Source organism: Hippoglossus stenolepis, chromosome 11 (assembly GCF_022539355.2).
Source record: "Hippoglossus stenolepis isolate QCI-W04-F060 chromosome 11, HSTE1.2, whole genome shotgun sequence".
Lineage (NCBI taxonomy): Eukaryota > Metazoa > Chordata > Actinopteri > Pleuronectiformes > Pleuronectidae > Hippoglossus > Hippoglossus stenolepis.
Genome location: NC_061493.1, coordinates 17,943,799 through 18,015,887, shown reverse-complemented (window position 1 = coordinate 18,015,887; position 72,089 = coordinate 17,943,799). Strand labels below are relative to the sequence as shown.

Below are 72,089 nucleotides of genomic sequence, written 5' to 3'. Positions count from 1 at the left end.
AGAATTGCAAAAATTGCTTATCCTTCGTTGCAAACTGTAAAAGTCAAAAATAACCATCACAATGTCTTAAAGACCAGGATGTTGTCTACAAATGTTTGGTCCAACCAGGAGTCCAAAACGGTGTGAAGTGATAAAGAAATCACATGATAAAGAAAAACAGCAAATCTTCACATTTACAAAGGAAAAATAAGAATTGACAATCAAATTTTGTTCAAGAAACAGTACACAGATGATCCCTGACTTGCTTCCCACTGCCAGAGGGAGTATGTCCTCAAGAACAACTTTAGTATTTATTTATTAAAATAGGCACAAAAAAAATGTATAATAGCAGTTTTCTTTTTAAATTGCAGTGATTCCAAGAGAAGTAAATAAACCCTTTTTTACAGAAAATCTTTTCTGCAGTTTAAATAAATGCTATTACCAATGTGTCTCAGGCTAAAAGGCTTTCTAGGCTAAAAATGCTGTTTTTATTGTCCAACTGATGAATCGGTCACGCTTTACAAAGTATTCAGGGAATAAAGCCTAATACACTGTAGAAGAGCTCGGTTTGATTTTGATGGATTTCTTCGGAGTCACCGCGCTGCATTGTGTGTCCATCCTCGGGGTTGGAAACTTGTAACCCTGACCTAACCACACCTTAAGGGCCATATAAATCATCTTTGGAAGGCACTGACAAACTACCGTCTTTGTTCTTTAAGTACATGAACCTGTCGGCCATTTGTGTTCACTGGAGCCAGCACCAGGAGAAGCACCACTGTGAGTTGTCTATGTGGTAATGGGTGAAGTGATTAATTATCAGTGTGTTGTCTAAACTGACTTTACGTATACTTATTGCTCAGGTTGTATTAATAACCTCTAATGAATTATTGCCACCAAGCGGCTGATAAAATCTGTTATTTCAAGTTTGAGGTGAGTGAAGAGATGTTCCTGTTTCTATAAAAGACTTTCCCTGGGCCTCTATTTTTGACTTCACATACTTAGCTACTCACTCAAAGGTGTGGATTACAATCTCCATGCATCATCCTCTTCATTATAAGACAGAGTTTGTACTATGACACTTTTGACTTTGAGAAAAAAAAAAGTATTTAAAAAAAGAACCTGGTTTGTTTGATTTCCTCTGCAGAGATGTGTGTACATTGTTTTTACACATGGACACACGCATGCACAGCAGCACACTGTGATTCGAGATGAGACAATCACACATTGCACTGATGTGATTGAGAGCACACCCACATCTACAGGCACGGGCACAGATGCTCACACAAGCCATGTGAGACCTTCCGTCGATAAATCATTTCACAATTAAAATTCTATTTGGTGAGTCAATATCTGTGAACTTGCTCTCATAATGAATTCATAATGGACATACATGTGCAAACATATTAGCGTAAGCACCCCCTGTTATTTCCCTTGCTAACAACTTGGTTTCGATCCCCACTGGAGAGATAAAGAAGAATCATTATAATGACCACACGATCAAGGTCAGTGGAATTTGATGGGGGGTCACGACTTAAAAAATGCATTGGCAGGATGAAAGTTTAAAGAGCTGCAAGCTGTTGCATACCCGGCAGACTCAGCTGCCGTGACACAATGCCTCGACCTTGTTCTGTGCAAATTGGCTGCAATCACATCCGGATGTACATCAGATTTCATTCAACCCATTATCCTTTAATCTTTCTTCATAATGATACATACAAATCCGCGGAGGAAGTGTTGGCAGGCTGGACAGGTTCTCAATGACCTGACAAAGTGAAGCAGAAACTTTTTAAGTGCAGATCCTCTTAATGCCACTGTTCGCTGTAGAGGAACATCTCTGCCGTGTTCTTTGACTCTAACCACTGACTCAATTAACAGGAGAAGGAAGCCACCTTTTTCTAATGTCAGCCTAAAAACCTTTCTCAAGAAACCAATTACTGGCAAGTGAGTTCGCCTAATTCGTCGTGACATGTCTGGCTGCGCAAGAACACAAGAAGACCGAGACAGAGTTGAGATGAGGGATCGGAGGTTCAGGCCACAGTGAGATGAATTTCTTCTTCTATTTTTTTTCTTCCTCTCGCCATTCCCATTTCTGTCACTATGTGGTGACCTTAAGGTATAAGCCAACAGGGGCCGGCGCCTGGTGCCGGCAGCTTTAGTATTCTGCAGACGAGCCACTCATCCATCTCATTTTTTAAGGTCAGCTTCTATTTCCATTCACTCTATCAAAAGATACCCAGGCACATTATACAAACACAAATGCACATATGCACACGCATGACCTGAACATATATGGTCATGGTGTGGACACACACATCGGCACAAATACTTGAGCCCAAAAGCCACAAACTCAATCATATAGCATTTACTCATTTACACAAAAAATAGCACATACATGGATCCATCCATGCATCTACCTACCCACTTATCTACCTACCTACCTTTTAATTTGGGTAAACCTGGTTAAATATGTTGCCAGTAAACAGGAGCATTGAGGCCAGTGACAATGTTACAACAGTTACTGTTTAAAGTCGGTTACTTCAGTCTTTTCAAAGTCAATGCTGACTGAATGATGTTCTATTACCACTTGATCTGACACAGATTGTTGCACAGACTGTAAAAGACGATGTATGTTCCATTACAGCATTGTGCCAAAAAGGGGCGGACATCAGCTCGTCTACGGAGGTGTAATGTTTCCATCACTGCCGATCAGAGGTGGAGCCGATAAATACCCATGACTACTGTTGAGTCATTAGACCTAGGAATGAACACCAATAACATCCTTTCACTCTCAGAAGTTGTGGGTTTTTTTGTTCAGTAAGAAAGAGGCTGTAAAGTGGTTGCACATTCACAAATAGGTTCTTTAGATTGCTTTCAAAGGATGGAGAGTAAATAAGATAATATTCCTATCACCTTCTGAATCCACCATCTCCTCCTTGTACCTTTTTATGTGCTACTGAAAACATCCTCTCTGAACAAGAAAAGAATAAAATGTTTCTTCAAGCAGGTAATATTGAAAATAAGCTATTTTGATTAAAAAAAAATGCACGTTTCAGTTACATGGAGTCCGTGTTAAACCATCCACCAAAGTGTTACAGGAAATGTTACTGATAATGTGATCCTCACAATCTCCGTCAAGTGGTTTCACAGCAATTCACACTTTAATTCATGTGACTAATGACACTCAGGACGTCCATGTGACCTCAGTGGTGAACATGTGCACTGGACAACTCTCATGTGGCATCATGGGGTTTCATGTCTGTAACATGTGATCAATCATCTTGGATGAGAGAGAACATCTTTCCAATTCTACAGCAAATACTCCAGTGGATGGTTTGATTTTGACTTCACATTAGCAGATTGAATGAGTTGGACCCAAACATACATGATTGAGTTAAGAGTTTAATTGAGTTGAGTTAAAAATATATACTTATATATACTTATTATATATACTCCTCATATAATGGTATTACAGAGGCTCTCATTTTCTTCTCACAGTGACAATATGACGGGGCCCAAAAGCCAAAGTATCTTGATCGCCCCCTGGTAGCTGTCTGCAGTACAGGTCATAAACTGCGCCTCATCCATGTTAGTAGATGGGAAATAGACCCAAAAAAGTTAAAGCACACCTTGGATAAAGTTTTCTCGAAGATGGTTTCTGTCTTTTTAGGTAGTTCTTTTCACACTGATGTTTATTTAGACAGAGTAAAGCTAGAACTAAAACTATGATTATTATTTATCACATTCTTTGTCATTGTAACTCTTGGTATCTTTAATATACATGATGTCGACCCATGCTCTCTTATCTTGTCATCATTCCAATATTCCAGCAAGATTTCTACTTCAAAATGTACAAAATGTCAACGCAAAATGCATTTCCTCCCACTAGAGTCACAACACGATGCCAGGAATTTGTAAAGCAAAATAAAATCATTTTCTTTTGCTGACTTCATGAACATTTATTCACAGTTGGCAGCTTGTTGGATCTCCCTGTCTTGCTGTTATTGCAGTAATGTCTGAATAAGCTACATTGTCAGTTACTGTACATAAGTGTCTTGGCTTGGCTACAAAGTTTCTCATTATTAAAAGCTAATCAAGGTAGATCTTAATACTGATTACATGACAATATAAACACTAATTAGTGTTGTTTTTTTGACAATGCACTTTTCTGTAAATGCTGCAAACCAGTTCCACGTGTCTGCTTGATATTTACATGGAGGTGACGAGGGAAGTTTCTTTCTTCTTTGTCACAGTCTAACTCTGGAGACACCCACAGGATATGCAAACAAAACAAGATTCCTGGATTTCTTTTTTTTCATTTCAGTCTGATGCTGAAGCCGATCCCTGATGCTGGCATGTGCACATGCAACAAGGCAAAGCATAGCTGCTCACTACATGTCCCAGGGAGTGAAGGAGGCAATGAATAAACGGCTGAGTGTCTGCAGAGAGGGTTTCTCAAATGCATGTAATGGAGAGAGATGTGTTGTTTTCTTCTAAACACTTAGAAAGAAATATATATTTACTGCAATGTGGGAGACATACGAACCAGAGAGAGGAAATCTTATTAATATTCACTGTTGAGATGTTGCCTTGTTTGAGGCAAAGGCTTGTCTCATTAGCAACAAATCAACATGCTTGGAAGAGGATATGTCCAGATTAGTGGGAATATGCAGAAGGAGAGAGTGTGACACAGCGTTAGCATGCTCCATTAGAGAGCATTGTCATCCTGGTTATGTCCGTGTAATGAAGCCGGCTATTGAAAGTGCTAGCCAAATATGTGTGTGTGTGTGTGTGACATAACAGGCGGTGCGCACAACTGCCATCCATCACCCACATACTGTCAGCAGGGGAGCAAAAGAGTACACACACGCACGCACATACACACACGCAGCCACAGGGTCCCAGCGTGTGCTCCAGCTTGGCACATATTAAAGGAGCGTACACAAACACACACACACACACAAACAAACACACTCAAGTTAGGAGGGGAAAAAAAGTTCTCATCATTTCTCAAGAAATTTTCCTCCACAGCCTCAGACCTATTTTTGTGATATATCTCGACCAGCTCCTGACTGTAAAGCCCTGAAGTTTTAATAATCGATGAAGAATGTATACACCGGATTGGATTGAAATAAAGTGGCATTTAGCAGAGTGAGAATCCAGGTCTGACAACATCATATAAGGCAAAAGGCACAGCACTGCAGTCAGCAGTGTTTACTTTCCAATCAGCCAAATGATGATCATCGTTTCCCTACTTTTAATTGGATACACCTCGTCACCTTCTTCTCACAGTGGCTGGTAATTTACTGTGAGGGACATGTCTTTATTTTGGAGTTTGTTATTGTGCTAAAACGTTGTAACCGTGTCCTCAAAAGAGTAAATAGACAGGTAAATGAATAGGCAATAGATAAACAGGTGAATAAAGCAATGTACACATCATGTCATGGCTTCCAAAATGTAGCTCGGCTTCTCATTTAGGAGCCTTTGTTTGCACTTCCTGGCTCTAATTAGACTCATGAGTCGGGTCTTTGTGGTTGTTGTTGTTTTCGAGGGAGGCAGACAGGCATGAAAACATTAAAAAGGTAAAAGTTTGCCTTCACACTTTCACTCAGTGACAGGTTATGCTGTGTTTGGACTCAGCCAATGGTTTGTTGATTGGTAAACGGGTGAAGAACTCCTGCTTAATTATATTGATATCACTGACATGTTATTATTCTTGTCATATAATTAGTTGGATCTAAACTGTGACATATTATTATGAGAATTATCTTACTGATGAAGGAGATGAACTACACTTCTGTGCCATAAAGAACCTCTTCTTCTCAAAATCTTTATTTTATAGCAGGCCTACAAGCAAAACGAATATCACTTAACATGCTGAGGAGCATCAGGCATACAAAAGCTAACAGCCCAACAGAATATTAGAATTCATAATTAAAAATTAAAAAATACCATCAATAATCAAAACAGTATTTTTCTCATGTGTCATTGTTATTAGGCTCCCATTGTCGTTCATCATTTAGTATGTCTGCCATTCTACAAGGTTGAATTTGGAATATCTCTACAAAAAAAGATATTTCGGTTGAAGACATGTTAAATTAGAGAGTGACAAGGTTAAATTAAACCCAAAAACATATTAAAGTAAAAACATCCACTATGACAACAAATTGTCCTTTCAAGGATGAAATATGATTTTGACACATTTTGAGGGGCAGATAAATCTTCCCATTCTTGCATTAAAACCGCAGCCTGCTGTGAATGCACCTTGTTGCACTTGAAGGTGAAAGGAGCGCAGGACAGCGCCCTCGCTGAGGATGCTACCGGCCACTCTGACATCTGTCAGAATTGGCTGTCTGACTTTTGGCCTTGCCGCAGCATCAGTCTCGTTTTAAATGAGCTCATTTGTGGCTACCTACACAGCGGTGCACTGTCACGGGGCCATGGCAGGGCGTCAGAGCGCGGTGGTTTTCCTCAGCCGGCCTCATCCAGACACAAAAACCCAAGCAGCAGCTTCCTGTCTGCCTTGTTCTGAGGTTCAATTTGAAATGCTCTTAACGTTTTCATTTTCCGCTGAAGAGGAAGAGGTATATTTGTGAACACAATAATCCAAAACCTTTTAATTTGAAAGAAAACTAGGCTTGTGAATTTAATTTGTAAAAGATGTAATTATCATCTGACCATTGATCACAGACCCTTCATGCAATAGTAATCAGTAGTCATGACAACAGCCTTTGATAGCCTGGATTCCAGCAGTGCGTCCTGCTGGAGTTATGACTGATGACAGGCTCTCGTGCTTCTCTCTCGATCACTCTTTCTTTGGTGTTTGATGTCTCTGCCCTTCCCTGGGCTCTTCTCGCTTCCAGCAAATCATCTCATCAGTGAAGCCGGCTAAACTCAGGCCGGGGGGAGCCTGAAATAAGAACCATCAGGCACAATCCAAGCCACTGGACTCATTGTTTCCTGGTGTATGAGAATATGGGATTAAACCAGCTGAGGGTAGAGAGGTGTTGTGTTTGAGGAATCAGTGATTAGAGATGAGCTACAGCCACTTGACTGTTTGGAATAGCGAAGGTAAATCTTGAGGAGTATTTAAATGTTTCCCCAAACAGTTTGCTCTTTAATCTTTAATGGAGGATAGAGTGAGTGCTTATCTGCTGCCCTCTTGTTGCACACTGCAATCCTGTGCATGAGCAATATTAGACACTGAGATATAACATTATAGCACCTTATAATACTGTCTATACAGTAAATGCAATAGTTATTTAATTTTTTCACTTCTTTCTGCAGAAAGAGCAACGACCAAGTAGAAATATGAGCAGAAAGTGAAATATTTGTGGATACTTGACGTGAATCTACAGCTCAGTTGTTGTTTTGTTACGCCTGAAACATATTTCCGTGTGCTTTCAGGTTGACCGACGTAAGAGCAGACAGAGGAAGCTCTTTACAGCGCGCCGAATGAATTGTGATTTGTTGAAGGTCAAGCTTTCTTGCCTTGCAGGGAGGCCTTTGTCCGCGATTTCAATAGCAAAGTATTGACTTGACAACATGTCGTCCTCCATTCAGATGGAGACATGGATCATTTCTTTCCGAGGAGCTCTAAGTAGCCCTGGCCCCATGACAGGCAACAGCTTGGCTTATGAATAAATGTCAGTGTGGTACAAGTGAGAATTTTCAATTGCGATATTTCCGAAGCGCAACACATACACACATACTAAGTCACTTCTTCTCTCTAATTCTTTATCCTCACCACACACCTTCTGGATTTACTTCTTGCATTTCATTTGTCCAGCCACATATCGTTATTTACTGACTAACATACTAAAGTGACATTCTTGACACTCAAAATATTATCTTGCCGCTCTTGCCATTTAGTTAATGTAGATGTATACTCTGGGAGGGGGGGGGGGGCTCTCAAATGGCAGTAGACTATAAAATGGCACGAAAGGCGAGTTGTCATCATGGGTGGAAATGCTCTTGTATTGCAATTGAGCCGATTACTGTGATTTGTCATAACGCCAAGACTGACATTTCATCATCCATTAGGGACCATCCAATTTGGAGGGAAGCAGCATCCTGGAATTTAATTAAAAAACAAATATCACAATCCTTTATGTTTGGCTAAGGCTCAGTGTGTTGGGAGAACACACAGGTGCAGCACCACGAAAATAAAACATACTGGTCATATTACACTGTGGAAAATATGTCAGATGGTTTTTAAAATAAAGTATTCAAATGTTGCCCTTATTAATATTATTGTGGATTCTGGCTTGTTGGCCAAACAAAGACACCTCTGCCTTCTGGGAACATGGGAAATAATGAATAATCATGTTTGACACTTTATAGATAAGAGGATTTTAATCTTTAAATCTCTAATTAATTCATCTTTCAATCACGTTTGTGCTGGTCCAACTTCATCACTATAAACGGTCGATTACTGTAAACGAATTGCGTAGCTGCGGATCTCTACTGTTCAAACATTATTAAAACCAAATAAATGAAATAAACCACAGTGCTGGTTCACATTCAACAGAGACGATGATCATAAACTGATCTAACTGCAGTGCCCAGCTGTTTTGAGGAAATATTATGAACGAACTGTAATTTAAGACGTGTAAAATTCACGTTCTCATTCAAAACCTATGGGCTTAAAGTCTTAGTGCGCATGGAGAGGCAGACAGAGATGTTTCATAGGATTTGTTGGCATTAAAAAACTATAAACCTTCTCCCTAGAACAAACATTAATGATTTAAAACCAAGAATAAACACAAAGTTTCAGCACTTGTTTGTGAGGTGATATTTCTGATATCCGTGCATTTGTCGGTGTTGATGTCTTTGTACAATATTTAGACTTTCAGTAGACAGTCTAAACTCTTAAGGTTTCCCATCCACGAAATCTAATAAGAAGACAATGTTCACTCTAACGTGTGTGTCTTGTACACGATGTGTGTTTGACACCTCCACAGCAGATTTCTGCTTTTGGAGGAGCACCCACTTCTTCTTCGTGTTCTTTCACTTTGTGTTTGGTGTGGGAACTTTACTCTTCACAGTGACAGCGTAACCATGATCAGTGTGTGATTAGCTAAATATGCACATTTGACACCTCTGACACAACAAAGAACAATGATCATTGTTCTGATGTGAAGCGCTGCGAGAGCAACTTGTTCTCTCGTTAATCTTTATGTTTGCCAGGTTACAACTCGGCACTGCAAATATGGGTTCTGACCTTTGGCTATATGAGTCCCTGCCGCACTTTAATAACGAAGTGAAGGGAAATTTCACAGGAAAGATTAAGTAAAAATGAAAAATAAAATCCTTTTTTCACCTTCTTATCATTTTTTGTTCGGCTGCAGTGGAGAGAGTGGACTCACCTCTGTGGGCGTGCACTATTAAACTCACAGATATTGGCGTTTTTGAGCCTGGCCATTCAATGAATGTCAACATCTCTCGACGAGTGTTACAAAACAAAGAAGACCAACATGCAGCCTTCATGCCCCCTCATCCCTTTGGCTAACACTGACCCCTACGCAGAACTGAGTGGTCGCCTACTAATCCAGCTGACCATAATGCTTTCAATCGGCCCTCTCTCCCATCCTTTCTGCTAATTGTCCTCCTTTCCTCCCCCTTGTGGCTTTCACCCCTCCCTTTGTGACCCTCTCTCAGTTTCTTAACTTGGGTCCTTCTCTCCTGCCATCCCTCCCACTTAAACCCAGTACACAGGGGGCCTGACCGAACGGATTGATTTCCAGTAAGGCGGTGTCTGGAGCGCATTCTGGAGCTTTCCAGACACGTTCATCCTCCTTTATTGCACTCTAATCTCAAGGGGCGACCGTGTCTGCTCCGTAGGCTTTGCTGTATACACACACACACAAATACATAAAAGCTTACACACAGAAACACACATACTCAGCCACGTGGAGCCAACAGTCCAGTAATTTCAGCATTTGGCTCGTTCCCTCCGAAGGCTCCTGCTTAATAGCTAAGCATTGTTACTGCCTTCTTTGTCTTAATGAATTTTATTGGCCTTTCACAGTTGAGCCAATCTTATTGAAGATCAAATAGGCATTTCATTTATAGCAATAAATGATACCTGTCAGTATTAGTGCTCCAGTACACAAGGCTCATATGGTTGCACAGGTTGGGTACCCAAAGTGTCAGGGAAGACACAAGCTCGTTTGGCCCATGCACTGTAACCATGACCCCTCACCCCTCCATCCCATGGTACTCTGCCCACACTGCCCTCCACCTGCCAAAGGGAGAGGAACTCCATGCAGCGAAAATCCCTCGCCCTCTCCTGGTGCAAGCACCCAACCAGTCATGCCCAATTAATACGGGGGTCAAAGTTTTAATACACTAGCCGACCATAGTTGCTATTCAGCCCGGTATGCTGGGATCAGGACCTGGGATAATGAGATTTCTGTGCACCTGGTGATTACACTGGGCAGCCGACCAGAAACAAAACCGATCAGGACAGCAGGATGTGCCCACTGATTGGGCAGACTGCTTAAATCGACCCTAACCCTCTATTCTTAGCCATGATCTGATTTCCTCCAGGGTTCGGGTTTTGGGGAGTATCACCGAAGTCCTAAGGTTTTTTTTATACACGCTATGAACAACAATTACCAAGAAGACTTCAAAGGGATAATTATCACCCATTAATTATTCTATATTAACTTTGCCACAAAGTAATTTCTTAAAGAATTCAGCTTTGCAACAGAGCCTCATACCGACATTGAATTGTAAACCAATCTGTTAATTTTACCAGGCCGTCCTCCTAATGTTGGCTCGCTGATGGGAAATAATTTGTCTGAGGAGACGGGAAATCTCCTTAAAGCTAATAACGGGGCTGCCATCTCACGCATTGACACGTTTTCACGGCATACGTCAGTTTTCTAACACACTGGTAACGGTGCTGTGCGAAAAGACAAAGCTGACAGCGCCCGGGCAGACAAGACAGAGCAGCAAAGAGCAACAGCAGCACCGTGCAGCAGCAAGTTCTTCAGACCAACACGGGGGAATTATTGTAATTTATTCACATACATGCTGCTCAGAGTAGTCGGCAGCTCTTCTGGCAGCAGCGTCTCTTGCTCTCCTCTCGCACCTTGCATACAGAGGCAGGTATAAGAGTGAGTTTCTATGGTTATCGGGACGCAATGTGTATCTGTCTCACTGGAACTTTCTCATGATTCCCAATAACAACTTTTTAGGTTAGTATGGTTTTGCACAATCCTGAAAAGAAAATTGTAACTCAATACTAAAATGTAGAGAATATTAGAATAGAAGAATTTTGGTCAGCATACAGCCAACACACTCTTATCTCTCAAATCAATCTCTTGAACCTAATGCCATGTAAAAGGAAGCATCAAAGGCTTCAATGGTTTCATGAAGAAATAATGAAATACTATCAGAGACGACATGACATCTTCCCAAAATTGAAGCTAAAATCATCTTGATTGCCCCCTGGTGGCTTGCTGCAGCACACATGAAATATCCTGCCTCCTCTATGTTATTGGATAGGACAAGGATCAACCCAGAGAGACTTGTAAGTCTACAGAGTCTTAAAAACAGGGTGAAACGTAATGATTGATCGATGTATCGACGGTACTCGATACTGCAGCTCCGCACCACGACCACGACTGAACAGACTCTGGCTCTAAATTGCGTCAGAAGATGGCAGCGCCCATATACTGAACATTTTTGCTTCATTTTTGTACAACAGGAGAAAGTGGAGATGCATTGTCCATCTTTATATAGTGAATAGTAGTATGAAAGTAGTATGAATAATATATATGTTAAAGAGGCTTTCTATGTATAAAGGACAAAGTGTCAACGAATCTTCCAGACCCCAAAGCTAACAGTGTGTTGCTTTCGTTGAATATTGGAGCCATGCACACACACACACACCACTTAAAAAAAATCTAAAACCTAACTACCTCAATGCAATGCAGTCGACTGAAGTCCAAGCCGGCGAGACAAATTTCTACATCTCTTGTTAGGATTCTAGCCACATTGTGAAAAGCACCTCATCTTCTTTCCTTGTGTCTGGTCCTGTGCACCATGGTTGAGTGAAAACCCTGCCAATGTGACACGGGCTGATGGGGTGCCGGTCCCCAGCAGCTCAATAATGATGAGATAGATGTATGACAGCCACTCACAGGAGAGTGTCAGGCTATTTGTCTTTCTGTCTGCACTGAAAGATGGATGACCCTTCAACCCCGTGTCGGTGGAAATATTCACAGTGCTGCCATGTCATGAGAAGCCTATCATCATCCCTCACCCTTGTGCCAGTGGCACTTCAAGACTTTATGCCTTGTTTAGACTGAATTAGTGAGCTGGTTTTGACGTTTGCTGTGTTTGTGAGCTGCTGGCATTCAACAGACAGAGATTTATCATGCAAGTGGTGATACATTGAGCAAACCTACATTTAACAAACCTTAAAATATGATTACTTGTGATTATTACCTTTTGATTTACTCAGTCACTGTAATTTAATCCGTCAATTTTTATCTTTTTTTGTCAAGCTTTCAGTCTTGTGACACATTTTTTACTTACAAAGTTTATATGCCAGACATGTCAGCAAATAGTTACACCCTGCACATAGAGAGTAACAGCATTGATTTGCAGTCATGTCTCTGGCTTTTAGCTCTTTTAGCGGACTGCTGTGGCTGATGAGAATGAACCAAAACCATTAAGCTGCGAGCCATGAAAACTAAAAACCCTGAGCTGAAAGAGAGCAAAACACTTCACGTTACACAGTGTCGTCATTTGAGCCATTGTTGTTGTTTTTGCTGTAATTACCTGATCTGCACTAAACCTCTAGGCCACCAAGTTGAGCCAGATTTGAATGTATAGGGATTTGAAATGATGTACTTAATTAACACCAACATTTGAAATTAGCAGCCAGAGTCAGTGTTTAACTGATGCTGTTCGGCATAAACCTTAAAAACAGTGCACTGCATTAACTAGGCTACAGCCTGATCTGACAGACAGGAGGGGAGCCGGTCTAACGCGGTGCAATCCCAGGCCTCCCACACAACTGTGGAGAAAACAAGGTAAGTCAGCTACGGTCTTACCCTACAGTACCTCCATCAAATACTCTCCTAGCTACAACCAGCAGCAAATTCTAACCTCTGCCAAAAGAAACTTTTTACACTTGAGAAATGTAGAATACTTCTAATGACTAACGTGCAAAGAAATCATAAAAATGTTAACAGCAATGAAAAAACTAATTTTGTCTTTCAAAATGACATTTTAGAAATTTAGAAACTCTTAACAAACAAAGCAAAGACGAATCATTGAGTGACAATTTCATTTCTATGACAACAGTAAAAAATGTGTACTCACAATTAACCAACCTTTCAGTTTTGTGTTATAAATCTTCTGTTTATAAGAAAACACACACACACACACACACACACACACACACACACACACACACACACACACACACACACACACACACACACACACACACACACACACACACACACACACACACACACACACACACACACACACACACACACACACACGTCTCGGGGGAGAGGGGTCAGTCACAGATGGCACACAGTAGACCAGGGCAGGGCAGGCCGGAAGATTGGAGGAAATAATTATCTCCATACATTTCAGTCCTCATTTCCCTCGGGGAATGCACCGCTGATGTTCCCAGCCACCAGTTCCCTAGATCACATCAGCTGTATGTACGGCCGCTCCACAGCAGGTAGTCTTGCTCAAATGAAACTCAGTCTCATTTAAAGACAGTCCCGCTCCTCAACTTTCCACATGTGCAGCTTTTGTCACTACAAGCACAGAACGGTGAAACAGGCATGTGATCGACTTCAAGGACTCGCGGCACACTGTTTGGTTCAGACTCATTTGGTGCATTACACTCTTGACGACTCCCACTGTTACCTTGGTAACAGCAGGTGGTGCTATGGGGAGTTCACAGAAGGTGCGAATTGAGTTTGTTGATAATGAGAAAATATGTATGGGTGGATGGGTTTTTCTTGTCAGATCTCCGGAGGCTTGACATGCCATCATGGCATCCGGTACATCATATGCCTTACACTCATTCAGTCATTAGCTCCAATTGATGAACTGGAATTCAGCACTAACAGTATGAAACATTTTCATATTTACTTTTTTTACTACCTTTCCTTGCTCTTAGTGTTAAACCCTTGTGAACTAAAAAGCTTCCATCCAATTTGCATTTTAAAGGAATGAGAGGAGGAACAGTGACAGTTGACCTCGACTTTTAGCACCAAGGCCGCTTAATGCCCCTTCAAATTCACAACCCAATTCATCACGCACACCACAATCCGTTAACACTAACTCTTACAAACTATGCTTTTTTTTTTACTGCATGTTTTCACATGAATTGATAAAAACTGCGCATTAGATATGGATAAAGTCTGTGATGTTTATCCCTGATATATGTTTATGCTTAAACTAGCTACAGTTCAATTCAATGCAATGAAATTACTCATCAGTGTATGATGAAAATTCAGTGTAATTCTGCCCTTTAACTGACTTAAGTGGTTGAAAAGATGTATGTCTGGTTTCCTGCAGAAATTCTGCACTTTTACAGCTTATATAAAAGACATCGGTTCGTTCTGAGACACCAGGTAACAATCGCCTCCCTGCTGTGTTTTGAATGTTGCTATATTTTGTTGTGGTGGTTTAATGTTGTTTTGTGGATCCACTGGAGCTACTCCACCATGCCCACAGTGACAGCTTGATGGATGTTGTGTTACGACTGAATGGGATTTGCTTTACCGTATTTCTGGTGCGTCACTGTTCTGTGGAAGGAGATCTAAAGTTGTGGTTCAAACGCAGTACATTGTGGGCCGAGGTTATCCAAGTGCTGCTTAGAACAACAATTCAGGGTAATTAGCTTATTTTTAACATTTCATTGTTGATTATGCGCTTGTATGACTTTGTGTTTTATAGCCTCTGAGGGACTTTTGGTGACTAAGAGGCAGAGCAATAAGCCATTTACACGGGCAAGTTCCTGAATAATTGACCAACATATTATATACCACTTACAGACAAATGCATAACAAACACAGTTGTAATCACTGTAATCAAGTATGACTTTCAGGCGACAGAGTAGACTTGGCAGTGGGCAGCTGTAATGTAGGTTGGAGTGATTATTCATCATTAGTGTCCGGGATCTTCAAAGGGCAGGTGAAACAGATAAGTTTGAAAAGTTAATTGTAAAACAAACATTTAGGCATTAAAGATATATTAGGGGCCTCTCTCTGTCTGTTAGTTTAGTACTGTGGGCGGTCTAATAAAGATAAATCAATAAAGTCACAAAATGATTCATCAAATAAGGCTCAATAAGCACCAATGATAATTAGCAAAAATCTGTATGAGTAAAGCAGTAGATGAAACACTTAGTAGTTTCTAATTTTTAGCCAGTGCTGAGAAATGCCTTCTCACAAACAGCCCCATTTCACGAAAGTGTCCTGACTGCAGCTCTAGTTACCCGAGAGGAAACCACTCATCATTTCCTAATGTTTTTAGGGATGTAATCTAGTTATTTCCAATTCATAATAATTAACAAGGGGGTGAAATATGTGAATGCCATCACATAATGACTGTGTGCATCAACACTGACCTACAAACTAAATTTCCTGTGCGACAGGAATTCTCATCTAAAGGTGAAACCATGACATCATCAAAAGTTTCTTCTTTGTAACAGCAGCTTCTCAAACATGAATCCGTAACAGCTCGTCATAGGGCCGGGCGATTCATTGAATTTCAATTACGATTATGGCTCACTTTACATTACAACAATAAATCCTAACACGTCCAGTACTCAAAGTTTACTTTGTCTTTGTTTGATTCACTCTAGAGTTTAGGAGACACATATTTAAAGACATTGAAAAGAAGTCCAACATTTTCACCTGCCACACACAACATGAGACGAGAAATGACGTGCACAGCCAGGACATCCGCATTAAAGTGACTGGAGCAATCCGGATACATGATCCGATTAATAATTAAATACATGTGATCATTAGTTTGTGTGTGAAGAGCGACAGAGACAACAGACACACACACACATGCAGACGCAGTGTTTTAACTTCATTGTTGCAGAAGAAGCAAGCCCCCGTTTATCCATGAACACATGAATACAGCAGGATTTTATAAAGATTAGTTCTACATGTGAGTTATTCGAAAGGAGCAGAGGAGCAGAGTCATGCTGCTGAGCCGCTGCTGAACCGCACTGCTCCATCAGGCAGTGTTAGACACTCTAATCTGTTATCATGGCGCCGAAATGATTTATTTTTCTTTAATGTTAAATGAGTGCGCGATGTTTCGAAAGTGATGTTTCCATGTGAATACAATATTTTTGCCATAATCGAGCAGCCCTAGCTTGTGGGTTTCTAATATAGGTGGTTAGATGAAGCCACAAGTCCGACCGCCTGCATTTCCGCTCTTCAAGTGTTGCACAGCAGCTAATTGACTTGTGGGGGAATCTTAGACATTTCTCCGGGGCTGAATGTTGAAATTCACGGTAACAGCAGGTGACAAGACATTTATCAGCCTGCAGCCAACGTCATCTCATTTCTAAAGCATGATGGATTCTTTCCCCTTTCCCACCGGTTTCTCTTTTTCTCTGAAAAGATAAATAGATAAATGTCAGCTAAAGAACACAATCTCCCACCCATGTGTTTGATCAAAGGCTAACTGGGAAAATTCAATAAAAGATTTTGCCCCAGCTGGAGTCCTGCCAGATTTTTGTATTAAAATGCAATCGCTCCGAGTCTGAATCTGAGGCATTGCTGTGACTGTTGGTCCAACACGTAGTTCCTCATTCACAGCTCTACGGCTCACACGGCTAAATCAACCCCAACTGGAAGATATGATGCTATTGCTGGCAGCACCTCTGGCAAACCGAGAAGACATCATTGATCAGTAACACAGCAGAAAACTCATTTTACATTAACATTTAGCAGCCTTATTGAATGGATCTTCACTTGTCAGAGGGAAGGCAAACAAAAATAATTGGTTAGGTTGGTTTAATAAAGTTTCTAAAAGTACAGCTTGAATCTGCTCTCCCACTCTGGGGAAATATTCTCTCATTACCCCGGGTGTGGGGGAGGAGGGCAGAGGCAATAAAGTAGATTTCATCCGAGGCTCCGGAGAAAATGAAACCTTCCGATGACAGTGGAGCATGTAATGTTTTCATCTGGCTCCACCCATGGAGGAAAATTAAGCGAAAATTACTATTGCATGGAATCGTTTTTTCTTCTCTGACTTGGCATTGCAAGTGATTGTTTCCTTCACAACAGATAAAATGAACAGTGATAGTCTTGATCTAAAACAACTACCTGATGTACAATAAACTATCCAAACCGTTGCCTTTGAGCAGGACATGTGAGATCAGTCTTACAGTTTGTTCCTATCATCGCTGCAGTGGGTTTAGCATAAGCTTTTGACAACAACCCTCACCGAGTTTCAAATACAGATATCGGAGGATTACCCTGACCTTTAGAAAAGGTTAAAGGTCAGTTGCTTTACGTGGTCTGTGTTTCTCCTTTTCTGCATTTCTCTGCAGAGCATGTGTTAGTGAACCCTTCTCGTCATAGCAAAATGAACAGGTGTCTGAGGGGGGGGATCATGCACCAGTTAATCAAGGTTCTCTTAGACAGATATACTTTGGTGGCCCTTAAAGCGACAGTACGTAACTTTTACTGAGCAACAGCGCCCTCTGCAGCCCCTCGTGGTAATTTATTCTGGACATTCCTCATGATGTCCAGCTTCCTCAACCAGAAGAGCTGCCGCTGGAACAAATACACCAAAGAATTATTTATATTTCAAAAGTTTCCTCAGTGAATATCAGAGATAAACGTTGTTTTTTAATGACCTCTAAGTATTTTGATCTTATCTACAGTTCGGCATTAGTCTTGAACTTGCACGTCAGTTGCCCGCTTAAGGCAGGAAATCGTACTGCCACCAAACTCACCAAAGCTATATAGAGCAAGAACAGGAATCTGGGATACAGAGTGGGAATCAAAATAATAATCAAAATAATTAGGTAAAGAAAAAGCTCAGTGGTGCTTTAATATACCCGGGGGGTCCACCCAAGTAAAGACTATGTTTTTTTTACACAAATTGATTAATAAACTAATTGGAGTATTGATCAATAATGAAAACAAGTTGCAGCCCTAAAGTAATCTCTTTGCAACTTCTAATTCTGTTAGCTGTAGTGAAAACTGGCAGAAAATACAGACTAAAGTGTTAGAGTACCACTTATCCCAAAACGTTTCTTTACTGCAAAACAGCTTTATGGACTTGAAGCTACACTCTGGTTTCTTGTGGACCAGTTATGGGAAATATATAAATAAATAAAACATCAATAATAAAACAATTTTATACACAATAAATTGAAAGTGAGATGAACATTGTTCCTCCTTTTCAAAATGTCCTTTCTCTTCATGCCAATTAGCATAATTTTAATCCAGCATGTACGTAGAGCAAACCAATCTAAGGCATCATCACATGGCTTCCACAGGCCCCAATGTAACCAGCTGATCTAACTGGGAAGCTTTTTTTAACATACTTTGCATATCAATATAGGCGTCCTCAAATTGAAATCCCTTTCTATTTTAGGAGATTGCTTTTTTGATGGCTTCTCATTACAGGAATGTTGGCTATGGGTCAAATGAAAATGTCAGCACAAGCTCCGCAAAGGCTTTTGGGGGGGGGGGAAGTCCTTTTCCGACACAGACAAATGTCCCTTTTCCAGTTTAACCTCCTTCGCCTGGGAGATGATGAATCATGGAGCTCACCAGAGAGGGCACATGACGACGGGAGGGTGAATGAGCGTCTGACGAGGTGCCATTCGAGCGCTATGTGACAACCTTACACGCTTCCTTCAGTGCCATAATCCCTTAAAAAGGCACAGAGGTATGCTCAGGTGTGTTGTCTCAAATGAAAAATGAAAACTGAAACGACACAAAAAGGATTTGGTGGAATCAACTTACTGTAACTGTGTAAATTGATTCAATTTTCATACCTCTGGAGAACTCATAGTTCCACGTATAGTTCTGTGTAGTGGAACTCCTGTCTTGAGCTCCTGTCCTTTGGTTTGTTTGTTTGTTCAGGCAGGATTACGCAAAAACTACTAAGCAGATTTCCATCAAACTTGGTGGAAGAATAGGACATGGGCCAAGAAAGAACCCATTCAAGTTTGGGCTAGATCTGGACAAAGGGCTGGATCCAGAATGTGTATGTGATCTAATGAGTGCTTTACTAGTTAATATGTGGTTAAGTTCTGTGGAATGGTCTCCTATGCTCAAGTCCGTTACTATGTCAACCCATCCATCCATTCCAACCTCCTCTGAATGCAAACCTTGTCTCTCTATATCACGCCACCCTTTGCCCCGCCTTTGCTCCCATCATTATTAACTACTCGCTAGAGATCACCTCACAATAAAATGTTAATATGGGTCGTAATGGATGACCTTTGGCTTGTTTTTTCCCAGGACAGTCACGAACACAAGTTCAGAACAAGAGTTCACATTACTCTTTAAATTAAATGTGTTTTAAAGACATGTGATTAGCGTAGTTGTATACTTCCCAGCATACATTGCTTGTGGTTAAAACTTTCATGAGACTTTGCTTTCTTTCTGTTTGAAGAAAAAATTTAAAAAACTTTATTTCATAGAGACTCATCTTTTCTATATCAAGATGAATCATGGTTGTGAGCTCCATAGAATTACTGTCATGAGAAACTGAATGGAAAACTAATTTCTGCAATTTAATGCTGATAAAACCAAAGTCATGCTCATTGTGTCTGATAAGCTTCCGTCAGTGATCAGACAGAAACTTTCAGTGTGATCTTGGTAAAGTTTTTTAAACGGAGTCAAAATAAGAGTTAGTTTTTGTGGCCTTGATAATACAACAAAACACCCTTTTGCTGGCCTGTGAAAGTTTGTTACTGTGCACTCACTGTACTTCTCATCTGCTTCACTCTCTGTTTTATACTTTGTGAAACTTCCTCCGTTCTCTGTGGCATTGAGTCTCGTGAATGGCCTGAACTTATTGAATAAAGAAACAATACGCTGTGGGCTCCATTCACTCTTTCTCAATAGACCCCTGAACGGTAAAAAAAATAAAAAATCAGCTTTTTACGTCTCTTGAGCTTCACATAAGCAGCATCTGAGGCGAGGTTTGAAACCCCTCAGTAATTTCACCTGTGTCTCCATGGTAACGCTTTTGCTATTACCGCAACATACATAACTCCCACCTCCCATCCCGCTCAATGCCATGTCTGTATCCTGTGCAGCACAATGGAGACATTCAATTGGATTGGTTGATGAAATGCCGAAAGCAACAGTTATCGCAATAATTGTAATTTATCTGACAAACTAATACAGTCATTTTGCTGTGTATTCATTAGAACACAGCAAACCAAATTATCCACATATTACAGTTTTTCTAATACAGTACTAGAATTTTGTCAGGAGGCGGCATGAAATTTGTCAGAGGTGGCCGCTTCGCAATTCTCTACGATGGGGAGGGGGTCAAAGGCAGAAATGTTGTACGTGGAGACCTGACAGCCCAGTCTTCCGCTTTAGAGCTTCAAGCTGCGAGGAAAACGGAAAGTAAAAGTCAGTAACAAGCAACCTGTGGCTTCACGGTGAACGAGTCTTCTGGAGTGTCAGCGCAGTAATGAGGTTTTATTCAAGCAGAAGTTGTGTCAGGACATCGGCTGCTTGCGGACAAATGTCTCTCTGAATCGTTTGTATTTGTATTTGTGGCCCTGGAAATGAGATGGAGAGGTTGGGGTGTAATGAAACGGGTGTAATGAAACGGGTGTGTGTGTGTGTGTGTGTGTGTGTGTGTGTGTGTGTGTGTGTGTGTGTGTGTGTGTATTTGAACTGTGGTTAGGTTAAGGTTTGAAAGGAGGAATTGGTTATGGTTTTGTTTACGGATATGGATTTGGTTATGCTGTCCACAATGAAAAGTCTTGTGTGTGTGTGTGTGTGTGTGTGTGTGTGTGTGTTTGTGTGTGTGTGTGTGTGTGTGTGTGTCCATTGAGTATTTCTGGACCTGAGGTCAGATGGCCATCGTGGTGCTAGTGTGCTAATGTAGAGGAGGCATTAACCCCGCTCTCTCTGGACGACAGACCGCTTGGCGATCATCCGTCCCCAGAGACTGGTGGCATGTTTCTGTCTGCCTGCCAATCTTATTTCCCGGATAGCTTGCACACTTATTTCATTTTGGCCTGTTTCACAGCCCCGTATTGATTTTTGAAACATCACGTTGGTGTGAGGATGACAGGCCCCCTTTAGAACACAAGGTACAGCAAGCTTGTTGAGTTTGTTCCCTGCTGTTTGCATTTCTACCTCCATAGCCAATAAAAAAAAATCCTTTGTGATCATGTGATTTAAGGACTTATTATTATTAAATAAGATCAGCTTTTTTAATTTGAGTGTGAGTGAAACTGGAGCGTAAAGAATAAATGTCTCTTTCCTCGTGAGTTTCTTTTTGCCTTTACTACGAGTCAGTTGTACCTGTATGTTCTTTTTTTCCTCTGCTTTCACACTCTTTTATCTCTATTTGTACAGCCTGTCTTTTCCACAGCTTTTATTTCCCTGGTTGCTTTTCATACCTCATGTGCTTGCTTTGTCTGGCTTTGTGTGTCGAAACCAGCGGATATGAGACAGCGGGCTGGGTAACGGAGACGCCGCTGTCTGTCTGTCAGTCCCTGTGGTACATTAGCCGTCCCTTACCATGTATTATTGATTCCCTCTCTCTAATCACTGTCTCCAGTGTTCCAGATGAGCCTTTACTGCCAGCAGCGCCTACACTCCAAGGAGTTTATTGCAGCCAAAGTCCGGGGCTGAAGCAGAGCTCTGAAAGATTCTGCAGCAGCAACAACAACAACAACAGGTGAACTATCTTTAACTCATGTCCCTATGACACTTAAACGTTAACAGGATATTCAATTTATCCTCATAAATGTTTTGACTAATGAGTCATGTTAACACTTGCCACCTCCATTGCTGAGATTCGAGATATACTCCAACATGGCAACATGTATCAGGGCTAAAAGAGTTAAACAACTCACAGTATCATGTTATTTCCAAATAAAACTTACTATACTACACATACTATAGCCTATATTTAGACTCAATTTACAACCAAACCAAATCTCAACACAGTATCAAAACCAATTCAACCATCCAGTGCTCCAGATGTAAGAGCAAATAAAAAAGAACCCGACAAAGAAACACAGCATTGCCGACCTGTATTTTTGCCGATGTGCTGTTCTGATGGATCCAAACTTGAGACCAACTAATAAAGTAATTAAAAAAATTGTATTTCAGGTTCAGAAATTGTGAAGATACATTTTTAAAACAATGGCACTGTATTATTCCCATAATTTTCAACAACTAAAAGTCGAGCCATGTAGATTTTTACATGTGTAACTGGTTTCATAAAGATCATCTTTATTAGCCAGTACGATTATTAAAGTTTTATCTACACTCAAATATCCTTAATTGACCTTTAAAAAAAATCCTCTTACATTCAGGCTATAATTGAAGGATCGTTAAAAATACTTGTGCACAAATACACAAACAAGCTCTTATAGTGCTGTGACATTATGAAACCTCTGGAGGTGTCTGGCTCTGGACCTGAAAGTGGCTTTTCAGAGAGCTTTCTGTGTTTGAGCGGTCGATATGATTCAAAAAACATAAATCATAACATTGACCATTTAAAAAACCTAATTGAAGCAGTATATTAACAGAGATTAAAAGTCCTTTTTGTATTTTATTGTAGAATCGGGTTTTATATTGAGTTTATGATGGAAATTGTGAACAAGCTTAAGACTTTTAGAGCTGTGCTATATGGCATACCGCTATTAAATATTTACATTAAGTTTCAATGAAGAGACAGCTGTAATGATGTCATGATTGCCATGTGAAGGCCGTGTGTGCTATTCTTTGCCTTTGACAGGGATAAAACAGATGTAGAGAGGTGCGAGATAAAGCCCACATTTTCTCTGCCCTTTCAACAATTCCGTCAGTGCTTGTTCTGCGATTCTGAACGACAGATTCCACACAGTGGGAAATCAATTACAGTCACACTAATATGGATCAGAGACCACTGGTGATCTGCATTTTTTCCCCTCTTCTTCTTTTTACCCAGAGTCTTGCAGAAACACAGAGAAATCGTACTTTTTGAAAAGAAATGACTACTTTTGTGTGAATCTCTGCTGGGTGCATTTTCACGGAGTGAAGCTCTGCACACAACGGGGGTGTGCTGCATGTGGGAGGCAGTGGGACCCTGAAGGAACATCAGATTATATTATTTATTTTATATGTAAGAGGAGAAGAGTTTTAAAAGAGTGGGCCAATTAACGCATAGCATTACAGGGTCATTCTGACGCAACACTGACATCATCGCCCCCCAGCCCCACCCACCCGGTACTCAGAAAACATTTACATCACTCTGAGTCACACTGCACCATAAAGCTGAAGATCAATAGAGTGACGTCAGGAAAAATGACAAACTTGTTTCTAGGGCTATCCCGGACAAGGCAGGGGCGGCCTCAGCCCACTAAATGTGCGTCATGACCACTCGATGAAAAGTTAAGAAATTTGTTTTTTTCAGCTAATGGAAAAGTAAAACACAAACACTGTCTCTAGCTGATGGTGTGCAGCCTACAGGCAAGGTCCAGGTACACATACATAAGACAAAGAGACGTCACTGCAGAGTGTTTCTGTCGGAGCATGTCGAAGGAGGATGGAAAACCAAGATTCACCTGGTTTCAGCACTACAAAGCATTATGGTAATGCCATCAGATGGTATATAAGCCCCTTCCGGAGTTAAATAAACTGTTGGCAGTTATGCAAGTCCAATGTCATGTCGTCATACGTCTGTCTCTGTAGTGTAATTGGTACAATCAACTTTTCATGATAATAATCACTACTGCGAGACAGACAATGCACCTAAGAGTTATGAGATATTCACTAAATTGACGGAAAAATCCATCCTGCACTAATAATACAAACTGCAAATTTTCTTTTAAACTCTTCAAGGCGTTAAAGCTGAACTCTTGACTGTGGGAGTTAAATCACTTATCCCATGCAGAGTGCATCTCTCAATTTAATGTGAACTAGGGCTGACCCGAAACCTTCGGCTGCTGCCTTGATAATCAATTTCCAAAATCAAAATTTGGATGCTTCACAAAATAAAAAAATAGCTGCAAGGCGGCTCGGCTGTTACTTAGGGTTTTCAGGGGATTTTCCATATTGATTTTTGATAAGTGATTTGCCAGTTTCCTTTGGAATATCTCGCACTCAATGTTTTGGGGATCATCTTTACAAATTTCAGAGTTATTCTAGACGCTTGACTTTCAACATCTTTTTAGCAATGTTGACACTTGTAAGCCTGTCACATGGTCATGCTTCACTGTCCCAGTTTGTCCAAGATTAAAAATGTCCTTGTCTGAGAATAGGCAATATCAATGTTCATATACAGTATAATGAATAATTTATTAAAAAAGACAATTTCTTATTACATGGGCTATTGTGATTTTCATATCTCCAAGCTTCATATCTACATGGCAACATAGGAACTAATTTAATTTACATGTTGCTATTGTTTGAGCTGAAATCAATCTCGAGTAAGTGCGTCAGCTTTCTGGAAACCTGCACTGTGGTATTCAGGACAGCTCAGGGTTACTGCTTTCTTCACACTTCTGCTCAAAGCACAGATGGAGAAGTGTTTGTTCCCATTGAACAACAAAAGGACGAAAATCTGAAAGGTTACATCGCTTTCATAGGATTACGAGTAGTCCTTGACTTAATCAGGTTGCAACGAAGGCTCACAGTTTACAAAAGGTTTGAAAAGAAAGATAAAGAAGTAAAAAATAAAATAAAATGGAATGAAGGAGAAAATCAAACGGATGAAAGGGGTTGAAGAGTTGATATTGACTGAAGTGTTTCAATGTTTGATGAAAACACCTTGAAAAGCAAAAGGCTGCACAGTGTTAGAAGAGGAGACCCCCCCCCTGTGAGACGATGTGAAAAGATGAACATAATAAACTCAGCCACAGCAAACGTCATGACTCCTGTTAGAGAGGTAGACTGATTGCTATTTTCTATTTCCACCCTACAGAACTGTTGAAGTTATGAAAGATTAATTTGTCTACAGTGCTACTACTCATTACTCCTAACGGAAGATAAATCAGGTTATTGTCCAAAGTTACAGTCGTTAGTGTGAAACTGTTTCTGCGTTTCCACCGATGGTGTTTACTTTCTGAGCTGAGGCAGATGAATGACATGAAGAGGTAAGAGAGAAAACAATACAGGGTTTTAGAACTGACCATAAAGTTTAATGAAAGTAAATATATTATTCCCTGTAATGGCAGTAGGGTTAATTGATGATGCTGTGTTAAACTGCATTAGTTTTAACTATGTGTTCCTAATAAACTGGCACATGAGTGTGTATTTTACCACCATGCAAATGAACTGTATGAAAGCTTGAAACTCTACAAGCCAAATGAAAAAAACAACGCAGATTAGCACATAATTAGATGAAATTATATTATTTTATCATCAGGGATTATGATATTAGCGAGATAATATTTGAAGAACCACAGATGGCAGTAGTTTGCTAATATTACATTTGCTAATCATCAAAGATTATAATATTAGTGAGCTAATATTTATAAAAATCCAAAGACAACAATTAACTGGCTAGAATTATATCTGCTAATTATTAGGGATTATAATATAATCAGCAGATCAGCACATGATCCTGTGATATTAGCTAAATGTCAGCTGTTATCATATTAGCTAGCAGACATCATATTAGCTAATCATCAGCTATTATTATATCAGATAGCTAATGCTATATTAGCTAATTAGCTATGAGGTGTAGCTCGCACACAAATGAGCATTTTAACAAACACTAATGTTTTAGCCACAAGCAACAAAACAACACCTAGAGTCTCCAAACACACACTGAACACAACCTGGATACACAACTTGCAGGTTAGCATTTTAGCACAAACATTAGCTTTTACCTCAGCTGAGTGATGGAAGTGGAGACAGGAAGTTTTCCATTATTCCACATTATCCTCCACAGTGTCTCACTGGAGCAACACGTGTGTAGTCAGACTAACTTTGTGTTAGCCTCAGTTATGGCAGTTTCCCAGCAGAGTTAGCTAGCTAACAGAAACTGCTCTGCCACTGAGAAGAGTCGATGAACTGATGAACTCTTCTTAGAGGAATAACTCAGTCAAATCTGAACCTTCAGACACAGCACATGTGTTTTTAGATTCACTTTGACTGACACTTTCTAATGTAGCCGCTTCTTCCGTCATTCTCCGTCGCGAACCACGTCCATTAAACCTTAGAAGAGGTAAGAAAGCTGCTCCTTGACACTTCCGGAACTCGCATGAGAAGTGTCGCGTTTTAAAGTTTTCCTCAGTTTTGTAGTAATCCAGTGACAGTGGTCGTTACATAAACAGGTGCATCGTGAACAGGAAGTGCTCGTGGCTGATTCGGCCTGTTTTTAATGGTTGGTTCAAGTTCAATCCACTTGATTTCAGAAGCATTTTTAATCCACAACCTTTATTCAACAGCTACGTTTGAGTAACTTAATATATTTTCCAAACAAAGATGTGATGAGCATAAAAAAACATTATCCACTTTTAAACATAAACTGCACGTTACATGAATCTGAATGAATCGTACACAGCGCGTTCCTCCAACAAGGCCTGCCCTCAAATTCAGTCCAGCTGCACCACATTACACACACCCATATATATCAGTCCTGTAAATACGACTGATCTTTATTTCCATCAGGATCTCTGTATTGTTTCTTTAGAAATTTACAAATATATCAGGAAAACGCCCCGGATCTCGCAATGTTGAAGAATCCCAGATCCACCTGATCTCTCTGACCCAAACTGCCTCCTTCCAAGTCTAGCGATAATCCATCCAGTAATGTTTGTGTACTGCTAATAAATAACAGACAGACAAACTAATGCACAAGAAAATGTAACCTCCTCTGTGGAGGCTTTTAACTGGTTCCCGCACCAGCAAGGCTCCCTCCACACCTACAGGAGGCAGCCATTGTTAATGCTGATAAATACACCTGAAGGTTTTCTGTGATATCTAAAGTGTCATCGCCATAATCATCAGACTGGAATCTGATTCTTTGGTGGAGGCACCGGAGAGAGGAGGTGGTGCTCAGGCTTCAGAGCGTGACTGACAGTATTTGTCACCCTCTTCTTACCTTTAACGGTTCGACTGCTCCACCGAGCGCCACGGGAGATTCATCAGTTTGTACAACTCCTCTCTCACTGCTGCACACGAGACACCAATGAGAATTATTATTAGGCACCATTATCATAGAGAGTACCTTTAACTCAGTGTGTGTGTGTGTGTATTGTATATATCCTGGCCATCTTCAATAAAGTTGTGTCTTATCTTGTGTATAAAGATAAGAATAGCTGAATTCCCTCCTCTGATGAGTCACTTTGAACAGATATAGGCTGTCTGAAGGTAAAAATAGATGATATTTATCATTCCCTCCCACTATCACGATGGTTAATTCACACGCTGCCATTCATTCATTTAATTACTCCATGGCCGAATGGGCTCGACCCATCTCAGGTGCCCTCGGCGTTTCTTATTATAGCGTGTGGGGGTCTGGCTCATCGCTTGTATTTGTTCGGCCGCTCACAGAGACCTCTCGGCCCTGACACAATCTCACCTCATTAACATTTTAGGTGACGAGTTTGTCACGGCCTTAATTAACAATTCATGAGTACGGCTTATAGCTATATTAACATTTTACAGCCAATAAATCAGCTTTCCTAATCTAGAGTGTGTGTCTGCATGCACAGGCCTGTGTGTGGATGTGTGAGAGGTTAGGGGGGCTTGGACATGTGTGGGTGGGTTTTCTATTAATCTTATGTTCTGATCATGGCAATTTAGTGAATCATACTCATGCCTCTTGCTCAGCAAATCAAGAAAAATCAAACCTGATGCAGAGGAGGTCGTTCACAGTGTTATGCCAATTAATAATCTAAAAAAAAAATTTGAGAAAGCGCACACAAACGCACGAATCACCCTCGATTGAAAGGTCGGGTGCTATTTTCGATTAGTCGACTATAACAAAGCCACAAGGTAAAAGTTGGCCCCTGTCAAGTCTTTGCCTCTGGGAGGCAAAATAAAGGAGCAAGAGAGAAAGAGAAAGGAGCGAAGAGATATCGAGTCGAGGGATAAATCTGAAATAATGGCGGAAGACAATCTGGTGGAGTCGATTCTCTGAGGCATCATCATTTCTGCTTCCCTCACAGCAAACGCATATTCAGAATCCACTGAGAGTAGGTGTAACAGCATGATGAGATGGGGAGTCCTCAACTGCCTCAATGTGCCATAAAATGTGTGTTTGTATACTATGGTATGTATCCGTGAAAAAAAAGGAATAAATCATCCTCACAACAGGAGTGTGATGTCTGGAGACTATTAAAACCTTAACGTGCAAACATTTTGAATTTACTGCAGCTCAAAACATGTGTTGCAGTGAATGAATAAACTGACACGTGTGATGAAAACAAAATGTCTCATATTCTCATTCTCATCAGGAGAGAAAAGCCACTTGACCCCACTTTCAAAAAGCACCTGTGTAGGCTGTGAGTGCAGGCCCTGGCTCCCCCACTGAGTCGCCCAGTGTGAGTGCACCAGTGTCACGGTGTAACGCACATGTTGCATAGCATGACAGCCAAATGAAAGTGATCGCTGCAGCACTGTTGACTCTCCCCGGCTGACACAAAAAGCCAATTTTAGCTTTTTTACAAGTGTACAGGTGTCTGTTTATTGTTATGAAGACCCAATCCCTGCAAATTCCACAGTGGTGCTACATGGACACTGAGCTTAGCCTGAATGGAATATGATCCACATGATGTGAGCCAGTGTTTCTCAGGATATATTTGTACTTTATATGGTGTAATGGCTCTGCAATACAGCACAAATGCACAAAACTGGTGCTTTCAAAGAAAAACCCTGCTTTTGTGTTGCCTCAGTATAGCAGCCTTGCACGGCCCACACCCGAGCACTAGCACATTTATTATAACATAAAGATCAATGTCAGCGCTTCGGCGGGAGAATGCTGAATTTAAAGGATTCAAAAGCAGCTGGGGTGAGGCTTGGCCTTGCAAAATGCATGTCTCTGTGACAGAGGCATTGTCTGCAGCAAATGATCCTCCCAAGGTTCAGTGCAGGCTATTCCAATTCCACTCAGTCCTCCAACTCCTGCAAAGTCGAAAACATAAGAAATCGATCCGAGGGAGGTGAAACGAGGGAAACATCCCTCGGATTGATGGCTGAGACCACGGTGTGTTTTTAAACCAAAAAATATATGGGTTGCTCTCCTTCAGCCATGATTTATGTGAACATGTCGTCATGTATGAAGTTAATTGTGATGTTTTTGAACATAGGTGTGAGATGTGTGTTGTCGTCAGGGCCCAACAATCCACCTGAAGATGTAGAGTGGTGAAAGCAGAGGCTGAGTCTCTCTGAAGTGATGACAAACGGCTGTAAACGTTAATGGGCCTCGTAACAGAGACAATAAGATGGGAACAGATGATGATGATTTGATAATGTAATTCCAATAACACGCACAGTTATAAATAATGGGTGGTGAACTCAGAGCACGGATAATATACATAAGCGAAGCATGATGAGGGTTATACCGAAGTAGAGAAATCCAGTGAGGAAATGTCCAACACTTTTAGAAAGGAATTGCCATGACTACAAGGATTTTGTGTTGCTTTCTTTACTGCTGCTGTGCTGCCCTCTTCTGGAGACGACAGATAAAAGTCACAACTATTCCTCATCCACAGGAAACCTATTAGAAACATTTTTCTCCTCTCTGAACACACTGGATTGTCAAGGTTTGTTGAACATGTGAACGAAAACCAATGCAGTTGTCAATAATCTCGTGATTGGATTGTGTAACTGCTGCTATTACAGTAATGTCAAGTCTACCTGGCACTTGTTTACATAAATAAAAGATATAAAAATCAATTCCCTGCAGACAGCTTTCACACACATAACCTATCCCAGCATCCTTCACTGTGCGGACCCATTAAAAAGCTGTATCTCTGTCTGGGAGAGGGGGGAGAGGTCTCTCGTGCATGTTTTTGTTTATACATCTTTTCTTCCTTTCTCAGCATCCATATTCGTCCCCAGTCTGTCTTTTTTTTTTAACTCATCATCTCCTCTGGCTTCTGGGGGAAACTGCTTGAGGCCATCTCACAGAAAACAAAATGATTTGTGAGATGGCAGAAACCCTCCTCGTGCTCCCACTTTGGCACGAAAGCAGTGACAAAGAAGTCCTGCCTCGGCTGCTGTGAGTCAATGCTCTCGTGTAACTGATGTGCTGCTTTCTGTCTCTGTGCACATCGAGATGTTGTTCAGCACTTTGTATTTTCCCACCATGTCCCTCTTCACCACCACCAGTACAGACGACTGGCCTCCCCCCTGGTCATCAACACCACTGCTGCACACACCTTTCAGGCTGCATTCAATAGACAATGATCCTGTTATGTTCATCAGTGAGGTGTTAATTAATGGCTGTTGGCTCACAAAGACTTCATCAACTTCTGCCCCAAATCCTCTCTGGTGGCAGCCTCCTCTTAGTCTCTCAGATTAATTACTGGCTCCTGGTAAATACGAACTTAATTAAAGGAAAACCTTAGCACAGGCTGAAACATCTATCAGACTTTAAATCTTTGGAGGTTCTGGGGGAGTTCTCTCCTCAGCTGAGGGTTTGGGAGGAGGGTGTAGGCCCTGAGCGTCATTCCACTGGAGCTGCAGTGACTGTGGACTTCCACAAACTTGAGGAGTTGCTGGAGTTGGATCAGACACTGGGTCAGAGGGACTTTTTTGGGGAACGTCGCGCATGATAATAACAGAGTAGCCCTCTTTTCTTTTTCTATGTTAGGACTATTTATTCTCAGGTTGTCAGTATGAACCACAGACACGCAGAGATGGACTGGCGGTGGATAGTTTTCACACTGTTTTTAAACTTTCCCTTCACTCACGGGTCTCCCTCCTCCTATGACTTGTTCCACGGGTCTGCTTACACTGGAGTGGTGCACAGACACAGAAACAGGTAAGCACGGTGTTTTATTTGAAATCCTCCTTTTGTTGGGAAACATATAAACGTTGTGTGTCAGAGTCAAGATCCAGTTTATCCCGTCAAATCCCGCTCTTCCTTGTGGTGCGAGCTGTGCGCTGTGGATGCGCTTTTGTTGCGCCTTTGTCGCTCAGTCGCCAAATAAAGGAAATGCGATATCTTCCAAACTTCTCCTTTATCGCAGTGGCCTCGCATCGCTTGAAATGTTAGCCTCTTATGGTCACAACTGTGGCCTATCTTCCATTCACTGTGCCTTTATCAACCTGCGACTAAATTTGGCACCAGTTTGCCAAAGGTGATAAGATCCAGATAAACGCAGGAATGTCTCTAATCTCTCATTTACCAGAGACCGTTACTGCATTTGCAACAGCTCCCTGGTGAGAGATCAGGGGGAAAACATCATTGAATAGTGACGCGCCCTGCAGGAAAAGTTCAACAAAGCATATGGACCTCATTAGGATGAGTTTATTGTCAAATCACTAAAAAGTCCAGCCATTCTCTGTGGTTTTGCACGGAGTTCTTCTTGAATATTTCTCACAGTTTCCCTGCCTCTCTCTCCTCAGGAACTGGTGCGCCTATGTGGTGCACAAGAACGTGAGCTGCGCCGTGCAGGGGAGTGTGGAGAGCTTCCAGGAGCCCGTGGTGGCCCCCTGCCCAGCATACCAGCCCGGCTGCCAGCAACATGTGACGTGAGCATCCGGGAAGGGGTCAAGGGTGCATGTTTAGATGTATGAGACAGACAGATACAAAATGTTTCTCAGAGGGAGACCGGGAGGGAGACATCTTCACAGTAGCCACATGAGAAACTAAATTGGCAGAACAAAAATTGCACAGATTTGAGTGAGTTAGAAGAGCACAAAAACTAGGCCAATGAACAGGAACAGGAAGTGTAGCCCAAATATGATGAGGTCTGTAGATTCCAAGGATCTGGACTCAGTACTAGAGATGAGGTTGGGTTCGGGTCAAGATGAGACATTAGCTGCTTTCAGACATTCTCCTGACAGGGTCTCCTGACATTCTCCGGAGGGGCTGTGTGTGAGGGGGCAAGTGAGAGTTTCTCCTGCCAGTCCCCTTTTAAAATCTCAGGAGAAAGTCCAAATTAGAGAATACGGCAGGAGATCCTCTGGAGGATTTACAGCAAGCGAGTGATTGTGTTGATGACGTTTCTACCACTCGACAGACGAAAAAATGAAAAAAGCTGATGTCAAGAGAGGTTGTGGTGATTAATGCTGAGGTCTAGACATCTCGAGAGACTCCTGCTGTGTTGTTCATATGTGAAAAGAAAACCCCGTCTGTACCCAATTGTGCCAACATTCTCCAGAGTTAATGTCTGAAAGCAACAACACTGATGGAGTAACACACCTAAATTCTACCTCTGAGCTTTGACATCTCGTGCCAATTCTAGAACGATAACTGAAACTAGACGGGCACTCGCAGACCTCATACCTCCACCAATGCTATCAACCTATCTCGAAAAGTTTCATGAAAATCGGTCGAGTAGTTAAGTAACAAACAGACAAAGTTATGGTTAAAGTTGATCAAGATGATATTCCTAATTGAAGATCCAACCAATGCAGCGACTCTAGATCGATCCATAAAGGCTGCATCTTATTTGTTATAGTTTCTATAGACATGAGTATCTTCCAAATGATTACAAGTGAATCCGGGTGCAACTGTAGCTAAACAGGACAACTGACGCTCCAGAATCACAAGCATTATTGTAAATGTTCATCAATATCATTTACTCAGAGTGTTTATTTATTGGATCCGATTTCAAACTTATACACTATAAAACCGAATCTCTCTGGCTCCACACATTTAACAAATTATTTAGACGTCCAGAAGAGATCTGTCTCTGCCTCTCTGACTCTATTTAGTTTTGTCTGGTGTTTGAATATAAGTTATCATCATCTAATAGTTCACAGCTGTTCATTCCTTAGAAGTAGTTGTATGGCTCTCAATATAACAAATGTAGCTTTGTTGCTTCCAATGCAGTCGATCTTTCTCAAATGTGCATATTTTAAAATGTGACAGCTAAATATATTCTGGATTTTACTTCCTTTCCTCTAACTGTAATAAAATAATAAATCATGTTCTAGTAACACACAGTTTGATTTAAGGCCTCATCTAAACCCAAAACCTTTGAGATGAACAAATCATTATATCCCTTAATAACGGCTTACTGTAAATGGGAGTTTAACAGTTGTCACACAATGTGTTGCAATGCAATAGATTTGACTTTGTGAGTCATTAATTGTGAAACGCAACGTGTTGTGGTTTTACTTTGTTATTCACTCACACAAACATATGCACAAGAGTCATGGTGATGTGGAAATGATTCATGGAAACTGATCATTCTTAGATCACTGGAGCACATTTCCATGTCTGTGTAAAGTCAGACAAGCTGCCAGTGAGAACAGACATCTCAGGTTTTCCCAGTTCTAAGTTATGACATCAAGTTTTGGCTTCATATTATCTCTTGTTGGGATTTAAGATCACGTTGTTGATTACAGCCAGCGCTTCATTGTCCCACAGGTTTTAAGTTTCCTTTTTTTTTTCATATTTGTCATCTTTGCTATCAGTGAGGGCGACAGTTGGGAAAACGTGCAAAAGTGACTGTTTCAGATATCAACTCTCCAGATGTTCTGCATGACCCCTTGCCTTCGGGGAAATTATGTCATCTATTGTTTCTTTCCCAACTGTTTCCTTTGGCTTGAAAGTTTTGAAGTTAATGTACCGTGAACAATAGATAGCTCAGAAACTGTCAGAGCCCAGAAAGCAGAGGTTTTGGTGATTGCAGGAGTCAACAATAAGAAGAAATAATACGTAGTTTTGGAACAGTTTCTCTTGAAAGGACAAAAACACACATTTTCTCAAAAAGAGAGGAATAACACGGAAAACACTGGTCTGAGTTTGTGATCCCCATTTCACGTTCATACTTTCTTAGGATTTTGAAAAAACAAAAGTTATTGATTACACTGCTTTGTTTTACAGATACAAAACTCGGTTTCGACCCACGTACAAGATTGGCTACAAGACATTCACCGAGTTAGAGTGGAGATGCTGTCCTGGTTACCAAGGTCTGGACTGTAAAGATTTAAAACCGCCTCCAGATCGACAAAGGGCGCAGGGAACACAGCCTTACCTCCCACCGAATCCTGGACTCACAACCAGACACACACAAAGTAAGACAGTTCCACTCACCACTGCTAAACCACTAAATTAAACCTGCTCATAGAAAACTTTGTTTGTGTTTATTTAAACATTAATATTTAATTTGTGACTCCAGGGCCAGAGAGGAGAGAGACAGGGCACCATGAGACGAGGCATGGCGGGACAGATAAAGTGCGTCTTCTGGAAGGTGAAGTTCAGCGCCTCTCTCAGACAGTCCTGGGTCTCCAGTCTGCTCTGACAGGGTTGACCAGCAACCTCCGCACAGACCTGCAGGAAGACACAAAGAAGATGCTGGTGACACTTCTTAACAACATGCGTCCACCAGACAGCGCTATGACCGCAGGCACAGAGGAGAGCCCAGCAGTGCTCGATGGTCATCAGGCCGTCCGAAGCGGGATTGTTGGAGACAAGGCCATAGAAAAAATAGTGGCTCGGTTGGATGATATTAACCTTGACCTGAAAAGTAAGGATGACGCTTTGGAAGACCTGAGAGGAACCATGACAAGTCACGAGGGACAGATCCGTGTTCTTATGGATGCCTCGCAATCTCAGACTCCAGCCATAGCAGAGTTTGATGCTATACAGATCTACATCGATGGGAAACTTGAGAAGCTGAAGAAGGAGCTGGACCAGAGTGTGGAGGATCAGATGGCCAAGCTACAAAGCTCATGCAATGACAAGATCCAGACTCTGCAGAAGACCTGTGAAGACAGCCACGACCAAGGTTTGCTCAACCTGAGCAAGCTGGTGGAAACTAAAGAGGCTGACCTGAGAAAGGAGATCCGAGAATTACGTTTGGACATGGTTGCCGCCGATGGACCTATACGCACTCAAAGGCAGACAGATCCATCCAAAAAAGAAGAGCATCACAGTGACCACAAAGACCTGTGGCGTGAGATCGATCGTATTGCAGAGGCTCACCGCATCCTGAATGTCCGTATTGACAATGAGCTGGAGCACCTGTCTGCAGGTCCTCAGGAACTGGACAACGATTTCAGCTTCCAGATTGAGGAGCTGGAGGCACGTATAAATATCACAGAACAAAATGCAGAGACTCACTGCTTCTACATTGAAGAGAAGCTGACAAGTACAATTGGAGACGAAGTGGCTGCACTTCGAAAGCTTCTGGATGAACGTCTGAACAGCATGGAGGACCAGCTTACAAACATGCTGGTGGAAATGAGCAACAATTCATTCCCAGGGATGTTCGGTGACTCCATGGATTCCATACAGTCAGAAGTCAATAACAACAAGTTCCTCCTCCAAGGTTTGGATGATAAGATCAATGCTGTTGGAGAGTTGTGCTCTGCAGGATGCTCCAGCTCAGGAATTACTGGAGGAGCAGGGAGTTCCTCACCTGCACCTAAAGGCCTAGAAAACATTTTAAAGGACCTGATCCGGTATAGGAATGACTTGGACTTGCTTCACACAAATGTCAGTGCCAACAGAGACAAGGTAAAGAAACTGGAGGACGTTGTTGAAAGGCAGTCGGTCGTGGATGAAAGACGTGCCAAGACAATGGATGATTTCCAAAAAGGACTAGTTAATCTACAAGATAATGTGCTCGGTCTGGCTGGTGCAGTTAAAGGATTAAGTGACTCCTTGAGCAAATACCACCTAGATATGTACAAAATAAACTCAACATGCTGCCATGCGGAGCCGAGTGGCACTGGGAGTGCAGCTAGGGACAACTGGGCATCAGTCCTCGCAGTACCCAGTGATCACACAGACGACACCAGACGTCAGGTGGAGGAGCTGAATAACAGGCTCGATTCGCTAAGTGAGCAGGTGTCATCTGAGCTGAGTCAGTGTAAACATAACACACAGGGCTTCACTGATGGCATGTCTGCTGTGGATGGACGAGTGACCAGACTTGAAAAGGTGTGTGGGAGGTTGGACGGGGTTTCTGCGAACATCAAAGAGCTGAAAGAAGGGCTGGAGAGGCACGTCGGCGGTCTGCAGGACTGTGTAAACAGGATGAACGTCACCTGCAGGAATCACGGCGCAGACATCGTCGCCCTGCAGAATTCCCTGCAGAAGTTCCAGGCACAGCTGTCGAGCATGGCCAAACATGTTTTGAAAGACATCGCTGCCAAGGAGCCAGGTGAGTTTGTGGTTTGATGAGACTTTGATGATGTCATTGCCATTCTGTTTTTGTGTCTTAAAAAAAGAAGTCTTCACGGGACCTCTTAGACTTTCAGTGAGATCAACCAAGTCAGTGCGAGGTCATATTTAACGATATTGGCATTTGATAGCTTGACATCCATCCATCAATTGTCTATACTACTTATCCTTTGAGGTTCGTGGAGGCAGAAGCCAATTGATTGCATGACATTGGAAGCCATATTAAGAGTCTGGCTGTGGTATTGTAGTTGTGTCATCCAATGTGATGTTGGAAGGCTTTATTTTGCTCGCCTTTTCATTTCATCATCTACATCCACTTTACCCCGGGTTTTGTCCGTCTGTGCTTTAACTTCTGGGACAAGTGACAAAGGAAAAATACACTGTTAGCCAGTCAGCTGATTTTCCTTCCAATGTTTGTAATAGTAATGGATCAGGATTATTCATTGCTGATAGCTACGTAATGTGAATAAAACTTTAATACATTACCTCACCTATGTTGTGGCTGAGCCACATTAAGTAGATTTTCATCTGCAATGGTGGTGATGACAACAACTCCCATGATCCCACTCTGCTTCTCGACGTGATCAAACTAGGTCTTTTGTTATTGTATAGTTTGAGAAACCCCTCGCGGCCGAAGTTACATATATTGTGTCGAAAAAAGTCCATTGGTTATATCATCTTAAATGGATTTCCACATTAGCAAAGTCAAACACTGAAAGGCAAGAAGTTGGACATACTAACAATCTTTTTTTCAGTTTCTCCGTCATAACTTTCAATTCATCGGGTGCGATTAACATCTGTGTAAACACAAACTGCTCCTGAAGATAATCCCCCATATAATGCATTCTGCTTGCTTGGTTTACATGGAGGCCTGGAACGGAAGGATCAGATCCCATGAATGGCCACAGGGTATTTCCCGGAGTGGGAGGATACGAGTTCACTGGGCCTCCTTTTGCCTGCCTTCAGTCTGTCATTCAATATATCCCGGCACCGAGAGGCAGAGGCCCACATTGGAAACTTCCTGTGACTTAGATTCATGTTGTCCTAAGAATTCCTCAGTTTTAATGTAAGGAATGGGACAGGTAAACCGAATCTTACATTTTTACATGCCACGCTCTGTTTATATTGCAGTCCCAGCCAATCATAACCATTACTGATAATTTACATGCACTATTTCGTGTCTCATTGCTCCCTGGTGTAAATGCCCGCCTATTCCCTTTATGAACATGTTGTGTTGTGAGGTCCTCTGTTTTGCGCCATGATGTTGCTTTAATACTGATACCACAAAACTTCAGACCTCAACCTCAACACGCAGCCTCATACACAATACACCTCCCTCCCTCCTCTCCGTCTCCGACACATGTACACATGCCAGCCTCCAGAGATTCCCGTAGGGTGACCTCAGCCTGATGTGTGGAGTCTGGTCCTCATTAAGGGCCCTGACTCACTGCTGGAGCCAGTCTTGATGGAGAGGGGAGAAGCAGGCCTCCACACCCAAGACCAGATGCTTTGACTACCCTCAGCTGTGATGTCATGACTGGGGCCCCATCACTTGGTGCCTCCCTTTCTTAAACTGCCAAACAATGGTGGGATAGGGACCTGAGGAGAACGGGAAGGTGGATGCATTAATGGTCGGGGTTTAGTGAGACGGGAGTGCATGAAGGCATTTTGTATTCCATTCCGGTCATTGCCAAATATGGCCTGTTATTTCCAAACTGTGATGTTCAATTTCATTACCGTACATGGAACATTATACAGCACCTCTGCCCAGCATTAAATCAGGCAGAACTCTGCGTACTGCAGCAGGATTGTGAAAGATATTTGTCTGTGATCTCACTTTATGAGTAATGTTTGTGTAATACTAGTTTATCTTCTATTTCTATGAGTATTCCAAGGAAAAGTCTGACATTATGGGAAATATGCTTATTTATTTATGCTTGATAGCAGAAGCTACCCCCAGCAGCTGGCTAACTTAGCTTAGCATAAGACTGGAAGCAGGCGGGGGCTCACTAATCAACACATTATATCTTGTTTGTTTAATCTGCACAAAAGTTCAAACTGACAATCCCTGTTTTACAGACAATTTTTTTAAGCAGGAACATTTGGCAGGCAACCGATATGTCACATAACCCCCGATAGAATTTGTCATTTTCACACCATGCACTATGTGTTAATTTGTTACCTTAACTGGAGGCAGGCTTGCTAAATCTGCTTTTTCCTGTCTTTGCAGATTACTGCTGGTAACTATTTACAGCTCAGACATGAACACGACAGAGGAAATACTCTTGTTTGCTTTTTTCTCTGAGTTAGATGAGAAGATAACCTGCAGTAAAGTAGATAACCTGCAGTAAAGTGAAACCGAGTTTGGTACTGATAGGAATAATCAAAACCAAACTTATCAGTAAAATAAAAACACTTGGACATACATCAAAAAAGATAAGAACTGCCTAAAATGACAGAAACCATCTCAATTCAGAACTTATTTTACTTTTTAGTTTGGCCCATGTTCAATCCACTAACCTGGAAGAGGCAGCGTTGATTAACTATACTGCAGCCAGCCACCAGGGGGCAATCCAGAAGATTTGGCTTCACTTTTGGGGAGCAGTCATGTCGTCTTTCTTTACATACGTTCTATGCTTTTGGCAGATCAGGCTAATTGTTTCCAGACTTTGTGCTAAGCTAAGTTAGCCAGTTGCTGGTGATACCCCCCTATATTTACCATTCAGATCTGAGCGTGGTAACGATGCTACTCTTGGCAAGAGAGCGGACGTTCATATTTCCCAAACTGCCAAATTCTCCTATAATAGCAAATATCATGTAATCTCACTTTGTGCCCATAGTTGAAACCTTGAATCTCACGAGAGAGGGAGTTGAGCTGTGCGGTGAAGGATTTTTACGTTTTGGAAAGAGAGAATTAGAGATAAAATGTCCACGAAATATCCCAGTTCTTTGGGTGTGGTGGAGTTTGAGAGCCTCCTGAAATGTTTCCTCTCGGCGCCTGAGCTCATGTTCTCCACACAGTCATATGAAGACCCCGAGGAGGCTGCGAACAGATGAGGTGTTGTAACAACATAACTGAAAGATTAACCCGAATAGCTTTGCCCTTAGTCAATGGGACTGCTGAATGGAGCTGCGTGACTCCAGCTGCGAAACGCTGGCATCGCTTCGCCCTCCATCAGCAGCTGCTGGATTTACGACGAGAACCACACAACCCTTGTATGTTTGTCTCCCGCCGTCCAGGGAGAGTTGGAGTTCAGCGTCTCTGTTGCATCATTTCAAAGTCCAACACTGATGCATGTTGTCAATAATATCTTAGAAAAAGTGGAAATATGGAAATCTTGAGCATGGCCTTCCTCATGCAGACGGTGACTAATCAGTTTTCTGAATTTTCTCATTCGATTCTCAAGTTGTTTTTTAATTCTACTCCTCCTTTTTATTTTGGAGGTGATCCCAGACCGGCTCAAATCACTTCCCTGTTGTTTCCCTCTCTCTCTCTCTCTCTCTCTCTCTCTCTCTCTCTCTCTCTCTCTCTCTCTCTCGCTCTCTCTCTCGCTCTCTCTCTCGCTCTCCTATCTCTCAATTGCTCTCTCCTTACTCCCTCGTCGCTCTCTCCTTCTGTTCTGTTTTTTCCTTCCAATTTGTCCTTCGGAGAATGCCAGAGGACTTCTCCTTCTCCTCTTCCTCCGCCCCGTCCTGGGAGTACATATCGACAGAACGGGCCAGCTGATGAAAACACACAAACACACACACACACACACACACACACACATGCAAAAGAAGGCAGTTTTGTTAAAGCGGGGGATAAAATACATTCTTTGATTTCATGGATCAATGCTTTGCAATTGATCATTGTGGCTGTATATTGGGGAGACAGGGAGTGAGATTAACTGTCTGCAGTGATGAGGGAGTACAAGAAAAACAAGACATCAAAAGACTTCTTTGAAGTTGGAGGGTGTCTGCTGGGAAAGAAAGGAAAATTGTGTTCGACACTGCCACACACACACACACACAGACACACACACACATAGTATATATTTAGTCAGCCCCAGAATTTGGAGGGGGCGCTCCAGCTTCCCCGGAGACCCTTTCTGAAGCTGCGAGGGTTGAGGTGTATCCATCCCTGACCCGGGGAACCCATCTGTAAGTCTTCAGGAGAGAATGGAGCCAGTGACACAATGGGAGTTCCTGAGGTCTGCCATGCAGTGCACAATTTAAACCTCCCATCGTTAATTTCACTGGAGCAAAATGGGGTGGAGGGTGAAATTGTGTCCATGTGCATCTAGAAAATGAGAACTATGTGTGATGCATTATTGTGTGTGTGTGTGTGTGTGTGTGTGTGTGTGTGTGTGTGTGTGTGTGTGTGTGTGTGTGTGTGTGTGTGTGTGTGTGTGTGTGTGTGTGTGTGTGTGATTGTGCATGCTCCACACCCTTGACACCATTTTCCATGGCGTGATCGACGTGTCTGCTGCAATATTCCTTTAGGCTTTCTCACACTTTTGAACACTCACGTTCTGTCACCTACAATCTGTGGAGGCCCCGGTGACTAAACGCGTCCCTCCCCCTGCAGCATCTCGATCTGCTCGCGAGCGATAACATCTGGTTTTGGTGAGTCTCTTGGTTGCACCAGCGCCCCTTGTGTATGTGCGCGCCTTCCAGTGTGTTTTTGTGACTTTGCGGTTGCCCCCTTAGTGAGACCGTGGAGTGAGAGACAGGCGGAGAGCTCATGGGAAATATGCACTCAGGCAACCGGCGTCCTGAAGGAGGCAAAGGGAGGAAATGAGGAAGAGATTTCTGATTATCTCAGTACAACGTGATTGCTGGGTTTAATTTGTTTTTGATTATCCGTGTGGTTTCTGAGTAGCTTGTGGTATCACTTGCAGTAAGACGAAGGAATTCTGTGGATGATGTTTTATTTGATAAGAGCACAGTGTCTGATTACTTTCATAATCCAGAGTAACAAGCAGACAAATGTAATTACATTACTTCCAGTAACTTGATTGATCATTTTTGCCTCAGTGCAAGACTGGATGTTACTTTCAGGATGTGTTGTTGGCTGTGGCAGAACCTAAAGTCATATAAATTTAATCTTTGAATCGGAAATAGTTGTGAGACAAAATTAACTGAGTAGCTTATTCTTAAGCTAAAGTATTTAGAAAATGTCTGAGATGAACGGAGCAGCAATGACAAATGAATTGAGGAGTTATTGTCAGTAATGGTAGAATATGTGAGTAGATGTATTGTATATCAAGCAGTCGTGTTGTAATCATAGTCCAGGATCAGCTGCCATCCTGATCCACGACCCCCCGTCAGCACTGAGCTGAAACCACGACGGTGCTCACAGCCTATTAGCTGATAGCTGTAAATCAATCTGTGCTTTTACTCGTGTTGTTGGAGCTGTCTATCATCTGGTTTACACATGTTTCCATGGACCCTTGTTAAAGACTGTTTGTCCACCAGCTGACTCTGAGTCAGGTGTCCATGGCCTCTAAAACCAGGGGATTCTCACCATTACACAACTTCCTCTCTTTGCTGAGATTGAATACGTGTCTGTGTTTAAATTCTTTATACAATAGTCACCATGCTTGTTTCCCCGCAGCACCTTTGTGGTTGTTTGTGTTCTCCCACAGTTTCCCCAAAGCCTTTTCAGCCAAATCTTAACTGTATAACCATTCGCAATAAGTGGCAATTTCCTTAATGTGAGTGTCTCTGGCTGAACGGCGTCTCCATAATCCTGTTAGACAGTCTCTCCACTTATGCCCAACCTCACCCACAAGGTTGTAGCGGCTCGGCCCAGAGCAACACGCAAGCCGCTTCAACCCTTCACTGAATCTTAAGTGCAGCGTGACACAAATCTGTCCGACACCTGGTTGTCAAACACATCTTGATTTGTCTGTGGGACCCTCTCTCAGCGCCTCTACACTGACCTAAGGCTCCAGCCGTGTCTGTGCCCTCGGGGGGTCCGGGCAGGCAGCCAGCTGGTTTCCGTTCAGATGGTTCTCGTTGCCGAAAAACTCACACCCACTCCGCCTGCTCAGCTTTTATGAAGGGTAATAATGGTACCAGCTGAAAAGAAAAAGAACTCAGCAGTGCAGAGTAAGCCAGGTCTTATTTGGCCCATTATCAGAGTGGACGTCGTTTCTGAGAATTCACAAGAGTACGGAGGGATGCGGTCTGACTATGCGAGAGGAAGTGGGAGTTGTAAACAAAAAGTTTACTGGAGGCTTGTGCGATTACAGTTAGAACATTTTCCATAACTTTCATTTGGGTTGAGAGAGGTGACCCGAAGCTTTTTATCCTCGATGAACATACGGTGAGGAAGTGAATCATATATCGATTTATTTATAATCTGGCTACTGTTTCTTTTTTTGTTCTCCACTTTTCTAGGAATGACCTTAAGACCGGAGAGGCCCGCTTCTCTGCCAGACACAACTCAGACCAGAACCAGAATAAAACAAATCCAGATCCCTATAATCTTCCCGCCGCCGTCCAGCCCCAGGCAGCCTTACAATCCCAGCCAACCGGCGCAGCCCAACACGCGCACCATCCGGATCAGCTCTCCGAACCAGCCGTCCAGCCCCCAGCAGCCGGGCCACCGCACCGTGCCCCTGGTTCCCGTACGGCCCGTTGTGGAGACGGGCGAGGCGGGACCACCGGGGTACAGCCGCAGGGTGACTGTGCGGAGGGGCTCCGAGCAGTCGTCTGACCTGCCACTCAAAGGGTTTGCTGGAGCTCCAGGTGAGCAGCACTAACGTTCACACTGACCTTTAGTGTTTCTAGACTGAATCCACTCTGCAGCTGCAAACACCTGGTGAGATAAGTCTGTGTGAAATCTAAAAGAAACCTGCACTGAGTTTGATTTCTCACTATGTGGATTCATGGCACAAAACTGGATTTGGCAATGTTTGAAATTATAGCCTGCAAATTACAGTGCAAATACCAGCATGATACTGAAATACATCTGTTTGGATTGTCACATGGATCCTGCACAGGGTCCAAACACTGTCCACACTGGCCCTCAGCATTTTAACATTTCAGTTTTATACGTAGTTATCAAGTCCAGAGGTTTATCCACCTTAATGATTTGTTTCCCACAATACAACAATAATGAAAATTATAATAAAAGAACATCATTTTTCAAAACAATATCATTTCCTTTAGCCATTTTTGCCACACGGTAACTAATAACGTTTTCTGCATACTGCTCACGTCAAACACAGGACTGTGCAGTAACTGAGTAAAGATCACTCCCACAAAATTCTTATTTTGATTCACAAAATCCAGATCATCGTCCAGAGCTGCATCAAGTTTCCCCTGCTCACAGATATAAGCACTTTACATGTGCACACATTTCATAAAGCTTCCTGTGTTATTTCTTGACAAATTCACAAACTAGTGGAAAAACGCTGGATCTCACGAAGCGAAAGAAAGTGAAAATAAGGTGAAAAGTGGAAAATTAAGTCCTGGATTTGCTTCCTTTAATTGAATCCTCTCCAGAAGTGAATGACTTCTTCCTTGGCTCAAACCGCACCCGTCCACCGAGTTTCAATAAAACTAGTTCAGTAGTTTTGCTGTAATCCTGCCGCCAGACAAACTGGAGGTAATTACTGCTCTTGTCCTTTTCCTCCTGCACTCGTGTATTTATCCCGGTAAACTTCCTCAGTGACTGTCATTCATTCCTCGTGTGTGTGAATGAGTGTTGATCATGTATCATCGCTGCAGTGACAAAAGGATGATTTTATAGCGCTCTCTCTCTCTCTGTGTTTTTATGACAACTAGTCTAGCGCTGTATCAGACTGAGCCAGCGTTGCCATGTGTCCATCGTCAATATTCATCTTGTCATCTGAGCTTGTCAGGAACCTGTTTCTGTTTTGTCCCTTTTCACACATGGAAGCCATAACGAGGGATTAACTATCTGTGTACTTTTGGTATTTTTGTCATGCACACATAATAATTCTTCACTAAAAGGCCTTTTAACCGCGGCCAACTCCAATTGGACGGATGAGGCAATAGAGCGTCGCAGATTTAGCTCTGGATCGAATTATCTGGACTTCTTCTACTGCGGGATGATTAGGGAGAACAACAAACAGCAAAATATGCTTTGTTACAGTTTTCCCATGGGCTCGGTTTGAGACGTCAGCTGTGACTGTTCACTGGGTGTGGGCGAGGAAGCCGTGTATGTTCCTCTTAGTCTGAGAAGTGATTCGTAAAAATCTTCAGGCTTTAGTTTAGAGTCGTGAAATGTGGTTCTATTCATCCTTTAAAATGTAGATGCATGTTCTCACATCGTCTTTTTACCGTTCCAAAACTCGATGGAAGGATGTGGTACGAGTCAGGAAAGAATCCATTAAAGTTCCTAACATTTTTGTTTATTTCTCAGAGAATTATGTGTGAATCTTAAAGGAAAAAAGGTTTGTGCGAACCCTAATAAAAATCTGGATCTAGTGGTTTAAAATGTGGTTTCATAAGGGTGTAGGTTTTTTCAGCCGCGGCACAATAACCAATGGGGCTAGAAACATGTAACTTAACCACCAATGTGTAGCTGAGAAGCGTAATGTGGCCTCGGCTTTAAGGCTTGTTTAATTTAACGGGACTGTTGAGGCTTGGCCGAGGTATGTGCTCTACTGAGCGACATTCTAACGGCAAGCATGCAGGTTTGAATCCATTTCAAGGCTCAGAGGAAAGTGTAAACACCTGAATCTGCTGGAAATTTAAACCTGATTCCAGAAGACACTTTTAATGCAGTTTACTATAACCTGCTGGGTCTTCATTTATAAATTCTCTAGGAAACTATCCCACGGTGTTTTTGCAACGATTTTCACATGGAAAACCGAACGACCGCCCCTGATTCTAAAACCTGATTCTGATTCCTCTCGCAGGTTATCCTCCTGTGCAGCCGGTGTCGTTCCAGCCTCAGTCAACCAGCCACCGAGGTACAGCAGCCGCTCATTATCAGGTTACATCGCATGCAACTGAAGGCTTCGGCATTCTTCCACATCAGTGTAAAAAAAACACACAAAAAAACCTGGAAAAGCTGAGAATAATTAGCAGCTTTAGATTCGCAGGGAGTGGGGAGAGGATGTGTTTAGTTTAAGGATGTGTGGGCGGAGTGTGGGAGGCTTCAGCTCGTCTGCTGTCACTCAGCATGAGAGTCGTCTCCCCCGGGCCGCAGGGCAAATGTTACACTTGGTGATGATGAAGGAAACTGTGTTATTGAAAAGGATAATGGCTGCAGCAACTGAAACAAGGATCTTTAGTTATTTTTTTCTCTTTCCTGCCACAAACACTGAATCGTATTCATTTGATTCTGTATATTCATTTACAGGCAGCCAGAGACTTGCATGAATGAAGCAGCTCTAAATATAAAGGTGTTGCCTCGCAGCCTCGACAGAAGAAATTAACACCTTCTTCTGTTGTTCCGTGTTGTAGTTCCTGTAGCAGCGAAGGTGCCATGGAACCCACTGCAACAAGCTCCAGTTGCATCACCAGGTAAAACCCACCTGGAAATGATCTCTCTGCATAGAGATAAAAAGATAACATGTATAGAAAGGTTGATATTTTGTTAAATAACCGGATGAAGGATGAAGCAGTAATTCATCTCTGAAGTGAGACACTGACTTGCATGTTTTTTTTCAGTTTCATTCGACAACAGCGCCTTCGCGGATCCCTTCTCCTTCACAGCCGGCCTCACCCAGCAGCCGTTCTCTGGAGATTTTGGCATCATTCGTTTTAACAGGGTTCTGGTCAATGATGGTGGACACTACAACCCCCAAACAGGTAGAGACAGAGAGAGAGAGACAGAGACAGAGACACACAGACACACACACACACACACACACACACACACACGGACAAACACCTTATTCTTCAGATGAACTCCAGTTAAACCTAAACAAATCCAATTTCCATTAAAATCAATTTATTTCAGTTTAACGATTTAGCCTATTATCATGTGAGTGGAGTTCAAAGCTGCACTAAATGTTTTTTATAAAACACACTGAATCAAATACCTTGTGTAATGTGGAGGTGGTTGTTCGTACTGATGAATCAACTCAGAATGTTTTCAATTAGTCAAAAACATAATCTAAAAGCATTTCTAAATTGATGCCTTTAAAAATGTGTCACTGAAATTTCAAAATAAAATCACACGAGGTGACAACTTCGTGGTTTGGGCTTCGTCTAGGAGCCGTTTTCTTTACATTCTCATTCCTCTGAATTCAGCCTTTTATCACATTTGTCTGACAACTCATTAGTAATCACATCATCTTCCCCCTTTCCTCCTTCCACAGGGCTCTTCACTGCACCACTGGACGGTCGATACCTGATCTCAGGCCTGCTGACAGCGAAGCAGGGCCACCACGTAGAAGCCGTCCTGTCCGTGTCAAACCGCAGCGTGCAGAAGCTGCGGAGCTCAGCAGCGCCTGCAGCAGGTCAACACCGGGACTCAGCCGGCGGCACCTGCGGCTGCGGCGGCTCGGTGTCCTTCAGTCTCATCCTGCCCCTGAGGAAAGGAGACCGCGTGGGTCTGGTCAGGACTGGAGGTCAGCTGGCCACCACTGAGGCCAGGGAGATCCTCTCCTCCTACAGCGCCCTCTACCTGTACGCACAACAGGCCCAAAGATAGCTGCAGCTCACGGACACAGAGAGCGAGGACTCGTTTGCTCCCTGAGAGTCGGACTGGAGGAAATGTTGACTAGAAGCAGTTTTCACTGACTTGCTGTGATGCAGCCATTTCACCACAGCGTGAAGATTATAAATCCAGTTAAACGAGTCATTATGTCGCCTTTTGTAAACCATTTGCCTTAAAATACCTGAATATGAGAAGTAGGATCTGCTCCTAATATATTTGATTATCAACTTGTTTATTTTGTAGCTATTGTGAATGTCTTGTGTAAAAGTCTTTATAAATTAACATTAAAATTCGTAAAATGAAATATTTATTGTAACGAAACCATCTCAGAGACTCGTGTCAACATATCAGTGGGATGTGATATTGCTGGTTAGGCAATAAACCTTGATAAATCCCAGTTTAGCATGAGGTCAGTTGAGATCCCTGTGTAATCTACACTACAGAAGAATAGAAATGACTGATGAACACACTTTAAAGGAGATTGATGAGTAGAACAACAAGGGATCAGCAACACAAGCTTTTTTTAAACGTTACAAGCTGCACTGAGGAAAAACCCCATTTGGGTCATTACGTAAAGTGGGTGTGGGTGAAAAATACATTTCCCCTCTCCTCACTCATGAGGTTTAGAAAGTTCCCCAGCAGCAAACTTAACCTTCATTTCAGCCTCTGCCAACATTTAAAAACAGGAGAAAACCCCTCACAGACAACAGTCCACTGAATTAATGGTTTTGTAATGTTTCATAGTTTTATTGTTCCATAAAACAAAGTGATATTTGGAATGACCGGAGGGACTGAACCTGCAATACACTCATATTGTTTCTAGCAGAGTAGACAAGGTTCAGAAGTTAAATTCAATCAAACTGCAAACTCGTATCTGTTCCTCAGCTCTGCCAGATTTTTTATCATCAAGATCCATTAATTATTCTCTGGGAAATTCATGAAAATGTCAAAATCTCCCCACGTTAAAGAAAGTGATTCCTGGATCTGTGCTAAAATGTCATGGCTTCTTTCCTGGTCCATGTCCTCCCCTTCCATCAAGTTTTGAAAAAAGTGGAGAAAAGAAACACGCAGCACAGAAACAGTTATTCAGTTAGAAACTTTATTTAATACAAATGTGACCACAAGCCACACTTTGTTAGCTTCCACAGGCCTGTATTACTTTTCCTTCTCTTTTTTTAAACATATTTTCAACCACATCTCTATACAAATCAAACACAGCAAATACACTTAAGGTATCTCTGTTGGTCAGACACATTAAAATAAACGAGCGTTAACCTCCAAACCGAACGAAGCAAACAGATCACACGCTTTAAAAGAAACGATAAAATAACAAAGGCATCGGAGACAGAAGAACGTGATGATCAGTAAATATACTGGAACGTGTTTTCCACAGCAGTCGAGCAGTGAGAACAATATTTACCACGTGTCCCGGGGTCATAGGGGATGAAGTGTGATTCTTCCACACAAGATGCTTTACTTTCATAGAAAGAATGGAATTCATTTAGTTCATTATAATATTTATCTGACTTCACCAAACTTCGTGGAGAACAAGCAGACGTCTCAAAAGGAAAAAACACGCACAGACACACCGGTGGTAGAGAGTGAACTCGGAAACACTTCAGTCAAATTAGGACGACTAAAATCTAAATGAAAACTCGATGGGAGAGAACTTGTCTGTTGTGCTTTTCTTCTCCCTTGCTCCTGCTGCTTTACGATTTTTAATCCTCATCATCATCATTATTATCATCATCATCATTATCATCATCACACTGGTCAGATCCACGTCAGCAGGGCGGCACATCTGCCCACAATTGTTTTCCCAAAACATCCACACACACACAACAGTGAAGCACTTCAAAAAGCTTCCTGTGCACAGTCAAGTATTTCCTGTTTATCTCCAAACATGACCCAATGGCTCTTCCTCTGATGACCAGAGGCAAAGCATCAGTCTTTTTTTCTGTGCACTCTCACACACACACACACACACACACACACACACACACACACACACACACACACACACACACACACACACACACACACACACACACACACACACACACACACACACACACACACACACACACACACACACACACACACACACACAGGGGTGGCTGTGATACTACTTTCATGTCTGTTCCGCACCACAACTGTTTTCTCCTCCAACTCCGACATGTTGCCCTGCGACCAACAAATACTAACCACCCGTCGTCAATAACTCACACTAACATCTTTCAGAGCAGCTGATTTGTCTGTGGTGTTCGACTGTGACTCGCATAACAAAGAGGTAAAACTCCAACTCCTCATCCTGCATTAATTGCCGACTGTGGTCTGTGACGACGAGGAGCGGATGTGGGTGAGACGTGTGCTGAGTTGTGAATCTGTGTCTCTGGGTGAAGCTTAGACAAAGTGCGTCGGATACGTCTCGGTAAAGCCACTGAGGGAACAAAAGGGCGAGTGATACCGTCAACCAGCAGCAGCAGCACTCAGTGACTTAGGTGCACGCACACGCATACACACACACGCATACACACACACACACACACGCACACACGCACACACGTCATCCTTCAGGCAAAATCGCAAACGGACACCCTTCAGTTGAAGCTCTTCTTACATCTCCACATGTTTTACATGTACTCACATATTCTCATAACTAAAGCTGCGGATTCTGAGGGTTTGCTGAGGAATGTGTGTGTGGATTAAATGTTGAAAGTTTCACTGTAAATCAAGGAATCATTGAGAAAATGGGATACAAGACAAAAAAAAATTTAAGTTCGTGCAAGGCGTAGCAGATACTGTTAAGTGCATGTTAACCTGTGACCAAACATACAAAATACAATTTGAAATATTTCCACATTGCATTTGAGAAGCCTTCTTCAGACAAACAAAAAGGCATCACGATAGAAGTCAATAACTTAAACATATCAATTATCATAAATAATGACTGCATTGTTAAGAAAACATACTGATTTGCCAGAGCTTGAATAAACAGAACATTAAAATAACAGCAAAGTCATGAAGCTGCGTCATTTTCTTTTCTTTAACAGCACTTCTTCACATACTTGTTGGCAAAAGTAAATCCCAGTCACGACCTGGAATATAAACATAGGTTGAAGGTTGAAGGTTGAATCCTCTCCAGGGGAAAGTGGTCTTCTGAAACCAGCAGTGGGCTGATAACTCCAGTCTGTCCAGGGTCGAGGGCGTGAGGAACAAAACTGAGCACCTGTGGTAGCTCTCCTACTGTTTCTACAGAGTTTAAATGGTTCAGAGTTATTTTCCGGCCAATATCGCTATTTCACTTCAATTTTCTTTTAGAAAACTGAAATTAAATCCTCCAAACAAAGGCTGAACCTTGCGTCGAGACATACATAGCACCCAGGGCAAAAGTATTACCAGCACATGACTTGCGTCCTATGATAATTTTCTTTCCTGTTTTAATTAACAATACGTCTTTTTCTGCTTTGAATGATTCACTTCAATTCCTCGGGGAGTTCAGAAAATGGGAAACATGAGAAAACGTTTTCCTTCCGTGCAGCTCAGACTCAAGTGCTTGAGGCTAATGCCTCGTGTGGGGCTCCTGCTGCTCCCCAGAAGAGCAGATCATCCTCTGCTAGAAGTTAGAAAGAAGAGATTTATCTCAGATCTGTGTCCCTGTACAGCGATGAGGACTAAAGAGTGCTTGCCGCGTTAGGCTGCCTTCACAGGCATGAGGAAATAATAATAATAATTTAGTTCGCAATTAGAGTCTTGTCTCCCAGGGATGAGATATTTTCAGTGACTGTTAAACAGAATTTGTTCTGAATATAACTTCCACTTATCACTGATGGGTTAATTAAAGTTCACCAGTTTCTCTGAGTGTATGTTCACAGCTCTGCTCCTGTGTCACACTCACTGTACAGTTCATGTGTTTGAGAACCATGGAGAGAAGTCGAGGTTCCAGTCCACGGGTTTTCCTGGAGATGCGTCTAAGTGCACAGTCATGTATATGTATACCTTGGTATCCACATGTGCTGGATCAGAGCAGTTCATCCGGGTTGATGTCTGGTATGGGCTGTCTCCAGTAACAGAAAGAGCTGAACTCTGGCATGAGAAAGGCCTCGTTCTGCTCTTTGCTCAACAGAGGGAACACGTGCTCCACCAGCTCACTCAGCCGGCCGTAGCTGTGGAGGAATATCAGATATCAGTCCTCTAGATATACCAGATTTTCAACAAAAATAATCTGTCAAGTAGTTTTTGTGTGATCACCCAACAAACAAACGGAAAGGCGTGAAAACACAATCTAATTGGTGGAGGTACACTACCGTTCAAAAGTTTGGGGTCACCCAGACAATTTCGTGTTTTCCATGAAAACTCACACTTTTATTTATCAAGTGAGTTGCAAAATGAATAGAAAATATAGTCAAGACATTGACAAGGTTAGAAATAATGATTTTTATTTGAAATATTAATTTTGTTCTTCAAACTTTGCTTTCGTCAAAGAATGCTCCATTTGCAGCAATTCCAGCATTGCAGACCTTTGGCATTCTAGCTGTTAATTTGTTGAGGTAATCTGTAGAAATTTCACCCCACGCTTCCTGAAGCCCTCCCACAAGTTGGATTGGCTTGATGGGCACTTCTTGCGTACCATACGGTCAAGCTGCTCCCACAACAGCTCAATGGGGTTGAGATCTGGTGACTGCGCGGCCACTCCATTACAGACAGCATACCAGCTGCCTGCTTCTTCCCTAAATAGTTCTTGCATAATTTGGAGGTGTGCTTTGGGTCATTGTCCTGTTGTAGGAGGAAATTGGCTCCAATCAAGCGCTGTCCACAGGGTATGGCATGGCGTTGCAAAATGGAGTGATAGCCTTCCTTATTTAAAATCCCTTTTACCTTGTACAAATCTCCCACTTTACCAGCACCAAAGCAGCCCCAGACCATCACATTACCTCCACCATGCTTGACAGATGGCGTCAGGCACTCTTCCAGCATCTTTTCACCTGTTCTGCGTCTCACAAATGTTCTTCTGTGTGATCCAAACACCTCAAACTTTGATTCGTCTGTCCATAACACTTTTTTCCAATCTTCCTCTGTCCAATGTCTGTGTTCTTTTGCCCATATCAATCTTTTCTTTTTATTGGCCAGTCTCAGATATGGCTTTTTCTTTGCCACTCTGCCTAGAAGGCCAGCATCCCGGAGTCGCCTCTTCACTGTAGACGTTGACACTGGCGTTTTGCGGGTACCATTTAAAGAAGCTGCCAGTTGAGGACCTGTGAGGCGTCTATTTCTCAAACTAGAGACTCTAATATACTTGTCTTCTTGCTGAGTTGTGCACCGGGGCCTCCCACTTCTCTTTCTACTCTGGTTAGAGCCCGTTTGTGCTGTTCTCTGAAGGGAGTAGTACACACCGTTGTAGGAAATTTTCAGTTTCTTCGCAATTTCTCGCATGGAATAGCCTTCATTTCTAAGAACAAGAATAGACTGGCGAGTTTCACATGAAAGTTCTCTTTTTCTGGCCATTTTGAGAGTATAATCGAACCCACAAATGTGATGCTCCAGATACTCAACTAGCTCAAAGGAAGGCCAGTTTTATAGCTTCTCTCACCAGCAAAACAGTTTTCAGCTGTGCTAACATATTTGCACAAGGGTTTTCAAGGGTTTTCTAATCATCCATTAGTCTTCTAAGGCGATTAGCAAACACAATGTACCATTAGAACACTGGAGTGATAGTTGCTGGAAATGGGCCTCTATACACCTATGTAGATATTTCATTAAAAACCAGATAGTCATTTACCACATTAACAATGTATAGAGTGTATTTCTGATTAATTTAATGTTATCTTCATTGAAAAAAACAGTGCTTTTCTTTGAAAAATAAGGACATTTCTAAGTGACCCCAAACTTTTGAACGGTAGTGTAATATTTACTGTGTTAGCAAACAGCTGCTTTGACAGTGAGCCACATTAGCAATAATTTGACTCCAATACTTAACATCTAATTTACATTTTGTTCACATCTCCAACTCTTGAGGGAAATATCTGGCTCTTTGGCTGAGAAACACTCTGCTGTGATCACCAGGAAGCCGCTAACTTGTTTGGAGCCTGGCAGATAGCGAACAGTCATTTAATGTGAAAACAACGAGAAAGTTGCTTTTCTAAAACCCAAAGAAATAGATGCAAGATGAAGAAAAAAGCTCTTTATCGAGTTAGTACATATGTAATAGTTCTGTAAAGGTACGTTTGTATTTAGTGTGTCTATGGTTTTTCTTTTTTCCACATTTTGATTTTTTTTATATGTACTAAATTACATGTATTTGTAAATTCGTCGTGTCAAATGCATTGGAAAGACACAGAAATAAAGAACGCATGTACGTATGTGAATCCTCACAGTGAGAAGGTAACGATAAGTGTTTGTACTTACGAAGACTTGTTGCCCTTGGTCTGCTCCTGGATCAACTCTCCCTTAGGGTTAACTGTGAAGATCCGACACACAGGAACTCCCACCTCCTTATAGGCAAACACATCCTGAATGGAGACATGACGTTTAGAGTTCAGTATGTGATCTGAATGTAAAAGAGACAGGACTTCCTAACTGAAGTACATTTCATTCTATATTTTCCTTAGATAAAATCTGAATACATTTATAATTTACTTTACAAAAACAACAACCCTTTAATAGGAGTATATTAAAAATACATAAACTCAGGGCCGTTAAAAGATATCTGAAATGACAGCAGTCGATTATGGAATTTGAAGAAGCCTGCAGATATAATACACACGGGTACAAACTGACCTAAGTGCATTATTCACATCAACCACAGGTTTCCTGCCCGTGTTCCACCTAATGGTAATATTTCTAGACTGAATGTTTTGTTGGGCAGGAGCAGGACTGTGTGTGTGTTTGTGTGTGTTTTTTGTGTTCTATGTGTTTTGGCAACTGATGGAGACAGACAGACTTGATGGCTGGCCCGCTGCTTCATCGGGGTGTTTGTGTTTATGCAGCTGAAGATGAGATGCTGTGCCTGGCTTGAGGTCCCGTCCACAGACAAAGTCACACGGGACCATGTCTGACTCCCACCAGTGACCTCAGCTCAGGTTCAGCCCAGTACCGATTTCACATGTTTGTGTCTGTTAATTGTCAAGTTGATCAAACGAAGCATCATGACAACACGGGCTTCTGGAAAACACAGCTCGCTGACATGTAAAAGCGAGCGCTTTAATGTCCTGACATCTTCAAACAGCCATTAACTCACATTAGTTCTATTCCCAAAGGCAGCGTAGAATGGCTGCTTGTTATGCTGGAACAGGTTCTTGATGTCTGTAAGGCATTCAATCTTGAAGATCTCTGGCTTCTTCTCGATAACCTCCCTGAGGAAACACACGGATGATTAGAATGACACAAACTGCATGTCCTTAGAATGGGGCAAGAGTAAACTTCTCCAAGTACATGTTACATTAGAGAGAGAAAACTAACAAACTCAACCTGAACCTGACAAGATTTCTGTTTGTCGTATCTCAACCTGACCTGAGACCCAACACTACCCGAACCTGAATATAATTTCAAAATGTGGGTGCAGACAAAAAGTTTGAATCCACACCCCAAAATATGCAAAACGTTTAAACCCTCAAATTTAAACTTTCCTTAGAGTCGAAACGCCAGGGTTTGGAATAAGCATTTCTGTTACATACACACGTAGTTAAATTTAGCAAAACTAGTATTGATGTTTACTTGTGGTGAACTGGGAAAAGGCATCGATTAAAGCCATGTTGTGCAAATTAAAAAAGGACCTTAACTGCATAACAAAGCCTCACTGTTTGTGTGTTCTCTGAATAGTTGAGCTTGAGGCGAGGAGTTGGGTGTGATCATCTTTGTCGAGGCCAAGAAGCTGCTGACACGCATGGCCTTAAAAAAGCTGCAGCTCTACCAGTGAGCGGAGTGTTGTAGTTGTTTAATTAACTTCTGTTGCAGAGCCCAGTGAGATGTAAACAATGGATCAGTTGTGTGCTGTGGTAAATGTTGTTCACCAAGACCAGTAATTACCTCGTCCAAGGAGGTTATGTTTTCTGTCAGCGTTTGTTTGTTTGTTCGAAGGGTTACGCAAAAACTACTCAACTCATCTCCCACAATTTTGCATCCACAGCTTAATGCTACACAGACATCAGCAAGTTGCAGTAAGTCTAACAAGCTAATTAATGAACCTGTCAATCACACATCCAAAAGGTGATGCCTTGGAGGCTTCAACCATTCTTGGCTTGTGAAGAATGAATTTACAACTGTTTGAACCAGGAAATAAAGCTGGAAAAAAAGGTGGTCCTTTATAAAGTACATACCTGTGGAAGGCAGAGAAGAGGCTGCTGGGAGACAGCATCAGAGGTCCTCTGGGCAGGATGGTGCCTCCATCATTGACCCACTGCAAGTAGCCTCTCGTCATGTCTGCCATGCCAATAGCTCGAGCTGAGCAGTACAAGAACTTGTAGCCGTTCCTGCCAGAGGGCAGAGTGGTGCTCATTAATGGTTGTGCGGATACACTTCAATATCATGACCATCATTAGCAACTACTAAGAATAGCCCTTTAATTAGATCCGCGACTCCGGATGTTTTTATAATGTGCAGAAGTCATATGAAACTCGATGATAATCGCGCGGAGGAAAGATTCTATTTATTATTACTGCCCACGGTCACTATTTCCCATTTCCTCCTGTGTGTATTCAATGTTCTACTTTCTGAATGACTAATGCAGCAGAGACAGGTCAAGATTTAAGTGTTGGAGAAAAGTACTGATACTTAATAACTGAGTGAGTCATCACACACAAACAAAATATCATCTCCACAGTGATGATTGGGAATCATATCCAGTGCTAATCATGGACCAGTCATTCACCCGTCCTCTGTGATTAATCAGTGTTGTTGGGCACTTACTCAGCCACTGAGTGGTAGAGCTTGGCGATGCCTTGGTGAGTCCAGTCCTTCCCCAGCTGTGGCAGGATCTGTCCAAACACATCTGACCTGAAGCATTAAACAAACATGTACAAATGTTATTGACACAAAGACAGGGGTGTGCCCATCTGCCACATCACTGAGCAGGAAGAGGCAGAGAAAGCGTGTGCGTTAAAGACGATAAAGCAGATCTGTAGCACAGACTTCCCAAAAGATGTCACATAAAGCAGCATAACTACTTAACCATTCCATCATAAATAGAGAACATTGTGAGCCGTTCTCCACTAATGAGGATTACTGGCCCATGGGGGAGGAACCATCTCAACCTTAGCTTATGACGGTGTGTGCTTACAGACTGAAATGTAAATGGGCTCATTATAGCCCCTGTGCTCTTCACCCTGTTACTTAGAAAAAGCCACATGTCACAGGTTGGCCTAAAGGGTCACACAGATAATAAGCTGCAGTCAGTGTGGACCCGTTTGATGTTGACCACCTATGAACCGCAGTCTGCGTCAAGTAGGCAGCAGACATCGGTTTGGTGTCAAATGAGGCAGAGGTGGCCTGAAGCTAATTAGAAAGATTAAAATAAGCAGAAGTGCATAATGCTCTTAATTAATATTTGCTGTGTGAGAGGGTTGAAAAGAAAACGGCAGAAAATGTGGAATTATCAATAAAAGTCATTTATGCTCCTTGTTTCTAATTTATTTGTACATGATCCGACTTATCCACTGTTCTGTCACATTTTAAGTCACTGTTCATTCACTTGCTGGTTTCCATCTGCAGCGCTCACATTAATAATTAAATAAAAGGCCTTATATCACAGACTGCAGGGAATTTACAGACAGCAAGAACTTGCACTTCAACACATGCTTGCCAACGCGTGAATTGCTTCCGTTCCTGGAATATAGATTCTTACAGGCCGTGATAAAATGCCTGTGATGCGTCATATGTCACAGCGGTACTTCTCTGTTTGATCTAAAATTAGCTTTTCTATATAAAATACTAAAAGTGTGACAACCTTCTACAAGAAATGGATGCGAGTAACAGGTTTATTAATTACACACGTCTTGGTATTCAATTTAAGATTTATTAACAATGATATTATTCACAACTGATACCACACACTTATGGGGACCTGATGAGCCCTAGACAATGTGAAGGGTTATATTAACGACGACACAATTTTTGTTCAGATGTGTTTGCTCTGTAAAAACTGAAAAAAGCCTCAGTATCATTGTTCAGCTTGGAGTGGGAATAAAACCAGTGTGAACTATATGGGACAGGTGCAAACACATGCCAGTAACCAGCTACCATATGCTGTGGTTTTGCCCAAAACTTGCCCCTTTCTAGTTTCCCTTTTCTGATACCATTTCCAAGGTTTATGGTTGTAATATTAAGCCCTATCCTATAATTAAGTTTTGGTGTATATTCAATTCCAGTTGTTTCCAATCTCCCTGCTCATTTACAGAAGGTCATTGCTTTTTCCTCTTTATTAGCTAGACGCTCAGTTGTATTTAAATGGAAGGAGGTAATCTCTCTATCTCACCACCAATGGAACAAAGATCTGATGCAGAACATTAAGCTGGACAAAAATTAAATCAACCCCAACGGTTCCATTAAGAACATTTACTTCCCATTAGTAAACTGTGAATAGTTTTTTCTGGCTTGGAACTATGAACTCACGCCTCAAAAGATGATCTGTCCTATTAAGGTTCAACTACACTGTGATGTGAATATATTATTTATATTGTGAGATATAGTTAATACCTTGTCTGATAAATGTAAATACCTTTATAAACATTGTAAAAACACTGAATGATTTGGTGCCACATACTTGGTGATGGTGCCATCTATGTCAGAGATAATGACTCTGTCGTCCCAGTTCCACATGTAGATGGTCCCCTCGCAGCGGCACGTACCCTGGTACTGAGTGGTGATGCTAAAAGTAACATCATTGGGTCCCTCCTTCAGTTTCAGACTGGCCTGGTAACACAGGGAAACAGTGACAGCATGCGTACAGTTTATTTCATTCAGTCACTGTGCTTGAGTATGAATTACTATGCCACAGTACAATGATCACGTACAGGTCTACAGAGCCCCCTACAGATTCATAGAGGTGCAAACACATGTAATTCATAGTCCGCCAGCAGAGGGAGCCCTACACTAATAAAATAAACATTTTAAAGTTTACTTTTGCAATCCACTGTGTAATCTGATCAAGAATGTATTCTGAAAATCAACTATATTCGTATTTCACAATGATTCGGTCAAATTAACTTACAAAGGAAACAAACAGAGTTTGAGGAACTAAAACCTCATGTGTACTTACTATCTGATCAGAAGAGAGGCGTAGTGACTTCCTGTATGTGTGGGGGGTAGGGTGGTGCGGAACATCTACCGGCTGCAGTCGTTCTTGACAGGATGCAGCACTCACCTCCTTGGACTCTTCGTCGCTGGATGAGTCTCCTGCTTTAGGTCTAAACAGGAACAACAGTTGAGATTGTATATTATTGTCTGACTGATAAATTACTTTAAAAGCCAATGTTTAAACACCAGTGTAGAACTACTGTACACAAAACATATGGGTGTATGTTTACTGTTTGTCAGTTTTACAATCCTATGCTAGACTTAATCAGGTGACCTCACTTGACTTGAGACACATAAATAAACACAATAAACCTTTAGTTTCACTTACGGTGAGGCCAGCTTCTCCTGCGATACAGAGGGGCCTTCCTCCCCCGAATGAGACTCCTCCTTGGTTTCCATCTTGGTTTCTGACTGTAAAAAATTTAAAGAAATCCCAAGATAATGAACATGATCAAGAGAATGGATAAAAAAATTTAAAAAAGAACATTGTGCATGGATTTGAATTTTTCTTAAAAAATAAAACCTGCTCACACCTGCTTGATTGCACTGTCCGCCCTCTTTCGCCAGAACCACCAGCGGCCTGCCTTCTTTGGCATTTTCTCCTTCACCCAGGCCTCCTCTGTAGCCTTGAATAAAAATGACATTAAATGATGAGCTACAATGCTTCACAGGTACGGACTGCACATAGAACACAACGCAGAAACAATGTCTCTCTTACCTTTGGTAAATTCTTCTGAAATGCTTGTAGACTTAGAATCAAGGGGGCAGCAAGCGTCCAGTTATAATATCTGATGACAGACAATAATTTAGAGCTGAATATTGACCATGTACTCACGCTGCATCTCTCATATACAGTCAATTTCATTCATGAAATTAATTAAATTACTTACCTATTTCCTATCTTTACTACCAAGTTGGGGTTATCTATAATTGCTGGATTTTCTGCAAATTCTTGATAGGTGATGATATGCTCCATGAACCTTTCTGCAAACACAGAAGCGAGAGGGACATTAATTAAAGGCTGCGGATGAAAAGGTCAGTAGTGGTGAGCCATAAGATCTTACTTAAGCCACAAAGAAAGGTCAGGAAACCTTTTCTTCCCCCACGTAGAGAAGCTGGTGTGTAGAGTGTATTTTTATTTATTTATTTATTTATTTATTTATACAAAAGAAAATCAGTCAGAAAGGTGAAGATGGGATTCAGTCCTAGTAAAATAGAGACTTGTGTACTTGAAGGGAAATGTGGACACAATTATGGTTACCATTAAGGGTACAATAGATAGAAAGAGCCTCAACCAGCAGTGTCTAAACACCTTCTGATGTCACTAATACAATACGGAATTATCATAGTTTTACATGTAATTTAGCGCCATGTCTCCACTGGCTGACTTCCTGTCTTGCATAAAGAACTTAGTGCACTTAAAGCTGCATTTTTTATGTGTTTTTCTTGTATACCTTTGGATATTTCAGCATTTTCTGTGAGGCCTCCACACAGAGAAAGGGTGACGTCCGGGAGGTCACTTGCTGAGTCAGACAGACACTCTGTCCCACTGTCAGCTGCAGCACTACCCACCGACTGAGGAGACGGAGAACCAGAGAGCATCTCCGAGTCCATCCAGTGCTTAGTGGCTGCCTCAGCCTCACTGGAATGACAAAGTTTTAAAATTAGCACAGTATTTATATTTGAACCAGGTCAGGCTGTAAAATTAATTAGGGACTTTTTTCATGAGCTAACCTCTTAGGAAAATATCTTGCAGCAACATCAGGCTCAAGTACATTCAGGTCATCTAGGTAGATATCCTCAGGACCCTGATGCTGGCTCCTCTTTGGGACACCTGTGTTTAAAAACGAAATCATTTATCATCTATCGGACTTTCATTATCAGTGATAACAAAAGAAAATTGGCTAAGAAAGGGACCCATCTTGCCTTTCTTCTTTGAGGGTGAATCACTCTGTTGGCTGTTGGATGGCGTGGAAGTTGTCAGAACATCCAGGGGCTCAGTGGGGGTTACAGAACTCAGAGAGGTTACGGTGCTGACAGATGCGAAAGTATCAACTGCCGTTACTGTGGTGACAGGGGTGCGTGGCTCTGGCTTGACAATGGTACACACTGAGGAGGCACCATCTTCCTTTTCGATCTCTGTTTCATCCTCCATAGCCTCGGAGCTGAGGATGACTCGGAAGTGGGTACTCTCCGACGGGGTGATGGTCACTCTTTTTAGTGGTTCTGGTCTCTCTTTCTTGGGGATCTGGAGGTTGGATATGAGAAATTAAAAAAAGATACTTCATAGTTACTTCATAGATGATAAAACTAAGAATTATGTTTTCATGTGAAGAGTGTGAAGTGTTTACCCGGGTTGTTTCTGGAAACTCTCCCCAGGTCCACTGCATGTGGGACTCAGCTCTGAGCAAACTCTCTGAAGGCCTGACCACCAGTTCAGAGTCACTCTTTGGGGAAAAGGCCTGTGACAAAGCATTTCTGCAGGGGTAGATATAATCCATTAAATCAATAAGTAAGAGGCAATTAAGGCGTCTTCTTCACACCCTTGTTGATGGCTGTGAGTTCATGCCAATACATACCTGTCATCTGACCGCCAGTCCCCATCAGACATTGAATAGCTATCAAGGCTGTGTCTGGCTGCAGGTAGTTTTGGGTCAATGTCCCGCATTGTGGTTACTGAAGGGGACCTAAAATCAAAAGGTTGCGAAAGATACTTAATAATTAACCCAGCTCTAAACAGATCTTGGCTACAGTAACAAGAATTGAACTTACCTAGAAACGTGTGCTGCAGCCTCTTCGTCAGAGCTCAGGTCCATCTCAAAGATCTCTTCATTTTGCACAGAGCTAGACATAGCAGCAGTTGTAGCAGCAGGTGCGTTTACAGCAATAGTGTTGCCAGTAGTGACTGACATGGGTGGGGTCAGCTCCTCTCGTCGGGGGTCTCCCTTATGCTTCTTCCTCCGCCTCTTCTTCTTTTTAGTGCCCACGGTGCTGGGAGCAGGAGGCTCCGAGGGGTACTCGGGGTCAGCCGGGTCATCCTCTAGATCTTTCGGTGCCCTGTGCTCCACCTCCGACATCCAGAACAGGTGACTCTCAGTGGGGATTGGGGAGGTGGCCAGGTGGGCTGGGACAATCTGCTAAAGGATCAGGTGAGAATGCAGGAATGTGAAGCTCAAGACGTGTTTTAAACAAAAGCAAACCAAAGGAGCTCAACTCATCCCAAGAGTCAAAGTAGAGAATAAGCCAAAACTTAAAGCCACTGAGGTGATAAGTCAGAGTCAAAGACCAACAGTTGAACACAGTTGAAATTAACAGACTCAGTGTCCATGAACCTCATATATATTTTCAATGACAATAGCAGTCACTAATGAGTACCAACTGCAGCAACAAGCTGCATCAGCTGTCAGAAACAGAATCTTGTGTGAGGAACACCTGAAAAGACAAAAGATTCCTATTTATGGAACTATGATAATAAACCCCATGGGACCTCAAATGCCATTGTAAACTAAATGTGGTATGTTATGGCTCCTTCTGTCAGTGCAGTGAGGCCCATGACTCAAGTCCTGTAGAACAGGGTGGCTGTCAGTGCTGAGCTTTCACAATAGGTCACCTGTCAAATGCAGTAACTGCACAAAAGTGGAGTAATTATTTCCTATGTTGGACAATGGCTGGATGCTCTAATTCATTACAATCTCATTCTAGAAAGGTACAATTATTACAATAAAAGAAAAACGGAAATAAGTTTTTGTTGATGTTTGATAAAAAATTTGCCAGAATTTACAAAAACTAAAGTTTACATTTGTGTTATCAAGCTACAAAACAACTCTTATGGTACATGTGTATTTTTCAAATGGTGGTGTTTATCCCTCTGGGTGGTTCATGAGATGCTTACATCCAGCTGCTCTGTTTCCTGGACGAAAAAGGCCTCTCCATTGTCACCAAGCTTCATGTGCAGGTCTACGGGCTCTCCATTCACTTCAATGTCAATCTGAAAGAAATTGACACAGCGTTCAAACAGACACCCCTGTGCTACCACAACAACTGACAGTGGTAATTGTGAAGTAATCTTCATTAGGAAATTGGACAGTGAAAATGGTGTTTACTAGACGTCTACTCAGGATGTATTTATCTCTAAGTCTGAGTTTCCCTTTTCAATTGACTGGAAAACCGATCTCGTTTTATTATACTTCCAACATTTAGTCAGCTCACAGAAGAACAGCGCTGCTTGCTGCAGCCAAAGCTTTCTCAAAAACCTAATAGGTGTATTGGTCCTCTGGGCTTGCTTTCTGTGGAGCCAGCCAATAGAACAGGGCTATTAGTGTTTGCCATGCAAACCCCCAGTGGACCCGAGGCCATTCAGAAACTTGACACCACAAAAGCAAAAACCAGCTCATGTCTGGCAGAGACTACATAGGAGGCAGACTTTGACTCTTCAGTTCTATGACTAGTCTGAAAACCTGATACCAAATCATCAATATTAATTCTCAACCAATGTCCACCTGTTGTAGCTCATCTTTTGCCCATGAAGAAACCAGGCCGGTGAGGTTTCTCAGCTACTGGTGATTCGATTTCACCTCCTCAGGGTTGCTAAAGGGAATTTATGTGTGGTGAGTGATGGCTGGGAATTTCAATACCCAATTAATAATGAGACAGAATAAATGAGGGTCCTCTTCAACCTTTCCACTCAGTGACGGGTTACATTCACTGTGTGAGTGGCTGAATTGTGGCTGTGCCAACACCACGCGGGATTACAAGAATTACACAAAGCAATGAATGCTCGAAATTAGGGCGTAGTGTTGGGCTTTTGCTGTCTGACTGCACAATGTGACTTCGGTGACTTTCCAAGAAACAAAAAAACAACAAACTGTGTTTTATTCAATCAAACGTGTTTGTTTTTAAAACATGTCTGGTTGCCAACAGAAGGGACTGCTGAATGGGAACAAACACACCATCAACAGCCAAACTTTAATTAGCATTTGGCTGGCGACTACAGCCTTTTCCCTACTTCTGAATTTTTTAACTTCTTAAAAAAATACATATTTAGCAGCAGCCCTCGAGGATCTGACAAGTGATTTCAAGGACTCATACATAACTGTTGTTACAAAACAGCCCTTGTTGAGGCCCCCTTCTTCATGCTTCCTTCCCTTCTCACACATTCAAGTTGTGGAACTGTTGCCATAGAAACCACTCATTCATTCCTGCCTTCTAAACCCATCAGCATTCTGGGTAGATGTCGGTCCCCCGCAAATCATCATCCACTTCGGTCCACAAACCAGTAAATGAGCTTTCTGTCATTCGGATCAAACGCTGCTCTGAGATAAGACGTCATGGACAAGCTCAGCTGTCATGTGGGAAAACGCATTAAATTAGAATCTCTAATTTTAGCCATTCAAAATTACCACCTGAATGCCAAGGGCAATTCTGAAGCTTTATATAATCCAAGTAACCTCAATTTCCCTCAGGTTGTGTAACTGATACATATGCAGTTTTCCACCATTATAATCCAAGTAGATCTAACATTTTAAAACCATATCATTTAGCTCTGTTAAAAAAATGCTGTATCTTGCAATGTTGAAGTGGAAGAACCACGTCAAAATATAATGAGTCCTTTCTTGGCCTGTGTCTCATTCTTCCACCAAGTATTGTGGAATTCCCAAGCCAGGGAGCTTATTTATTTTCAATGTTGTTTGCCCCAAATCACTTGTTTTTGTAAGAAAATGAAACTGAAGTTAAGCCAAGCTTCTTCAAAAGAAACAAAACCTCTCTGACCCTAGTTAGAGCTACTTTTATATGCCCTTACACACCCATGCATGACAGGTCATCAACCTCAACAATGCGATTGCTATCAGTACAATATTACGCCATGTGACTACAAACTGCATCATCACTGACATTCCATTTCAAGTTTTACTTTATTATCCACCTTCAGTTTTTATTGAAAGGAAAACTAATGTGATCTTATTGGACATGTTTTTCAAGCTAATTTTGGACACACCCTCACAGACCTAAAAAGTGATCTTATGAGGAAAATCCCTGTAAAACACCTGTGTGGGCGGACCACTGATGTGTGACACCTCACTTTGTCGTACACATCAGGTGGCTGGTTGCTTGTTTTGACTGTATGTGAATTCAAAATATTAAAAGAATACAGTGTGGAGAACAGGGTACACTAAAACCCCATGTTCAGTTTGGAAAATCTGGATCTTTCTCACATGTGCAGAAATGTTTTCTTTCCTGTTATGGAGCTCAACAGTTAAACAGTAAACATATTAGGGAACAGAAGCAAAAAAATGTTATTTTTACTTACAACTTTCTCTTTGGAGCGAAGTACGCCCAGCTTGCCGAAGCGCACATGAAAGGGTGAGCACTGGTACGTGCCATCTCTCTGGCGGACAACCACAACATCGATGCAGCCCGATAATGTGGCCTGATTAATGCCCTTATACAGCTCTTTGACGGTCACAAGCACCTGACCTGCCAGCTGGCCCACGTAGTTCATAGTGTACGCCTGGAGGGGGGGAAAGAACAAAATATTAGTTATGGGAACGACTGGATGAGGGTGTTTTGTTTAGGTAGAGTCCAGAGGAGATGATACTATCCACTCCTGCAAGTCATGGAATTTGTGAGTTTTCCTTTATTAAATTAAAAATGTCTTGGTCTATTTTTTCTCTGTGGACCCCTCACAGTCCATCCATTGTTACCTTTTCTTTTAAGTATCTTCTTCCGGACAGTTAGGCTAAATCATTTGTCTTTTGTGTTCATCTCTCAGCTCCCTCACTGCCTGTTTGCCTGCCCTGTTGTGTCTGTTATCTCCTGACCTGCATACAGACTGAGCCAGAGTGCAACTGTGACTCCCGTCACTGGCCGCGGTCCCACATGAGCAACAGCACAGATGGGAGCTGACGGCTGGCCTGGAACAATGAGAGGAGACAACCTCACACACACATCGTTCCCATGCCGTGAAAGCAGCCGACTTCCTGTTTACATTCACAACCCTCTGCTACGTAAATCAAATACAAACAGTACAAGCCAAGACAAGTTCTGCTGCTATACTTATATGGGTTTGAATGAACTCTGGACATTATCATAAGCACTTTTTGTCACTTGGGACAAACTGATTGTGTGACTGTAAATTTCAGAAGCAAACTGTCCCAGCTAACAGATAATCATCTAAACTCTCCAGCCTTCCTGTAGCTTCTCACTAGATTGTTTGCAGTCATTTGTGCACTGTGACGCCAAGTGTGTGCAACTATTAACTTAGCAAACATGAGACTGGCTTTGTTTGGTTCAGGGTCTATTTTAATGGGGTTTGCAAACACAGTCACCCGCTGACTTCACATGGTTTATGTAACTTTAAATTGCCACACTGACCTTATGTTCAGAGTACAGCCCTGAGAGCAGTGAGTTGAGTGCAGGGGTGTAGAGAACAGTGAAGGGTGAGAAGAGTGACAAGAAAAACTATCATGGATATTTTCCCTACAGGATCAGGTAGTAAACTTATGTGCAACTCAACAAACCTAATTCCAAACAGCTGCCACTATACACTAATTGTTTAAAGGGTATTTTCATCTCATTTTTATTATTTCATTTGAGGCCTTCTGTCAACAAAACGAAGCTTAATCATCCCTACAAAAGAGGGCTATGCAATATGATGATATACACTGTGGGATGATAGTACAATGTCATCTATCGTTTCATGTTGAGCAACATTTTTTGGTCATCTGGACTGAGCTTCACCTTCTTTTACACGAAACGGATTCAGGCAGGACACCAACACAAGGTCAACACAAACAAACATGGTGGAAAGTGAAAGTGGAGCAGTAATTCTGACAAGGAGACATCAGGCTCTTCTCTAAAATGGTAAATGGTCTCTATTTATATAGCACTTCTAGTCTTCATGACCACTCAAAGCACTTGCAGTTCATTGCCATTCTCGCACACATATACAGTGTATCTATGGGCAGCACTTTCTGGGTTTAGTACTTTGCCCAAGGACACTTCGGCATGCAGGTGGTGAAGACTGGGATCAAACCGCCGACCTTCTGGTTAGAGGATGACCGCTCTACTAAAACAATACAAGAAGCTTATACTTAGGAGAGTGTTGTAAGAAATGTTACAAACACATACCAGAAAACCGTACATTACAAATTATGCCACAGTCCGGTCTCCGCAACAGACTTAAACATCAATAACCTAATTTATCATGTGTGCAAGAATCATATCAAACAGTACTTATAGAGTATATGGATGAGATCATTAATGTTGCTTACAACTTACACCTAAGAGAAGGCACAACTTCTGCCAACTTTGTGCCAAAATATTATCAACAACCTGAGCTGACACTCCAACTACCAACTACCTGACAATTAGATAAAGCTAACATTTTCAGGAAAGTCCTGCAAAGTCTTTGCGTAAGTGCAACTGAAAAGGACTAACACTGAATATTTTCCTACTTTGCTACAACAAACGTCTGCTGTGACATTTGAATATGCTGGTGAGTTTGCAAAACTCCTTCAGGCATTTACAGAGAGGTTTCAGGACGTGAAATGTAAACAAAGGAACATGCTGCGCGGTTTAACTTGGAATGAGCCGAGGTTCGTGACAACCTACAACATGAAGTAATTAGGCTTCAAAGCAAGCCTGGAACGGAAACTTCAAAATGACAGATTGACAATCTTTACAACTGGAATTGAACATAAACAAACAAATAAAAAATGCTGTAAAACCACATCACGACTGCTTGAGTGAAATTAATTTATGTAAAGCATAAATTAAATCACCAACACATTTCAGGGTTTAAGAAGGCGAAAAGCCAGCATAAATTAAACTGGATCCATCTTTATTAAGACTTTGATCAATACATTTGCCTTTAATTAACATGTTTCTGTTTAGCATAATGCTTATATATTATTATATACCCCAAAAAAGCGCTGCCTGAAACCATTTAAGACGATTCATGGGAGAAACCCTAACCCACACAGAAGTTACAAATTTACTTCCATGTGGCAGAGTAACACTTTGAATATAGAAGAAGTACTTTATGTCAGGAAGCAAGTTATGTAATTTTAACATTTACCACGACACCACAGAGTAACACTGGAGGTGCAGTATGTGCTACATTCTTGAATCGTGGTCTGGCACAGTGGGAACACTAAGTGCAGAGATACACGAAGAAGTCTGTCATAACAACAAGGCTAAAAATGGTTATTATATAATAGTCAATATTCTATAGAAGATACAAAAAGCTCTCTTGTGCAGCAGCTGTGTGGAAAGATGCCAGTATTCAGATATCTGGAACAGTCAGAGGCGACAAATGTACTTGAACTGCTTCTAATGATTTCTTCATTCTGACAGTGTCAAACGTAGAAGTAAACACAAGTAGCTATGACACCCGAGCCAAAACTACAATTTAGCTATAATTTTGTTAAAGAGGTAATTTACAGATTAAGCAGGTGATGCAGGCTCCTTGATCCAGCCTGTATTGCCAGTGTATATCAGTGTCCTACTCTCTTCTTTCACAGTTTAAGTTATCCCTAAATACAGTCTTGAATGTAGCCCTAAAACTTGGCTACAGTATTGACCAATAAGCTTACAAACATCACAAACCAAACAATACAACTGTAGTCAACCCTGTAGCTGAAGCTGTGACCATGTCATTCTGACTCACCAGGGACCAAGACGACCTCAGAGACAAGGACTCGTCCTGCTCACTGTTGTCTGTGTTGTCCTCTGTGTTGCTTCCCAGCAGCTCCCTACCCCCCCATGATCTCGACCTCTTCATCACCAGCTCCTAGTTTACCCACATCAGGATACTCCACTGGAACCAGTGTTTTCCTCTCTAAGACTACGACAATAATGCCTCACTGCCATCCTGAATCCAATCTCAAATGTAGCCCACCTTATCACCTATGAATATACCTTCCCAGGCATAAACACTGATACTCTATCTCACGCCAACGGAGTTTATGCAACAGTGTCATAAACTTTGTCATCCTTTTCTTGGGTATACTTTTCAGGATATGCATTTGTGCTCCTGCCATCTAACATGAAACAAAGCCTCCAGCCAATGGGATGGCCTCTTTGAGGTAGCGGTGTGTGGCTGATAAGGGTCAGCTGATTTTCTGCCAACAGTGTTTTTCCCTGATAAGAGCAAAGCTCAGGGAAAAAGGCCGAGCAGTACTCTGCAACATGACGTTCGAGCACAGTCAGTCACATGTTTGGTACAATAGTTGCAGCGTGTGCTTGTTATTGTGCATGACTAATCAAGGGGAGCCGGACAGCGAGTGGCTGCAGGACTCGACCAATGGGGTGTTCAGTGCAGTGGATCTCTACTACAAGTCGCACTTTACCCTTTTTGACATCCTGGCCATGTGATTGCAAAGATAAAACAGGTAAAACTCCTGCAAAAGTCCCGTCAATCAATTTCTCTTCAGGAATTCTTTACATAACACCACAGTTTACTAGAATTAGCCAAAGTGCTAATTCAATCATATCTGTATAGAGTGGATACATTCATGTGACTGACATCCAAGCAGTGGAGAATTCAGATATGTTTTTGTCATCAGAAGATCCTCTGTGGCGCCAATACCATCATCCTCCTGCCTGGTTTAGCTCCTAAGTGAGTTCATGAGATAACATAAGTCATGAGACTCCTCCATTAAAGGCCTCATCCCCACTCTCCCATCTGCTAAGCCTTTTGTAAACAAGACCAGTGAAAACAGAGGCCCACTGAGATGAGGGCTGTTGGTTCATCTTCCTCCTGTGTTAGGGTCCGTCCATTCAGGGCTCTTGTCAAATTCTTTAGAAGAGATACTTTCCTTTTAGAAGTGAAAATTACATGACTTGTAATGAGTCATGACAATGGCCGAATACACTTAGACAGAATAAACATTGTATTGCTAAGTGCAAACTACATGCAAGTATTATGGTTCTAATTTCACCCTAACTTGATTATTATGGTGTGTACACGTGGAGTTACCTCAAGCACACTCACTTTGAGTGGCTGACAAAGGCTTGAGTCCTGCGACCAAGCTGCGGCCAACGAGACCACACAAGGTTCATGTTACCCTCTCAAGTATTAGGTTACAGCAAACTGCATGAAATGAGCCCACTTATTATGCGAGTGAGATAAATCATGACAACCACTGCCAAAGAAAAACAGTCTGGGGTTGGATTGCGGGGCATTAATAAAAAAACAAAGCGTTTTCAAAAGGAATGTTGAAATTGATTCAACCATTCAATTGCTTGTTTTCAGACAACTTTCCGAATGTTGTGAATTTCGCGATAAAAACCCCCAGAAAGATTGCAAACTTAACTGTTTAAACAGCTGCCAGATTATTAGGTACACTTAGCCCTGCAATAAATCCTAATATCATGATGGTAATAATGTCCAATCGCTCTTTAAACCCTTTTAGAGACATGCTAATTCAATTGTTATGGTAATTTTGAAGGATATAGTATCACTGTTAATCTAATTTTGCTTTAGAATCATGGCGATTATTTGATTCATCACCTGACAAAACTGTTTTTAAATCAATTAATCATTTCAGTAAATTTGAGTGATACTTATTGCTTCTAATTCATTCAAATGTTAGGATTTAACACTTTTCTTTGTCATTAATACAAGACTAAACATTTAGGTTTTGGACTAATGATCGAATTAAACAAGCTCCTGTAATGACCTTTTTAAACATGTATCCTCTGTCCCCCTATTTATTGACGTTATAGATAGAATGCACATTCAGGAGAATCACTAGATTATTAAATAGATTAATTGATTGTGAATTGATTGATAGTGAAGACAGTTCTGTGTCAACACCTCCACCAAGTACAGCCTCTAAAAAACCAAATAATTAGATTTTACACCTTTTTAAAAACACTTTCAACAAGAAGTGGACATTTATGACAGGAGCCTGTTGTGTTGGGACTCAACACCAGTGGCGAGAAGACCCAGTAAACTGGTTTCATAACAAGGCTGATTTAAGGTTTTGTAAGGTCACCCACTTGAATGGCGAGGCGATGGCCTGACTTGAGTGTTTGTGATTGAATGACAGTATCAGTGGGAGGGTATCACACACACCACCACATTTACATTAAGAGCCTCACAGAACTGGGTTTCTCCCAATAGACTTTGTAAACTACTGTGGTTTCGAACCAGCCGCTCAGAGGCAGGTGGGGTTGGATGGTGAGGTGGCAGCACTGTTACGATAGACTCCTGTATAACCCAAACAAGCTAACTAGCTTCACACATAACGCACAGATATGACGTTAGCCCGAGCTTTTATGGCTAAAAGTGCCAATTTCATACCCTAAAGCCGACATGACTTGTTTTAGGAGTAACCGGTAAAAACCGCACTCGTGAATGAAACAAAAACAAATCACGGAAATAAGCGGAAAAGGGAACAGAAAACGAGCTTTTTTATAAACGTGTGTTGTTGAGCCGCCGCTCGACATTTCCACAGATTTGAAGCCACGAGACAGTGGAGCAGATGAATAAGTGGACGTTTCTAGATGAATGGAGCCGGGGCTCCGCTAGCTGCCAGTGAGTTCACCCGCAGCTAGCTCCGGGGGTTTACGTTACCGTTAACAGCAAACACGGTGAGAGCCGCCGCTAACGCTGCTCCGCCGGTTCCCCCCTGAAACGTGGAGCCGCTCGTTTGCGGGGTGCGATGAGTGGATCTGAAACCCGCTTGAATTAATCCATCGTGGCTAAAGCGGTGTTAGCCAGCGTACAGGCTAGCTAACGTTAGCTTGAATCAGAGGAGGGGAGAGAAAAAGAAAAACACCGCACCATCACAAGCAGCTGCGGTGGAAACGAGCGTTTACCTTTCGGTCGCTTCAGCTGGGGGGTGGGGGGTGGGGATGCTGCCGGTGAGGGGACGCCGTGGTGTCCTCAGCGAGCCCCCATGTCTGAGCCCGGTGGAACTCCTGGGAAGCCTCCTGACGTGTCCGAGCCTGGACCACCGCGGCGGGGGAGCAGCGAGCTCAAGTTGACGGGACAGGGAGACGCGCGGAAGCGGCGGCGGCGCGCCCGCACACAGCTGCTGTCACCGGGCTCAGGGTTAAAGTTGCAGAGGGAAGGATCCAGGTGACAGGGAACTACTGGTCTGTTAACATGTCAAATAATCCTGGAGATGTTTTCACTCGCGTGTGATCATCTGTTCAGTTTTATATTTACATAAGGAGCCGGTCCTTTCTACGGAGGCCGCCATGTTTTTTACAGTAGTCCAAACTAAACACCTTTTGAGTTGTTATGACAACTGAAGGCTGCCAAAGGTGGTCTTTCCGCATTCCATTAAACCTCGGACCACGGAATCTATCTATCTATCTATCTATCTGTCTGTCTGTCTGTCTGTCCATCCATCCATCCATTTATATGTATATCTATCTATCTGTCTGTCTGTCTGTCTGTCTGTCTGTCTGTCTGTCTGTCCATCCATCCATTTATATGTATATCTATCTGTCTGTCTGTCTGTCTGTCTGTCTATCCATCCATCCATCCATCCATTTATATGTATATCTATCTATCTATCTGTCTGTCTGTCTGTCTGTCCATCCATCCATCCATTTATATGTATATCTGTCTGTCTGTCTGTCTGTCTGTCTGTCCGTCTGTCTGTCAATCCATCCATCCATTTATATGTGTATCTATCTATCTATCTATCTATCTATCTATCTATCTATCTATCTGTCTGTCTGTCTGTCTGTCCAACCATCC

At 42.1% G+C, this 72,089-nt stretch overlaps 2 protein-coding genes across 4 annotated transcripts; one reads left to right on the top strand and one right to left on the bottom strand.

Moving 5' to 3' along the window:
* Nucleotides 1-30,832: 30,832 nt before the first annotated feature.
* On the top strand, nt 30,833-47,387 carry emilin2a (elastin microfibril interfacer 2a). Its single transcript, XM_035169743.2, has 9 exons — nt 30,833-31,134; nt 31,722-31,847; nt 34,153-34,343; nt 34,448-36,436; nt 42,841-43,191; nt 45,333-45,386; nt 45,883-45,942; nt 46,090-46,230; nt 46,743-47,387. The coding sequence occupies exons 1-9, from the start codon at nt 30,989-30,991 to the stop codon at nt 47,075-47,077; spliced, it is 3,393 nt and encodes a 1,130-aa protein (XP_035025634.2). The 5' UTR covers nt 30,833-30,988; the 3' UTR covers nt 47,078-47,387.
* Nucleotides 47,388-48,168: 781 nt separating this feature from the next.
* Nucleotides 48,169-71,560, bottom strand: lpin2 (lipin 2). Of its 3 annotated transcripts, none has more exons than XM_035169747.2 (20): nt 71,198-71,560; nt 64,680-64,880; nt 62,265-62,360; nt 61,145-61,509; nt 60,952-61,059; nt 60,724-60,850; nt 60,299-60,620; nt 60,107-60,206; nt 59,827-60,014; nt 59,263-59,356; nt 59,091-59,160; nt 58,906-58,998; nt 58,701-58,783; nt 58,335-58,482; nt 57,840-57,988; nt 55,988-56,074; nt 55,399-55,551; nt 54,321-54,435; nt 53,489-53,592; nt 48,169-51,249 (listed from the first exon to the last, which is right to left on the bottom strand). In XM_035169747.2, the coding sequence occupies exons 2-20, from the start codon at nt 64,869-64,871 to the stop codon at nt 51,105-51,107; spliced, it is 2,739 nt and encodes a 912-aa protein (XP_035025638.1). In that variant the 5' UTR covers nt 64,872-64,880; nt 71,198-71,560; the 3' UTR covers nt 48,169-51,104. The 3 variants fall into 3 exon arrangements, with proteins under 3 accessions (XP_035025638.1, XP_035025640.1, XP_035025636.1); XM_035169749.2 differs by lacking the exon at nt 71,198-71,560 and adding an exon at nt 70,953-71,182; XM_035169745.2 differs by lacking the exon at nt 71,198-71,560 and adding an exon at nt 68,040-70,903.
* Nucleotides 71,561-72,089: the final 529 nt, after the last annotated feature.

Excerpts from the sequence above, each read along its gene's own strand:
- emilin2a (XM_035169743.2), top strand. The coding sequence starts at position 30,989 with ATGAACCACAGACACGCAGAGATGGACTGGCGGTGGATAGTTTTCACA. Across the intron at positions 31,848-34,152 it reads GGCTGCCAGCAACATGTGAC|ATACAAAACTCGGTTTCGAC; the intron begins GTGAGCATCCGG and ends TTTGTTTTACAG. Across the intron at positions 46,231-46,742 it reads ACACTACAACCCCCAAACAG|GGCTCTTCACTGCACCACTG; the intron begins GTAGAGACAGAG and ends CTCCTTCCACAG.
- lpin2 (XM_035169745.2), bottom strand. The coding sequence starts at position 68,153 with ATGAAGAGGTCGAGATCATGGGGGGGTAGGGAGCTGCTGGGAAGCAAC. Across the intron at positions 58,784-58,905 it reads CGGACAGTGCAATCAAGCAG|TCAGAAACCAAGATGGAAAC; the intron begins GTGTGAGCAGGT and ends AATTTTTTACAG. Across the intron at positions 57,989-58,334 it reads GCCTCTCTTCTGATCAGATA|GCCAGTCTGAAACTGAAGGA; the intron begins GTAAGTACACAT and ends CTGTGTTACCAG.